The sequence below is a fragment of the Salarias fasciatus genome, chromosome 15, assembly GCF_902148845.1.
Source record: "Salarias fasciatus chromosome 15, fSalaFa1.1, whole genome shotgun sequence".
Classification (NCBI taxonomy): Eukaryota; Metazoa; Chordata; class Actinopteri; order Blenniiformes; family Blenniidae; genus Salarias; species Salarias fasciatus.
In genome coordinates this window covers 9,582,878-9,650,377 of record NC_043759.1, presented here as the reverse complement: position 1 = coordinate 9,650,377, position 67,500 = coordinate 9,582,878, and the positions used below count along the sequence as shown (strand labels likewise).

The 67,500-nt window shown below is 43.4% G+C and overlaps 4 protein-coding genes across 6 annotated transcripts; 3 read left to right on the top strand and 1 right to left on the bottom strand.

Annotated features, from left to right (window-relative positions):
- The first annotated feature begins 9,596 nt into the window (after window positions 1-9,596).
- On the top strand, window positions 9,597-30,518 carry map7b (microtubule-associated protein 7b). Its single transcript, XM_030109817.1, has 20 exons — window positions 9,597-9,825; window positions 17,151-17,330; window positions 17,485-17,562; window positions 18,118-18,281; window positions 18,600-18,717; window positions 19,070-19,171; window positions 19,572-19,682; window positions 20,285-20,380; window positions 21,490-21,609; window positions 22,673-22,845; window positions 23,697-23,842; window positions 27,806-28,020; window positions 28,102-28,252; window positions 28,327-28,486; window positions 28,587-28,691; window positions 28,774-28,824; window positions 28,916-28,940; window positions 29,022-29,142; window positions 29,227-29,416; window positions 29,512-30,518. Exons 1-20 carry the CDS (start codon window positions 9,657-9,659, stop codon window positions 29,578-29,580), a joined length of 2,544 nt encoding a protein of 847 aa, XP_029965677.1. The 5' UTR covers window positions 9,597-9,656; the 3' UTR covers window positions 29,581-30,518.
- Window positions 30,519-31,075: 557 nt separating this feature from the next.
- On the bottom strand, window positions 31,076-33,433 carry armc1l (armadillo repeat containing 1, like). Of its 2 annotated transcripts, none has more exons than XM_030109822.1 (6): window positions 33,396-33,433; window positions 32,499-32,677; window positions 32,277-32,368; window positions 31,926-32,118; window positions 31,717-31,833; window positions 31,076-31,611 (listed from the first exon to the last, which is right to left on the bottom strand). In XM_030109822.1, the coding sequence occupies exons 2-6, from the start codon at window positions 32,649-32,651 to the stop codon at window positions 31,342-31,344; spliced, it is 825 nt and encodes a 274-aa protein (XP_029965682.1). In that variant the 5' UTR covers window positions 32,652-32,677; window positions 33,396-33,433; the 3' UTR covers window positions 31,076-31,341. The 2 variants fall into 2 exon arrangements, with proteins under 2 accessions (XP_029965682.1, XP_029965683.1); XM_030109823.1 differs by having other exon boundaries at window positions 31,926-32,103.
- A 150-nt stretch (window positions 33,434-33,583) lies between these two features.
- On the top strand, window positions 33,584-37,899 carry mtfr2 (mitochondrial fission regulator 2). The gene is made up of 8 exons (XM_030109821.1): window positions 33,584-33,685; window positions 34,031-34,213; window positions 35,250-35,354; window positions 35,697-35,821; window positions 36,124-36,332; window positions 36,440-36,773; window positions 36,946-37,129; window positions 37,217-37,899. The coding sequence occupies exons 2-8, from the start codon at window positions 34,142-34,144 to the stop codon at window positions 37,259-37,261; spliced, it is 1,074 nt and encodes a 357-aa protein (XP_029965681.1). The 5' UTR covers window positions 33,584-33,685; window positions 34,031-34,141; the 3' UTR covers window positions 37,262-37,899.
- A 1,298-nt stretch (window positions 37,900-39,197) lies between these two features.
- LOC115401559 (cAMP-specific 3',5'-cyclic phosphodiesterase 7B) lies at window positions 39,198-60,158 on the top strand. Of its 2 annotated transcripts, XM_030109820.1 has the most exons (13): window positions 39,198-39,414; window positions 42,325-42,385; window positions 50,783-50,872; window positions 52,747-52,910; window positions 53,323-53,386; window positions 53,509-53,604; window positions 53,727-53,827; window positions 54,355-54,486; window positions 54,581-54,672; window positions 55,664-55,808; window positions 55,932-56,028; window positions 56,305-56,385; window positions 57,241-60,158. In XM_030109820.1, the coding sequence occupies exons 1-13, from the start codon at window positions 39,394-39,396 to the stop codon at window positions 57,456-57,458; spliced, it is 1,362 nt and encodes a 453-aa protein (XP_029965680.1). In that variant the 5' UTR covers window positions 39,198-39,393; the 3' UTR covers window positions 57,459-60,158. The 2 variants fall into 2 exon arrangements, with proteins under 2 accessions (XP_029965680.1, XP_029965678.1); XM_030109818.1 differs by lacking the exons at window positions 39,198-39,414; window positions 42,325-42,385 and adding an exon at window positions 46,050-46,726.
- Window positions 60,159-67,500: the final 7,342 nt, after the last annotated feature.

Here is a 67,500-nt window from a genome sequence, read left to right as displayed (position 1 = left end):
GTGAATGAGACGAGGGAAGCCTTCACACACCTTCAGCCACATCCATGATGTGACGTGTCTTCACCCCGAACACACAGTCTTCTATTAAGACAAGAACATCATTCATCCACTCATGCAGTATCAAGCAGGAAATGTCACTTTGATTCAAGCAACTCCCCACAAGAGTATATTACTGAATATTTTACTCCTCCTAAGTCTGACCTACAACCAAATCCCCTTAACAACCTCCTTTCTCAACTTTATAAATACTATATCACACGTGCACGTGTTCCACTTACACGGCTTTGCATGTGTGTGTGTGCGTGTGTAGAAGCCTGCACTGCATCTCGTGGGTAATCTCTTTAATTTCACTACAGTGAGTCCATTCACTTCGACACTCCTCACATAAATGGTGCAACTCTTGCTCTTTAAGCAAAAAAAAAAGTGCAAGAGTGTATAAAATCCCGTATATGCTGCTGACAACATGGAAAGAAACACAGACTGAACTGATTGAACCGTCCAATATTGTTGAAGACAATCAAACTCACTGGTAGTATCAAAAAATACTTCTTAAAAGCTCAAGCGACGTCAGCTATTATTATTATTATTATTATTATTATTGTTCTTTTTTGCATATAATTCAACTCCAGATCCTTAGAAGTAATACAGCTCTCACTACAGTAGATCACAAACAATATGTATTTAATGGCTTATATACTTTAGATGTCCTCTAAGCCTGCTTGACACAAATGCCTAGAAATCTGACTGCATACACTGCTGTTGTAAACATACTGCAGACAATGCTGCCACCGCGAGCCGCGGGATTAATTGAGGGATTTTGGGATTGATAGCACTATTTACTGGAGTCACTCGGCCATATGTCTGCTGGCCTGTTTGTTGCAACTTGTCATTAAGGGTTGTTTTGCTCGTTGGGATTGGCCCTTTTCTGTTCGTGTCCACAGGGTCACATGGTCAGCTGCGAAAGGTCTCATGCAAAAGTACTGTGTTTGTGTGTGTGTGTGTGTGTGTGTGTGTGTGTGGGTGTGTGTGTGTGTATGCTGCAGCAGGGCAAGTCTATCCAGACAACATGGGGGAACGCTGGTGGGGGATTGGTCGATCCACGATGTTTGGGTGGGGGGTTTCTTATCATTCCCCTTTATGCCATCTGTTTCTTGTGAATTATGCAGAGACAGAAATAATTACAGACAGTCTTTCATTAGGCAAAAACAACACAGGATACATGCTCAGCATACAATTACAAATGGAAAACATCAGAAACATAAATCATCAACACAATTCAAAATCGCGTCATCTCAGAACAACAACATTGACCTATATTTTATTGTGAACCCACATAGTTTGACAATCTTTAAGTATTCAACCTGGTAGTGAGGGCTAGTTTAAATTAATTTAACATCGATAAAATGATAATAATTGCCTCCACGGCTGAACTGGTGACACTGCAGATTTGTTGTGGAGAGACAGTTGTTTTTGTCTGCTGCTCGGGAGGTGAGATGAGGATAGAGAGAGGGAGAGGGCGACTCAGGCAAAACTAGAGCCAGACACAAAGAGGTAGACAGTGTCTTGAAGTAAAAGTGTTAAGACCAGAAAGCTAAGAGAGAAAAGAAACAAGCCAAGTGCAGGCTGTTCATTGTAATTCACAGTAGATCATCTGCTTTCATCGCTTCGATGTAAATGTGACCTTATTTCCTTTTGTGCTCAAGAAACGGTATTATAATTGCAGTGTCAGTTGCATTGGCTATATCTATATCAATGAAAACATCTGCAAAACGCCACCGACTGATAGTTTGATGCCCCGGTTGGTCACACACGTGCCACCGACCACGTCTTTGGCTCAGTCACAGCCGAGCGTGTGCGGCGCATATCAAGCCACTCTCCGGCTCGCGCCATATTTCCTCATCTCGATGAGCTGGTTAAGAAAAAAAAGATGTGTGAAAATTCACAAGCAACCTGTGACTATACATCGCTGAAGCGCTATTGCCATCACGCAGACATCTGTTTGCTTTAATGTTTTGTTGGTGTGTCACTACTGTCAAAACAGCAGCATTCACTGCAGGATGGTGTACAGCTTATTGTTTTCCTACCTTCTGCACAGAAAAGTGAATTATTGTGATCAAATTGATTGTGTTTTTAACTAAACATCCTTTCATAAAATCATACAAAACAGTTTAAACTTGCTTATTTATATGTTCTGTAAAATACAAAGACATTTTACAGGTTTCCAGGGATATGATGCCAAAACTTTCTCGATATAAATGGTGCAATTTGTGCCTAGATTACTGATCCCACTTCTTAAACCATGACTTTTTTTTTTCCTAGAGACTGATCAGACCCCCACCATGAAGTCTGCGGCCTCGTGCAAGCTCACAAACGCACAAGATCAGAAATTAATCCAAAGCAACCAATGAGAGGCGAGATGCTGCTTGTCCTCAAAATCAGTCTCCTCCTTGATCAGCTTATTCCTCAGCAGCCCACCCCCACCCTCAGCTGAATACCCGATGAGCCCTGAGCATTAATCAACATGCCTTCTGAATCACTTCCTCTTTTTAAAATGCATTGGAACACACGAAACACATTAAAGCGCTCTCTGTTTTCAGGAAAAGCATGTATAGAGATCATACATTTCATTGTAAGGATGAACCATCACAGAGAGCTTTCTTTGCTGTGATAAATCTCTTGGGAACCAATTACAGACAGTCAAAGGAGGTTTTCATCACAGACATGTGAAGCCAATCAAACGCACATGACTCCGACCCTCGCTCTGGTTGAACCAGTGAACGGCTTCACCTTCAGGCACAAGAAACACAGAAAAACAAGAGAAATGAAAAGCCAGAATGGACATGGGAGAAAAAAAAATGTAGGGGGTGGTTGACTGGAGGGATTTCATGTGAATAAAATAAATAAGCAGAGTGTTGAGTGAGCAGGGTGAAACCTCTGGGTAAATATAGCCGGGCTACAACCAAGCTGCTCCTCTTAGATCACACGCATCCTTTTCTCTCTGCATCCTCCAACCTTCCCAGACACCACAGGGGCCATCCTGATGTGTGCTTATCTTTCTGTCTGTCAGTGTGGGAGTACATACCTACAGGCCACTCTCTCCACCCAACCTCCTCCACCCCACCTCCTCCATCAGAGAAATTGCCAAACAGCTGGTTGCCATGGCTGCTGGCTTTCTGTGCACCAATCCATGGCCACCTTACTGGGGGTCCAGAGAGAGGGGGGACTACGCCTGCACAGTCTGGTAAATAGCAGTGATATTAGCATAAATTCAACCAGGAGCAGAAGAGCCTTACTCAGATTTCAAAAGGTTTGGTGGAATGACAGAAAGTCTGTTTAATTTCAAATTTGCCTGATTGATAAAACATCTGATTGATAAAACAACTTCCAACATGAACTAAGGAACTTGAATTTTTAAAGTTGTGGTATAACTGTGCAGATATTCATGCTTAATTATATGAGAAATTAAGCATGTTTGGGATGGGCTTAATGTTACTATGCATTCTGATGATCTGAACGAGGGCTCATGAGAAAATGAGTTTGTTAGAAAATAGTTCCCTCTGCTGGTGACCTTGTGCAATTGCAACACTCCCAACATGAAATTATTGTGTTAGCTCAAGACTTCACATTATCACGAAGATTAAAGAAACAACTCTATCCATAATAAATTATGAATCTACAAAATAAATATTTTTGTTAATGTATATTTAAAAAATTCGATTTAAAAAAACCTTCAGATTTATTTCAAACTAATAAGCAAACAAACAACAAAAAATGTTGAATTGCCGAAAAAGATTAGAAAAATAATTAATTTTTTCTATGAACTAGTGTTATTGCCATTGGTTTTTATGATATCTCAGTATACTGCATCTTCTCTCTTGAATTTCAATGCTGATTGCCACTTAATCAGTCTAATATTTACTCGAAAAATGTAACATTGTTGATGTCACTAAACGCATGAAAATTACAAGACAATGAGAAATTAAGTACGTATAACTCATTTAATTGCCTTGTCATAAATTGCATTTATTTATTGCAAATAAAATTTGGGCTGACGTCCAAACATTCAGTTACCTGTACAATAAACATTTAATTTGTAATTCCAGTTCCTGCCACCAGATGTCAGCATATTACATTTTATGAATCTGAAAGGTTCCACTTCAAACTCCTGCGTTTATAGAGCCATACTTCAGTTAGAAAGTTATTTCTGCACAGTACAATAAGCATGCAGATATTTTCCCAAGACAGTATGAAGTTCATGCTTCTGAAATTACAATAAAGAGTCAGAAAAGAACTTCTTACATGTTCATGATTCTTGAAACTATTTTAAAATGCGTGAGGATTGACGTTGATGTGATCCAGTGAGGGTCCCCCCACCTGCCAGGAGGAGGAGCTCGGTCCAGACCCAGGCCTCCATTGAAGTGAGAATCAGATCTGGGTCTGGGTGGGGGTAAAGTCCTGATCAGGATGAGGTCTCATGAGAATCGGGATCAGGTCCATTTCTGGTGAGGATCAGATTCTGGAGAAAGATCATGTCCCGGAGAAGATGAGGTCCCACCATCCGGTGAAGGATTGTGGTCTAGGTGAGGATCAGGATCAGGTCAGTGTGGATCAGGTCTAAATGAGCATCAAGATCAGGTCTGGGTGAGGATCAGGATCAGGTCGTGGTGAAAATTAGGATCAGGTCTCAGTGAGGGTCAGGTCCAGGTGAGAATCAGGCCTAGATGAGGATCAGGATCAGATGTAGGTGAGGATCAAGTCTAGGAGAGCATCAGGTCCAGGTTAGGCTCAGGATCAGGTCTAGGTGAGGATCAGGTCCAGGTGAAGATCAGGATCAGGATCAGGTCTGGGTGAGCACCAGGTCCAGGTGAGGGTGAGGATCAGGATCAGGATCAGGTCCCTCCAGTTCCTGCCGCTGATCCCTCTCAGCTGACGTCAGGAGAAATGGCGGACCTGGATGGCAGCGACACATCTCCTCCGGAGTCCCAAGGTGAGTCCACCGACAGAAAACCTCACTTTGTCACACTTCCCGCCGGGAGCGGCTGCCGTGTGAAGCCTAAATGAAGTCTCTTTCCTCACTTTTGCTTCGGTTTTTTGGGTTTTTGTCGGTGAATTTGCGCTCCCGGTTGACGGAGCCGGCCGGTCACGGGAGTGGGATTAACTATCAGCCAAACTCACTCAACCGGTTACTTTACGGTGTTTAAACGCGACGTATCGTGAGAACAGTCCGCATGTTGTCTGCTTTTCTCGTATTTTTATTTCCGTCGTTTGTCAGTAATTTGCGCACCTTTCGAGCACCTGTTGCTCTGAGCGGCGGCAGTCGACGTGACAGGTGACTTCATGTGTCTCTAGGCTATAACTTCAACGTTTCGCTCTTTACTGACTTTTATCAACATCTTTAATTTTCTCTGCTTGTTTCATAATAATTCAAACATGCGCGAAACACCGGGAAAAAAAAACAACTACGCGCTTTTTTTTTTTTTTTTTTAATGACGCTGATTATTTTATTGACTAAAAGTGGCCTCTGGTGGCCTTCCTGCACAGCTTTACGACCAAAAGCAGGGGTGTCAAACATAAGGCCCGCGGGCCAAAAGCGGTCCGCGAGAGGCTTCAATCCGGCCCACCACGCAAATTTGTAAAAAAAAAAAAATTCAGCTGAGCTATTAGTGATGCTGCCATAAAATCCAGCTTGCCTCAAAGCCATGCAGTCAAGCGGAGTTTGTAAAAGCATGAATAATGCTGCAGCCCTAGCTGTTTGGACATTTCACTGCATTTTGCATCAGAAAGTATGATAAAATAAATTAGCTTCATATTGAAATTGTAGACATTTTTGGTCTGAATGTTTTTTTTTTTTTTGAAAATATAGACATTTTTATTACATATACTACTATTAAAATATACATTAAAGTAATCTGCTAATCTTACTCCCGACAGCCTAATAGTTTCTTCTGCAATCAAGGAAGAAAGCACGTTTTTGAATGAACGACGGGAACGGCTCCGATGCAGTGTATTCTCATGTGAAACACACACACGTTTGCTTTACTTGTTTTACCAGCCACGCCTGTAATTAGTTGGTGTTTTCCTTCCACTCTGAGCTGTGACACCACCAATTTTGCGTGTAATTTGTCTCTAAACAGCTTTTCTAAGATAAACACTACACACAAAATATTTCATCACGTGTACTTTGTGTATGACCATTTCAGAGATGGAATTTAATCATGGAACAAATTGTTTTCTGGATTGTATCTTAACATTTCTTCTTAAAATATGTGCCTACGTGATGGTACAATGTCTATGTTGAACTCAAGGGTGCGATTTGAGTCCTGTCACCATGAAGTAATAATTCATTACCTTTGCAGATTGAAAATAAACTCTTACTGCCTCTTTAAAGTTTGCTGACTGAGAAATATTCAAGATTCAATTCTGCTGTATTTTCTTTCCATCATTTTATAGTGAGATTTAAATGTGAAAGAATGAATGGAATTTTCTTTGGAGATCGTTCGAGTTTGATCCTCACAGACTGAATTAAAACAGGTTTATATAGTGTGTTAAATAGTCAAAATACTGTGATAAGTATACTTAACAGGCAGAACAACAACAACAAAAAAAAGCTCCATACCACTGCAAACTGCTGTTATCTTGGTAAAGAAATGATTTTATGCCAGAGTTGTATTACTGCATCTCATATGTACCTAATAATTAATATATCAATATGGTGGAGGCTGACATTTGGTATCCAACAGGTGAATTTCATCTTTGAATTCATAAGCTGTTTTGGATTCTGCACGATGATTAGCGATCATAACAACTGTCTTTGTTTAGTCTCATCCGGATAGTTTGGGCGCAGGAGCTTGATTTAGCAGAGCCATATCTGCTGGATATCAACGCGTGCATGACAAATTACCTGCGAATGGATCATGTGTTTGTTTTATTGTACTATTTACCTAAGCTGTATAAAGAGTCCACAGCACAGGGCAGCCTGGGACATTAGAAACTGAAGGAAAAAAAAAAGACTCAATTCTGCAGGGCAGACTGGAAAGTACTCGTGTGTAAATAGTAACCTTATGCAAGCAAGCCACAAAATAGTAAACAACTGCAGTAAATGAGTCTGTCGGTACTTTATATACAAACTATGACAGTAGTTTCATCATTTAACAGCAGATTTACAGTTTTACAGGCTATTTTATTCATAATGATCACTTTTAAGCTCACCTGATTATCTGAAGCCTAACATTCATGAGCTCACCCACAAATATTGTGAATACCTGCTCATGATTCTTCATGTTTTGGGGAGTAGTTTGTATTTGATTCAAATGCGACCGCCATCAGACGCCAGTGTGAGCGGTGGGTCACATGCAGAAGAAGGAGGACATGATGTCACATATCCTGGATCCGATAGGCCGCAGCCATCACTGTGGCTCCTATTTGTGTTAATGATCAACTTTTATGTGTCACTGGGTCCTTTCACACCTGGCATTGACACAGATTTTGGGCGATCAGATCACATGTGGCGAGCCCTAAAGGTAATTGTAAACAGGCACTCGAACCTCTTCTCGAGGTGGCCTGAGAGAGACACATTAGAAAAAACACAGCATGACACCAGTAACCAAATATCAGAATATAAAACAACGCTACTTCCCACCCCTATTTTCCCCAAAAAAGACATTTTTTTTTAAAATTCAGACGGATATGGTGTGTGTTTTTAGCTGCGTATGGATTGTGCTTTTTTTGTACATTGCAAAATTTCTTCCACTTCTTAATACTGATATCTGTGAACTGATTCCTAAGCGAGTGTGTTGATTGTGATGCTGTTACGTTTTCTCTCTCTTCAATTGACTACATTGAAATCAAAAACTGTTTCCTGTAAATTGAAACTAATCAATAATTGTGATACATTTGTGTGTGTGTGTGTGTGTGTCTCTGATCCCCACATTTGATAGGTGTGAGAAGGGTGTGTAGCCGGTCCTATCGGGTTAAAGTCTGCGCGTAGGATTACTGCATTGCTGTGTCCTGCAGGGACAAAGATCAGATTGCTCGTTCATGAATGTGTGTGTTTGTACAGCATGCGCTCTCGAAGGAGACGAGGCATGAGGACGCTTTCATCTCCTAAATATGTGTGGAGGAGGTTTTAGTCGTGACGTTTCAGTTTTTAAATTCCTCACAGTGTTGACCTGCTTGAAGTGTGTTCGCAAAAGTTATTTAATTTACTGTGAAGTACAGAAAGAGGCGCACCTGTAAGACGTCTGAGATGGAACCCCTTGTCTTACTGCAGTGTGGCAGTATAGCTTTGATATGTTGAGCTTGTTGTTTGCTGTGTATTAGTTGCTGATTTCATTTAGTGTTGAAGAGTCTTCTTATCATATGGCTTCCAGGAAATGTGATAAATTCTTTTAGCTTTGTCATGTTGATGATTTCCTGTGACACCTGCCCTATTTCCTCTTTTGCCCTCTCTTAATTTCATCCTCCTCTCCGATGCAGTCACGTTTCATATCGATCTTCGGTGCATGAATTGGAGCAGTTCAGGATTTGTTGCAGCAGTGACACTGGCTGCATACACACCGTGATGGACTGTGTGTTGTGTCCTTGGGAGGAGCGAGCAGGATTTAAATGGGAAGATGTCCAGAGTCGTCATATGTCAAATAGGTGGTGCCTCTTTAAGTGGAGGATGGGGTGGAGCCATAAACCATGTGCTTGTTGAACACACCCCTTCCACACAGGCAGCTCTCCTGCTGCATTGTTTGGTTTGGTGTGTTCCTTCAGAGTTGTCCCTGTGTGTGTGTGTGTGTGTTTGTTTATGTCTGTGTGCATTACATTAAAGTGGACCTACACTCTTGCACTCTCACTTCCACCCTGGCACTCTTGTCATTGGTCCATGAGCTGCTGTTGTCAGGGAAACCCTTTTACCGGAACCGGCTCACCTTGCACCGCTGGATCCGCACTGAATATTTTAACAGCCAGTGTGTGTGTGTGTGTGTGTGTGTGTGTGTGTGTGTGAGTGAGTGAATGAACTGCACCGTCAGTTTTACAGAGCAGTGTTAGAGGCGGGGGGGGAGCTGGGGAGGGATGAGAGGCGATGCAGTAAAAGTAATGACAGCTGAGGCAGCATCACTTGAGGAGTGTGGGAGTCGCAAGAAGTGCAATCCTTCCAGCGCTCTCGTGGATTAAGTCTTCTCTTCTAAGCCAGACTACAGGAGCTCATCCTCAGACTCTGTCGCTCTCTGTCCCAGCCTCTCTGTGCCTGGCACTGCCATCCCTGACAGCCTGGACATAGCACAGTGAGCTGCTCTGTTCACCTCTTTCACACTCGGCTTCACTTCATCCTTTCTCTCTTCATCTTTACCTTTCTTCTTGTTCTTCCTCGCCACATCCACTTTGTCACTCGCTCGCCCTCTTTTCCAACCCCACCTCTCCCTCTCTCTTCCTCCTGCTGTCTCACAGAGCAGCAATGTGTAGCCAGAGGAAAAGGGCTGTTAGCATTAGCTCTTAGCCGTCTGCGTCTTCCCAGAGAAGAGGGCTCGTAGGGGTGACCCTGCCCGCCGCCGCCGCCCTCTGGCATCCGACACTAACCTGCCCCCCTCCCACCTGGCGCCGCGGGGTGGGATGGGCAGGGGGCTTGGTGAGTTTAGCCAGGGGCTCCGGGGTTAGCGACAGGGCAGGCGATGCCAAAGAGCAAAGGACGAGGAGGAGAAGGAGCAGCGGGCGGGTGTTCGCAAGACAAGAGGAGGCTGAGGAAGGGAGGCAGCCGGTCAGCTATCCCGGCACTCTTCACCATCACTGAGGAAGAGGAGGGGCAGAGGCGAAGAGACGCCCGCAAGAGGAAGAAGAGAGGTAGGAAGGAAACAGGAGAGAGAGGAACAGGTATGAGAGGAAAGTGACTGCCTGTTTGGATTTGCTCGTCTGTTTGAGTTCATTTAAATAGTTAAAATGTGTATTTCTGATCGTGATTCAATGAGGACATTGGACTGGACTGTTTATTCAAACTGGACAGTCTGGGAATGTGGGGCAACAATGATATGTTTGTATCATCTCAGTGTATAAAACAGCACAACGCTCTGCAGGATAAAGTTCGTGCATGCTTGTATTTGCAGGTTTGTGTCTGCGCTTTAAATCTTGCAGACGAAAAGTCCTCTTAACCCATCAAGCTCATCCTGCCAGGGACAGGTGGTTGACTCAACTGATGAGAAAGCAGAGTTTAGTTGTGTGTGTCGGTGAAAATCAGCTGACAAGGCAAGATTGGGTCAAGACAAGGACAGCAGATGAGAGAAAATCTGTGTACTCTTCACACTGTATGTGTGTGTGTGTGGTTGCAATGGTTCAGTGAGCAGTCAGTCAACAGGACAGCTTTGGTAGCCTTACAGCTGGTTTTTTGGGAATAATTGAAATTTCAGTTTTACAGGGAGGACGTGGATAAAAGGTGTGTGTTTAATGAGTTGCTATCATTGCTTCGCCTTTTATCAGCGTTCAGCGATCCTGCTTTGTCATCATTCCTGACTTCTATTAGACTGGAACAAAAACAAACCTCGTGTCTAAGAGCTAGTGTAACTTCAAATGCTTCATCTGGATGTTTCAGGTTTGTGTTAATGTGAGTCAGCAGACACAACAACACTGGAGGTAATACGAGACTTTCCAGGTCCTCCTGCATCTGCAGCACAGTTCTGAAAACAGACTCTGTACGGTCCCGAGTTCTTCAGGACAAATCATTCAGTTTTGAAATATGCATTTATTTTCAATTTGTTTATTTCTTTTGTGAGTACAGTAGACTTCAAAAAACCAAAGATGTACATGATGCACTACTGGGTTTAGCCTGATTTAAATTAGCTACATCCACGTGCACGGCTGCCACATAACGTCTGAGAGGAGATAACGCAGCATTGGGTCTCATTTTCCTTTGAGGATGATACATTCTTACAGTCGGAGGCTTGCTGTTCCCTGACGGAGTTAACATTCATGTAGAAGCTCGGTCAAACTATGAATAATAGACAAGAGGAGATGGAGCGACGGAGAGAACTGTGCTTTGTGCAGAAAGCTTTAACTCACAGTATGAAGTGCCAATTTTTGTTCTACACATGTTCATGTAACAGAACTGCTGAGCTTGGTGCTGTATATTGAATAAACCTTTGTAGCTTTAAAACCTACTTTTACACTCTACAAATGTGTCAACTCTCAGAATTTCAGCCTTTGTTGAAGTTCATAATGAATTCTTTTCATTACTCATGTAGATTTGAAAGATTAATGAGACTCATTTGAGCCTGGCAAAGTAGAGTCATTTAGTGCATATTACGTTTACACTGCTTTCATACAGGCTAATAATTGCAAGCTTGTAGACCATTCATTTAATGTACTGAATGACTTTGTAGGCTTTTTATAAAATTGTCTTCGATCATCTGAGCTCAGACTTCTGTCCGCATGGTCGAGTTATGCAGCTTTAAGAAAGAAGTGATCGCTGCACCTGTTATCAGGCCTTGGTGTTTGTCCCAGGGCCGTAAAGGAAGGCTCCCATCCCTACCCCCTTTGCCTCTGTGGTGGTTGCAGCTTACACTTTAGCTTAGCATTAGCAGCGGCTAATCCTCTCAGGCAGCAGGGGAGGAAGGAGCGACACGGCGTGCCGGCCCGCTACCCAGTGGCCTGGACGGCAGAGCATTAATCGCTAACTCTGACCGTTTAATCTGACTGGCAATGAATGCAGATAGACTGGGGGGTTGGGCGCACGCACGCACGCGCACACGCACGCACGCACACACACACACACACACACACACACACACAGACACGAAGGGAGGGCAGATTAAACAATCACACTCTCCCTATGTCTCGCTCTCTGTTACACACATGTACACACATACAAACATGTACACACACACACACACACGCACGGACAAAGGATTGGGGTTGGAAAGTCACCGTACTCTGTCTCGGACCGTCTCTCAGCAGCAACGACACCCGCCTAAACTGACCTCCGCCTCTTTCTCCCTCCTGGCTCTCTCCTCAATGCAGAAACAGTTCGATTTTGGAGGGATTTTTTTTTTTTTTTTCCTCTTTTCTTGCTGGACCCTGGCATTTCAATTTGAGTGTTGGAAGATGTGCACAGGAAGTAGGGACGGCAATCCTCTATTGCGACTAGTCGGAGTGGGACAGTAGTCAGGGGCACCACAGGTCCCATCCTGGGATCTACACCTCTGGGATTATGAACCACCGAACAGGTAAAGAAAGACCTGGACTCAGATTCCCATTCATTTTTAGGATTGTTGGAACATTTGATAAAGAGAGTGGGCAAATAAAAAGAAGTCCTGCTGTCTGGATGTTGCAGAGGATTGTTTTTCCATCTTGCAGTCTGTCAATCTCTGTTGCGGTTTTATTTATTTTTTCCTTCATGATTTTTAAAATGATGGAATAAGTGCCAGCGTGTCACTTATTGTGGAGGCCGTGGAGGTTCACTGGAGGTCATGATAATAAGTGCTTGTTTTATTGCCCGGCAGCTAGGATTCTGTTCCAGCTGATACTGTCTGCGATGTGTTTGCAGAGGCTGTTCAACTGCTGCCCATTGTCCACGAGCAAATATGCTCACGTCTAATAGAGGTTTGTTGATATAATGACCTCTGAAACAGCTGGATGAGGACACACAGCTTCACCACAAGCCCACATCAGTGAGGATTACAGGCCATCGTACAGACCGTGCAATTATAGCAGTCCTATAATACCTGCAGCAGGTGGCATGGTGTGTATTTTATAAAGGTGGGCATGGCAGGAAGTTGGACCGCACAACTGTAATCAAACGTTGTTTGACTAAGCTTTCCCCTGAATCAGATGTCTTTCACGCTTGTTGCCGGAGCCTTCAGGAAATCAGGTGAACCAGGACTCAAACCCTTGTGGAGTAGAAAAAATTGGTTTGGAGTACACAGATAACGTCGATGTTGCTCAGCATTTTATCTGCAGACTGTTGTTTTGGCTCAAGAAGGCAGTGAAATACCTGAAAATTAACCGGCGGGATGATAATCATAGTCATATAATAAGTTTTACAATGTGTTTCATTCATAATATTTATTTTCCACCTTGTGGCCTCACATTAGTTCACTCTCTTTCATTTCTGTAATATTTTGGCAAATTGTGTCACCTTACTTTGGTGAACTGACTTCTGCAGAATTCAACTCACTAAATGCTTAAAGTATAATGTGCAATGTAAAGAGTGGCTATATGAACTATAATGATAATAATATTAGCTGGAAAAAATGGCTCGTCTTTGTTAAATTATCCAGTTTTTGCCAACACTGCCCTTTAACACGAGCTGACACACGCCACTGTCAGTGATGACTGTGGATGTGCATGTTCAGTCTGCAGTGGCTTTGTGGCTCTCAAGGGATGCGTTTTGTATACACACACACACACACACACACACGTTTATCCCTGACGTAGCATCATTCGACGCCCAGGTATGTGTCAACTTGTTAGTGTTTTTCTTCTCACAGGGGAGTAGTAAAGCTGTTTGGATTAACTGTTTCTGCTGTCGTTTTTTTAACGCAGGGTCTGCTTGTCACACGTTTTATTACTTTGTGGATATCTGGCTGTTTTTATAATTGCATCATTGATGGTAAATTACAGCAGAGGATCTTCATAGTGATGAGAGGTATCTGAACGTCAGCCACATGGATTTTACATCCTTGTCAACATTATGGTAAATGGGAAGTAGAATTTAATTCTGCAGTATTTTGGTCTAACGTAGCAGGAAAGATAGGAAAATTGGCTCACCCTCGCACAACAGCATTCTCAACCATTTTTTAAAGTTTGGTCTAGATTCTGGCAAGATTGTGGATAATATGATCCACAATGGAAAAAAAAAATTGGAGGTCTGTTGCATCTTCATCGCTGTAAGGTAACAAATGAAGATCCAGATATAAAACTAACACCAAAGTGTAGTTGACAGTCTACTGAAAAGGAAGCGTGCAAACGGATTTGCTCTATCTTCAATAGTTATGGATCTACATCCAGAAGCAGGCATGTGCTTTTCTGCTTTTTATAGCATATAGTTTTCTGAGTGCATGTTTGTGTGGTTTCATTATAAAAACGATCAACTCCTGGCCTCCATCATTTTCAGCATTTCTGCTGTTTTCACGTAAACTGACATGGTTTTCAAAACTGTCGTGTGAACTTGAAACTTTTCTGAAGCTAAAACGCAAAAAACTACCGTATGTGTTTTCTTTTGAAACACTGTGTGAACGGGGCTTTAGACTGTCACCACGGCTTATCGGTCAGGGAACCACTCGGCTCAACTAAATCTCCACTCCATCAGTTACCTGAAGTTGTTTTCCACTAATGGAGGGAAAAAAAGCTTCAGGTTTTTTTTTCATACAAATATGCAGACAGTTGACCTCCCCTGCAGAGTTAACGTCATTTCATTTGTGCTGTTATTGTGTTTCACCAAAAGCCCCTTTACAAATGTCAAGTATTTGGCCGCAGCACAGTAATCTCCCTTCTCACCGAGCCGATCTTTTGTTTGACGAGGATGATTTTAGGGACTCGGAGCATACAATCCCCGTTCACTCTTTACTGGTGGAATAAAAGAAAAGGCTGGTCCACCTCAGGCAGGATGGACTTGTGAATGCTTGTGTACACACCTCTGCAGATGGCCCAAAGACTGACATGCAATACCTCCGCAGCTCCTGTCTGACTGTGGGACAGCACGTCTTTGTCTAGCATGTCCTTTGTGCATCATGGTAAAATATCTCAATGAATTAGGGTGGAGACTACTATTAATATCTGCCACGCCATGCAACAAACCACCAACTGTAGAAATTCTGGTCTCGGTACTTTCACTGGAGCAAAGAAAGGTTGTAAAAAGGAGGAAAACACACTAGTTTTAGGTAACAGTATAATCAAATGCATCATTTTACTATTTGTGAGTTAGAAAACTAATAATTTACCAAAGTTATGCACATGTATTTTTTGGAAAAAAATCATTTTCTTGAGGTGATTTAGGTCATACAGTGTATGAATGCATTCTACATAAATCAGCAAGATCAAACAATTTAGTATAATTAAAACACATTTTGCAACACTGTAATTAAAAGCACAAATCCCAAAGCTCATCCAGTGACAGTGTGGTCCATCACGGAGCCTTTTGACTTACCTGTGTTCTTACTTTAAGACGTCAACGCTTTATTTTTACCTGCTGAGATAAACCCTGAGTATCTGTACTTTTAGGATATTTATTCATTTTATTGTGTTTTTTTAAGTATGCAAAAAAAAAAAAAAGAAGACAGAACTCGAAAAGATGTAGAAAGAGATGGGAAACAAGTGAAGTTTGTGACACGGAGAATAAGTGTGTAGTTGAAAGTGAGCTGACTGCAGACTGGGAACAGCAAGCCTTTCCGTATTCAAGGCCCGATTCAAGGGAATTGTTTCCACGTTGTTGTCTCAAAGAACAGAAAACACCACAGGTATGTCTATTTAACCAAAAAAAATTAAAAAAATTAGAAGTTGTTTTGTTTTTTTCCCTCAGTAAGGAAAGTAAATTGGCATTGCTGTCATTACCATTCACTTTAAATGTGTGTAAATCCACACATAGAAACTAAAGTGAGCAATATGTGTACTTTTGTCATGTCTGGGGTCCACTTTTTAAGTACAAGTTATGAAACCTGTTTGTTGCTCTCTCTCCATTCAATACCAGAGAGGCCGAATAAAATTACTAATAAGGTGAGAGGCTGCTCACTTCTATTTCACATCAAACTAACTTCACCTCATTCTACAGGTGCATCGAGTGCAATAGAAAAGTTAACTGTAAAAGTTATATTTTAGATTCATTACAGATTAACACAAATCAAGCCTTTTATGTTTTACTCTTAATAATTTTAGTTTTAAAGTCTCAAAACTGAATCTCAAAATATTAGAATACTTTAAGGGATGTCAAGCATGAGGCCCCTGGACCAAAACCAAACAACCGAGCAAAGTGTTACAACTTCCAAGAAAACATTGATTTTTCTCAAGAAAAGCTGACCCGACCCGAGCCGAGATATTGACGCTGCTGCTGTGAAAGAGCACGAGCCTCTCTGTCAGGGTAAAAACATGGATAATGCAACAGCTATAGGAGGCATTTTTTTTGGATATTTCTCTGTATTTTGCAGCAGCAGGCATCATTGAAATTGGCTTTATGTTGACACTGTCGTCATTTTCATCAGTAATTGGTTTTGTGGAAATATAGACATTCTATTCTATTCTGGTATACTCTGTGCTACAACAAGAAAAACCTATAAAGCTAAAGTGTAAAGGTTATTATGGCACTATTTTACTGTTCCGGCCCACTGAAAGTGAAATTTCTCTGTTTTTTTTAACTGGAGGTCATAATTATAAGAGAGAGTAATAATGAAACAATTAACTTTTTATTGTTTTGAATCCATAAATGTCACATTGCACATTCTAAGCCACTTCAAAAAGCATTTATTCTCTTGTCCTTGCTTGTGGCCGCTAGCCTTGCGCTGCAGAGCCAGACGGAGTGTTTAGATTTGAGTCTGGCTCGTCTGTTTCTGCAGTTTTCAGCTCTGTGTCCAGGAGGAAGGCCTGGAAATGCTGAGTCACCCCGAGCTCCATGGCGCAATTAATCAACAACCTTGCTCCGAGTCGAGCGGAGACGCTCCAGCTGAAATACGGGGACAGATATGCTGTGTATTATTTCCCGATATTTTAGTTTCTTGTGAAATCACACTGCTGAGCAAAAAGAGGAGTAGGAGTCTCCACACTTGCGGTGCACCTCTCTTTGCTATCTTTTGTTCATATACCACAGTTTTCTTTTTTTCTTCTACTCGCATGTTTATATTTTCGTGCACAGCATGTGGCTTTATATGATCTCATTACCGAATTAACTGTTTTCATATGTGGCCTTTCTAGTGAAATTTCTTGAGAACTTTCAAAAATAAAACTGCCTTTTTGGCCAAACTTGGATGTAAGGCTGGTGCTGTCGTGTTCTTTGATGAAAAGGTTATTAGTTTAAGTAAGTCGCTGTGAAAGAAAGCGATATCTGACCTTAATGTAATGTAAATATAACGATGCATGATTTTGAGGGAAAGAGAATGAAATGATGCATCTGGAAAATATTTACACACGATGCATCTCTCACTTTTTCTGTTTTGGTTACATTTGCTTTGCTTTTTTTTTTTTCTCCCCAGCATCTAACTCGCAGTATAAGTCCGAGGATGGAAGAGTGTCTTCAGCCACCTGTCCCAGCTCCTCAGGCTCCGGGCAGACCTACACCCCCAACCTGACCCCGACACCGGCCCCGGCCCCGAACCGCCCCGCCACCAGCAGTAGCCCGAATAATAGTAATAATAATGCTGCCCCCAAAACAGGTGAGTCACTCAATGTGAGTGCAAATTATTCAGAAATTACAGAAAATAAGTAAGTTCCTCAGCGGCAGCACAGGCCCTTTCTGTCTTGTCTGTTCCTCGCCGCTCTTTCAACACGGTTGTTGTTCCTGAGACTGTTTCTCTGTTTGTGTTACAGACTCGTTGCTCTTCAATAAGATTGACGAGCGACAGAGGTTGGCCCGCGAGCGCCGGGAAGAGCGTGAGAAACAGAACGGTGAGCTCTTTTTTTTTCTTTTTCTTTTTTTAAAACCTAGTCTGCAAAATGGCCTTAAATGCAGCGCCCACTTTGTTTTCTGTCTCCCCTGTAACGTCTGGGTGAAGAGGCTGGTTGGTGGCCGTGGTGAAAGTGCCTTGCTCCCTGGTTGTTACATAAAGTCCCGGCTGAAGCCAGGCGCCCTGTTGCCATGGGTTCTATGTTACATAATGGTGCAGTCAATGGGACGTGTTTAAGGAGCTCTGATGTTTAGGATGTGTTTGGGGTGGGGGGTCTTTCCTTTTATTAGTAGAAGTGTGTGTGTGTGTGTGTGTGTGTGTGTGTGTGTGTGTGGGGTCCTTTTACAGATGGATTTGTTGAATGTTATTTTTCATGTTGTGATTTTCGTCGGAGTGGTCGTTCCTCAGCTGAGGGATTTGCTTTGTGTCGAGAGCTAAAGCTCAGTCACATGACCACCAGCTGACTCTTTGCTGCTATAAGCCTGTGGTTCCCTTTTTTTTTTTTTTTTTTTGCAACACATTAAATTTAACAGTGTTGTGTTTTTCCACGCTTCAGCTGTCAAGGAGGCCCAGTGGCAGGCCCGGGAGGAACGGGCCCGGCAGCACTATGAGAAGCACCTGGAGGAGAGGAGGAGGAAGCTGGAGGAGCAGCGGGTGAAGGAGGACAAGAGGCGGGCGGCCGTGGAGGAGAAGCGGCGGCAGAAGCTGGAGGAGGACAGGGTACTGAAGCCGTTCCACGAACACGCCGCAGAATCCCGGGGCTCCAGTTTTCACACACATAAAGAATCTGAACACTTCACTGCCAGTCTTACTTTGTCAAATGTTTCCACTGCTTTTTTCAATTAACCACAAGGATAATTTTTCAACAATCCTCCATCCCAGAAATGTTCTTATCTTAATCGGGGTTATTTTTAAATCTTTGAGTGGATTTAGTTTGACTCTGAATAGCTGATGATCGCAGGTCTGACTCCTGTCATGTTGAGAGTATCCGTGAAGGCTTCCTGCGCCGCCGGTGATCCTCTGCTGTTTTGACTGAAGGTTCGTCACGAGGCGGTGATGCGGCGGACGCTGGAGAGGAGCCAGAAAACCAGACAGAAGACCAACCGCTGGTCTTGGGGAGGAGCTCTGCACACAAACACTCCCAGCACACCAGCAGGTACATCAACACATCTCAAACCTGCTCGGCGACAAAACTCTGCCACGCTCAGCGAGTCCGAGGCACGCCGCGTGTTTTATTCCTCTCCACGCCGGTGTGAAGATCTGTCTATTGTTATGATTTGGCCAGCCGTCCTCTTGTATTGTTTACATTTGAAGTATTCAGGGCCGCTGCCCTCTGTTGTTACTGCTGACTCACACCCTTCTCTGCCTCTCCCTCTCTCTTTCTCTTTCTCTCCCTCTATCTCAAACTCACTTCTCCCTCTTCGACTCACACTCTGGGATCTCCCTCCACTCGCTCTCTGCTCTTTGTCTCTCTGCCATTGTCCTTTCTCCCCCCCGTCCTGGTCCAGGTTTTGTCGAGTCGGCTTTCCTCTATCCACTCGACCTTGCTGGACTGGAGCACATGCAGAGTGCTTTCAGTGTCTACCGCGGCTATGGAATGACCTCCCAATGTGAATATGATAGCAGTGTGTCAGCTAGCCGGCTGGTGGTAGATCACTAGCCTTAGCGCTGTAATCGTGCGGCACCGTTCTCGCTCACTGTCATTAGTGTAAATGTAGGCCAGTGTGAATGGCGTGGTTAGTGTCTGTTACCCCGTGTGGTCTGACGTTTTTTATCCCGAGTCACAGAATCATTCACTCTAACCATTTTAGTTCTCATAGATGACATTAGCATTAATGCATTTTTAAAGTATTTTCCTTTTAGCAAATTCTACATAGCTTTTTTTTTTCTAAATCTAACCAGAATTAACCGTCATAGAAAAACATCAGAAATTGTTGGCGTCTCTTTTTTTCCCATGTGAACTTTCTTTTTGCACCGCTGATTTGTTTCCTTGTGTTTCTTTGGTTCTAGATGCTGACAGGCGATCAGTGTCCACCATGAATTTATCCAAACATGCAGACCCTGTAATTACCAAGCGCCTCTCCTCCTCCTCCGCCACACTCTTACACTCACCTGACCGAGGTAACGAAAACAAATGCTGCACACTCAAAGCACCGTGGTTATTCATTACAGCATCCATTTGTGATCATTTACTTACGTAGTTTGATATTGAAGGAATATTTTAATTCTTGTTGAAAATTAGATGAAAAACAGTTTACATGAGCCAGATCTTTGATTGTATTTGCAGGAAATAATACAGGGTAATGCATGAAATGAAGGAAGAGGCTCAAGTGAGAGCAAGTGGAAAAGGATCCTGAGAGGTGGAGGAATGAGGAATATAGGTCAGCGGAGATAAGTCAGAATCCGTGTGTGAGAATTAAAGGAATAGGTGGAGATCCAAGGAGTCAAGGTGGTGAAAGTGGATGTGCTGAGGAGAAATGATGGGTGGAGAAGAGGAAAACCTCAGAAGATTCATGGATATAGTTTAGCACCATCATTTAGCATCATTTGTTTTGGCACTTCTTGAAGTGCCGAAACAAATGATGCATGATTTTCAAACTGCTCAAGATTGACCCTCAGATCCAATCCCAACAGCAGAATCAACCAAATACAATGTTTTTCACGTTTTGTTACTGCTAATGCACATTGTACATTTTTTTGATGTGTATATATGTTACTAACAGGCTTAAAGATGAGAACTGCCTCCTCTCCTGTCATAAGCAAATCTCAGTCCAAACTCCGAATACATCAGGAGAAGACCCCCCAGCATAAAAACACAGGTGTCCTCTGGGGATTTTTACATTCCCCTCTACCCTATACGCTGAAAAAGATCAAAGGCTGTAAACTGTAAAAGAAATCCAAAAAGAATATGCTGTTGGAATTAAAAAAAATCAAGTTTTGCTCATTTATATAGAAAGGTGGAGCACCGTTTAAACTTGAATGTGGAAGACGTTTAGAAACGCTTTGATTCATAAATGGCCGGATGGAGGAGATCCACTGTGCACTGTAAACATGCACGTGTTTCATCGGAGGGATCAAGATTTTTTTTTTCCCCCTCTGGCGTGACCCCTTTCTCTAATCCTCGGTAGGATAATCTTTTTGTTTTTTGTGGGTGGCACTGTATGCTGTTTTTATCCCTGCTGGAAATTTTGACACCCACAAAAAAAAAAAAAAACTTTTTTATTAATATTATAATTACACTGTTCTGGAATCCTTTGCACATGCAAATGGATTATGAATACCATGCTGTTGTGTGTAAAGCACATTCCTTTAGCTGTGATTTATGATTTAGATAATATAAAAGGCTCTAGAATACAGACATATTCTTTTTTACAGTATTTTACAGCCTTGTATCTTTACCCTGCACTACTCAAATTGCCACCTCTTACTGCAAAGCTGCATGCTGCGCCTGCTACGCTGCTCTGGGTCTCCTGCGAGTGAAAGGTTATCATTAAAGCTCTTTTCTGCTGAGGTACTTGGGACTTTATATTTTTGATTTACCTGCATAACAGCTTTCAGCGTCGCATAATCCGCTGAATAAATTCCCCGAGGCACAAATATTGCAGTGACATTTTATGCATATGTCCTTTGTCCTGTAAGCTTTATTTAAATGCTGTTTGCTCTCCACTGCAAGCTGTTTGCTTCCTGTCATGATGAACAGCCCGGTGCATGCAGGTGTAGGTGTGTCATAGCAGGCGGCGCATGGTTACAACGTCACTTTTAGCGCTCGTCTTCACGGCTGTGCTGCACTGTGGAAGGAATGGAGACAAACACAGTAATTGTATGCATTTTCTCCTGGGCTCTGTCTGCGTGCCGGGGCTAATCAGTGAGTACTTACCGGTGTTGGCAGTTAGCATAGCTTACATTTTATGTGTGTGTGTGTGTTCAGGGTTGCGCCGCCTCCCATTGACGCCGTGGGAGAGCAACATCGTGCACCGCCTGCAGCAGCCAACACACTCCTATCTGGCCCGGAGCCGCAGTGCCATGAGTCTGTCTGGAGACCAAACAGGTATGCTCCTCGCAGCCTTGAGGATTTTTTTGGACTTGCCCGCTGTCGTGAGTGAACACGTGCACAACACCCCCTTAAAACGTCACGTCATGCATCCATATTGCACAGGTTGAACAGCGTGTTTTCAGATGTTAATCAGATTTGGCTGGACTTAAAGCTTTACACCGTCTGAGACTTCTCTTGACAGCCTGTATCAGGCACCCGGAGCTCACGTGCACGCACAAACACACTCGCACACATGCATATAAGCTGTTTAAGGATCATTTTTCTATTGTAAGTTCATGGAGCTGCTCCTAACTGGCCACAGTTAAAGTATTTGTTCATGGAACTGGTGCGCTTGTGAAATATAGTCATTGTCCATCAAACTTGTGACTGCTGTTCATTTGTGCGCTGAGTGACAAAACATTGCTTCCATCGCTCTAAAGAGCAGTTTATTTTCTTTATATTATGTTTTTTTTAAACTAAATAACTCACATTAACGTCTCCTGCTTTGATTTCCTCCATTTAACTCCGTCCACAGTGTCTTGTGTGTGTGTGTGTGTGTGTGTGTGTATATACTGCTGCATGCTCACTTGTCTAATGTTGGGTTGCATGTAGGATCGAGAAGTGATGCCAATATGAGGATTTCTCAGAGGCTTTTTCAATCTGTTAGAGATTCCCTCTGTCCAGATGTGTCTAAGCATGGTGGTAGTGACAATAGTCTGCATTCATTCAGTTTTCTTAGTCTTCAGTAGACCAGTGAGGACTTTGCATTATATTTGACACTGTTTGAAGAGATCAGGTGATGGTTGTTCTGTATTCATAGCTGCGTTTTGTAGTTTTTCTACTAATACTCTATTTCTCTTCTTTTCTATTCTTGACAAACATCTCCATCTGATTCCTCTCCATCCTTCACTGTCCTTCCCAAACCCCTGGCTTCTCCTCCATACATCGCCTGCTGTTCTTCCTCATTCCCTCCTGATCTCTTCACTCTCTGCTCCTGTTAATCAAAACCCTCACCAATCCTCCCGCCGTCCCGATCCGCGCCACCCTCAAAACACTCCCGACTCCCACGTCACCCTAGCCATGCCTGTGTGTCCTCGCTCAGTGTCTTGCCATCCCATGGGCTCCATATCCTTCAAGACCCTGCAGGCGCAGCCGCTCCCTCACTGTCGCAGCCACGACAGGAGCCTCAGCAGGGAGACGGCGTCCTCGTCCTCCGCCACAGCTCGCCGGAGGACCACCGGGACCACACGGGTAGGACACGTCGTCCACGGTTCTTGAGTTCTTGCACGGTCATGAGACGAGCCGAATAGTACTGGCATTAGGTAACCAAGGTTATTGTGTGAATATCTTGATGTGCAGCTATTTTTTGTTCATTCGTCGCATTTTTTGACATTTTTTCATATCGAATACCAGTATATCCCAGATAAAAGTGTCTGACAGCACACACACACACACACACACACACACACATACACATGTATACATGCTATTGTACCCAGTGTCCATCTGCTGTGTCACAGCTTATGCCATTAAGGTCTTAGATGTACAGGACAGGAGATGCCCTAACACACTGACCCGCAGACAGACTGTCTGCATGCACATGCTTATAGATAATCCCGACCCGCACCACTGTCACAGTAATGTGATATTCCCTCCAGTGGTATATAAACCGAGTGGACTGTAAACTCAGCTTTACTCTGTGAAGATTTGTGGCTCTTTTTTTTTTTTTTTTTTTTTTTTTTTAATATATGTAATTTTGTTTCTGTTATTAAATTAAAAAAAGTAATAATGCTGGCGACTCTCAGTTCAGGACGTCACCATGGCAACAGGAATGTTTGTGCCATAGCATGGGGTCACAGGTCACGTAGGGCCAAATACTGTTCACGTCTAATCTTGTTAGTGATCATCTTGAACTGCTGCTGTCAGGAGGTCACCTGAGTCTAGACACCTTCTGCACTGCCACATTCAATCATTCACTGTTTTCTTTATGAGCTGTTCTGTGCCTAATCCATAATTTGGCAATATGGAAAAAAAAAAAGAAAGAAAAGAAATCTTAATTGCTTGAGGTAACATAATTTATTTCTTTAATTTTTCTCCCGCAGCAACAGCAGAAGGAGCGAGACAACGTCAGAAAGTCATGGAGCAACCTGTCACTTCCACTGGCTCCCGTTCTGTCGTTGCCCCCCAGCCGGCGCTCCGCCTCCCCGGGCAAGAAGGCCAGCAAAGTGACGGCGCCCTCTCCTGGCAGGTAGGGCGAACTTACGAATCAGCTGACAGTATGATGGGACCTTATAATAGACCCTCCAGAAAAACGCGAGCAAAAATTCTTGATTATGCGTACTTAAATCCCAGATTATGCGAGCTAAAATGCTTGATTATGCAAGTAAATATGCGGGGTTTTTATGCCATTTTATGCGGTAAAATTGCGGACAGTTGTGAATTATGCTAATATTTGTGAAATATGCGAAAAGATGTCAGATGTGTAGGTTGTGGAAAAAAAGTTGATTCTTCTCCTACTGTTACCAGACTACCACTAAATGAAAAAGAGCAATTTTAAAGATATTCTATGATAATCAGACATACTAGAAGCAAGCTGCATCCCATTAAGTGCTGGCAATGTTGAAATTATTTTATTTTATCAACTTAAGCATGGCTTAAACATAAGATCACAAAAAACATTCTTCCTGCCGAGTTATAAATTGAGAAAATCCACCTGCTACAATGTTTTCAAACTGTTTAAACTCAACTGTTGACCATAGGCTTTAAAACTCTAAAAATAGAGCTGTTAATGAACCAAACCAATAAATAAACAAATAATAGTTTAAGAGACTTATTGCACCTTTTCTGGTAAACCTGCTCAGTATTCTCTTTCAGAACCATTAGACAATACTGCATTGCTATGCGATACCTACAAAACAAAGTGCATACATTCAGCAACAAAATAAAACAAAGTGCAATCTCTTTGTACGTCAAGTGCATGACAAATCAGGAGGCAAAAATCTAGATCGATTCATTTCCTTTCCCTTCTCTCTCTCTTAAAACAATGCAGAGTTCACAGCTTATGAAAACTTAAAAAACAAAAATTGAGAGAACACAAAATAAATCAGCATTATTCTTCATCATCAATCCCCTCTTCATCAGCCTCCTCAGCCTCCATGCACTCCTCCTCCTCCCATTCCTTCTCCATCACCTTCTCTCTCTTCTCCCTCTCAAACGCTCCACTCCAGATGCGTTGGTTGTGGCACAAGAACACCAATGCCTTCAAGTTTTGATTGGTTGTTGACCTCCTCCTGTTGCTCAACACCAACTTGTAGATACTGTTGCTCCTTTCAGCATCTGCTGAGTTGGCGACAGCATCTTTGTATCTGCGTGCCAAGGCAGAAAGAACAGGAAGTCTCTCCTGAAGGCCATCCCAGAACACATCCAAATCAACCACACCAGATTGTGCAGCTCTGAGTGCTGCTGGACCCAGGGTTGTAAGATAACCAGTAAACTCTTCTCTTGGCACACGAGAGAAACCTGGAATGGCCTTGTAGCTTTCCACAGAGTCATCCAGGAATGCAATATTACGTGGATCAAACACCCTGACCTCCTGGAAAAATGCAATGGCTGGCTGTCCATCTGACATGTACTTGTTGAGCTTTTCTTCAGCATTGACATATGCTTCACCAACTGTGCGGAGGATGTCAGTCTTTGTGGCGTGTGGTAGGTCAAACCCACTGAAGTATTCGTCGCATACTTCCAACTGCAGCTCTTTGTTGGCAGCAATGACCACCTGCAGGTCCTCCAGATAGTTGAAAATCTTTGTGGTCACTGGACGTCTGCTCTCGAAGATGTCTAGTAGACTGATGATGTTCTTGCACTTGTCAGCCATGATATTGATTTGCACATTCAGGGACTGAGCCAGGTTAGGGTCTTGAAGCATCTCATGGAGTTTCTCCACAGAGTGTGGAACACTTCGGCCACACACCTGTGAATGAAAACCATACAGAGAGACACAAAAGGAAAAGAAAGTGATTAGGCTTGTGTGTGTGTGTGTGTGTATAGGGGCCTAACTAGCTGAGAATAATTACTGTTATATGACACATTCACACATTACACACTTACTTACCATTGTTTCCATCTCGATGAACTCCTTGTAGAGTCCAAAGTACTCTCTGTGGTAAAGTACGGCAAAGAACCAGGAGTTCCACCGTGTTGCACAGGGGTTTGGAGGCATGGCCACCCTTTTTCTTGGCAGCTTGTTTGTCATGAAGGCCAGATAGCGTCTCTTCCGGGATCCAGCATTGAAAAACATCTGAGAGAAGCTCACCATGAAGTTGTTCAAATGATTAAAGGGTTTGCGAAAGGCATTTCCAATAAGGTTCATGATGTGTGCCATGCATGTGATGTGCAGTGAGTTGGGGTACAGTGCCTGCAGAGCAGCTTTGAATGCCTTTTTCATGTATGCTGCGTTATCTGTGTCAAACACAATCACATCTTCATTTTGAATGCCAAAATCTTGCAGGCACTTTACAACAGACACAGATACAGAAGAGTGGTTACACTCTTCAAGGAACACGGTGTCTGCAAGGTAGGCTAAAATGCGACCAGAATTATCCTTCTCGAGTGGTGCAAGCAGGATGTTAAGCACACATCTCCCCTCTATATCTGGAGTCTCATCAAATATCACAGCAACAGGTTTTCCAGTTATAAGTGTCTTCAACTCCTCTTTTTTCTTCTCATACACTGCTGACAAGTATTGCTCCTGAAGTTGGTGAAATCCTGGAATGGCACCACCATTGATGACATTTTCCTGGAGGAATTTCCTCATTACAGGATGGTCACTCTTGGAGAGTGGAATATTGACTGCAGTGCAGGTGGCAACCCAAGACTCACAAAGCTGTGAAAAAAAAGATAATTTTTTTGTTAAACTATTGAGTTGTCTTATTATCTCCATTTCTCTCTCTGTCTCATCTCACTAACCCCCCCCCCCCCCCCCACACACACACACACACACACACACACACACACACACACACACACACACACACACACACACACACACACTATCACTGAGGTTAAAGCCTTTTCCTCTCCAATTAAATATATGCAATATTTAAAACAGCACCTGTAATTGGGATATTTAAAAACAACCCATACACACTCTCTCTCTCTCTCTCACACACACACACACACACACACACACACACACACACACACACACACACACACACACACACACACACACACACCTCCGTCACATTCCTTTTTTATTAGTTCGTGATTTAGCTTAAATTGTTCCTCACCTCATTTCTCGTTGCCCTTGAAAGGGTTTTGGAGGTTGCTGCCTCTGTTAAGGTGAGTTGTTTGGAGCTTTTTTCCCCGTCAGCAAGCCTCTTGGTGTGCTTTGCGGTGGCGAAGTGTTGCAATACGCTGGACTTTCTCTTGTGCTCCAAAACCAAATTGCACGGGGTGCAGAAAAGTTTACCCCCGCTTTCATGAAGTATACCTGGGTACTGGTTAGCCCGGTCTCTGGCTGAAATATTCGGTGGCAAATGTGACGAATTTTGTCTCTTCATTGTTTTCTCCAACTTTCTTTGAGCGCCTTGCTCCCATGAGTGGGTTTGAATGAGAATGCGCGAAGTGATGACGTCAGGCCGGGCGTCGCGGAAATTGTGACATCAGGCGAAACCATTTCTCATTTTTTTCGCCGTAAATGTGAGATTATTGCGGGGATTATGCGAGCTTTTGGAAAATATGTGGCCTCTGCATAATCAGCGGCAAAACGGTGATTTATGCGTGAATTCATGCGATCGCATGATCGCGTTTTTCTGGAGGGTCTATTATAATTCCTCATAAATGCAGCATGTGAAAATGTTTTGAACGACTGTCTGAATACTGTTAATACTATTACTCTCAGTCCTTTCTATCACTTAGTGTTTTTTTCTTGTAGGATCCATGTCTAAAAAATACTCATAGTTGGTCAGCAAAACATTCACAGTGGATGTAGGAGGCTGGTAATGAGGAAAACAGAAAGATCATGCTCATTTCAAATAAGAGTTTGTAAGATATTTTTCATATTGCGTTAATTTTCTCGCCACAGTTTGAGAATAAAGCATTTAGAGCATAAATGGGGTGCTTGTTCCGAGTCAGAAGTTATTGTCCTGACATGGTTTTCTGCCGAACCGTAAAATAGAAACCCTGAGACTTTCTTGTCCTTTGCACGTAGACCCCCACAGAAGCCAGCAGGGCGCCCTCCTACACCCAAGCTGCTCAAGTCTCCAGGAGCAGAAGACCCAGGAAACCTCCGTCCTCTCAGGGTGTCGGCTGAGAGCTCCAGCCCCTCGGAGGAGCAGCAGGTCCTCAGCCCCTCTCAGCCTCGGCCTCAGCCTCTGGGTCAGAACAAGTCTTCACCTGAGCAGCCGCCGGCGTCTGGATCCAGCGGTTAGTTTCTGTGCCGTGAAAACAAAATGCGAAATGTTTTATCAGTCAGTTTATGGTCTAAATTTGAATTTTGCCTTCCAGATGGCTTGAGCAGTCCCCCAGCTCAAAGGCCTTCTGCGGGCACCACGGACCCAGAGGAAGCCAGCCGCATCCTGGCTGAGAATCGACGGCTGGCCCGCGAGCAGAGGGAGCGGGAGGAGGAGGAGCGCAAGCAGCAGGAGGAGCAGGCCAGGTACGCCGGCCGACACGGCCGACGCACTCCCAGGCCGCCGACGGCGCCTGAAGTATCGACGTCTTTCTGCACAGACTGGCGAAGGAGGAGATGGCTCGGCGTAAGGCGGAGGAGCGAGCGAAGAGAGAGGAGGAGGCTCAGCGCCAGGCGGAGGAGAGGAGAAGAAAGGAGGAGGAGGAGAGGAAGGCAGAAGAGGAGAGACTTCAGAAAGAGAGAGAGGAGGCCGAGAGACAGGTCAGCGGAGATGATGACGCATGATGTTTTTGCTTTTTTTTTTTTTTACCATCTATGAAGTATTGCTAAGAAGCTAAATGAAGCTGTTTGTGTTCATTAGAAAGAGGAGGAGGAGTCTCGGCAGAGAGAGGAAGCTGAGAAACTGAGGCAGGAGAGAGAGAAGCACTTCCAGAAACAGGAGGCTGAACGCTTGGAGAGGAAGAAGGTGAGATACTCTCAGGCTAATTACCATCAGAGCTTATTCTCGATAGCGCTCAGCCTCTCTTGACCTTCTTCTACCGTCACAGCGTCTTGAGGAGATCATGAAGAGGACCAGACGCTCGGACACGACAGAAAAGGTGAAAGGCATTTTGGACTTAAATCAGTCAAACATTGAACTGAAAAACCTTCTTCCAGTATTCACTCTCTGCTTCCCTCTCTCATCTCCAGAAAGTCAGGAACGGAGACGATGCAGGTGAGCTAACCCGCTAACACTTCCCGCCAAACTTTTCATCCCGGTTGTTTCTCATTGTTTTTATTTTTCTTTCACCATCAGTGACTCCTTCCTCTCCCGCTTCACCCTCTGTTACCGTGTCATTAACGCACAACAGTAACGGCAACAGTGGCCAACCTGACCCAGACCACAACGCCACAGCACTGAGCCACGCGGGGCAGAGGTAGAGCCGCTCCGTTACCCATCAGTCCCTGCAGCCGGGTTAGAAGGAGGATTCTCGATTTCCATCCTGATTCATGTTTTTCAGGGAGAACGGCGAGTTTGAAGAGGTGATCGTACTGCCGGCTTCACAGTCCAGGCTGTCTCCTCCCGAAGGAGAGGAGCAGCAGGAGGAGGGGGGCGAGGGCGGGGAGGGGAGGACTCCCCTCATCGCCTTCACAGAGAACGGCGTCCTCAAGCCGCTGGGTGGGATGATATACCAGCCTCGGAGGGACCAGGTCACTGTTTAATAATGCTTCAGTTGTGCTAACAGAGAAGATCATTCATTCATCACAGCAAATCATTTCTCCGTTTGATGTCTCTCGGTGTTTAGATGTTGCCCGACGAGCTGTTCGGACACGACTCCACACCCAGAGAGGCGGAAGGAGAGGTCAGAGAGTGAGAACCAACAGAGCTGAGTCCAGGGAAAGACTCCAGATCTCTCTCGCGCTCCCGCGACAGGCGAACGCCGCGGCCTCTCCTCCAGATGACGCCTCCAAAGATTTCCTCTGACCCGCCCCTCGCCTCTCCAGCTTCCACCAGAATCACTCTGTCCTGAGGTGAAAGCGACGAAGACGGCGGAGCTGTAAAGTCTTCAGCCTCCATACTTGAAGAGATTTGTTGTTGCTGTAAAAAAAAAAAAAAAGAAAAAAACTATAATCAGCAGTGTGACTATTAACTGGACCCGATTTATGGTTTCATTTATATTTCTGTTTGTAACTGAAACCTCATGTTTGAACATTTCAGCTGAAATCTAAAAGATATCAGAGCGTGAAGTGAAACTGAGATGACTGGAAAGCGCCGGCTGATGCCCGACACCCTGCCGGGTCGACGGCGTTTAAAACTAGAGGTTATTATCGGGGTGATGGAGTATTACGGAGGTTAGGTTTATTAATGACAAAATGAAAATGCAGTTCTCACGAAAAACTGAGAATTAGGATGTAAACTTAAGATTTTTTTTTTTTTTTTTTTAGTTTTATTTAATTGCTGTACAGAGAAAATGTGATTCTTTTTGCTCTCACCCATCTTCACTTTCTTTTTCAAATGTTAGGAGGATAGAACGGCTTTGGCTTCTGGTCCCGCCCTTTATTTTCTCGACTTTGCCCGTTACGTTTATACCGTCGGCGCCGCTCCGGGTCGCTCTGACAGAGGTTAGAAGACCTGGTGTGTTGAAGCAGCTGACCTTTGTTTTGACCAAGCATTTACAAAATGGATTAAAATGATTTCCTGCTGACGTCAATGTTAAAAGAATCTGATTAATTTGACCTTTTTGATGAAGGAATTTACTAAAAAAAAAAAAAAAAAAACAATGCTGCTAATGTTGACGTCCTTTTGCCTTACTGCACAGTCGGAGGAATGAGGTGACTCTGGATTATTCTCACTTTTAACACATGCATTCCTGACCCGAGCCTCCAGACGCTTCCTTCAACTGATTTATCATTTTGTGGAAGAGCTCAGTTTATTTTCCTTTCATTTTCTTGACACAACGGACTGAATCAAGTGTAAAAGCAAAGCGTTACACTTCTGTGGTTCCCTCTTCATCTCGCTCAGCTGCTGCTTATGGTTTCCAGACTTTTGCACTTAAGCTCTCTTTATGTTCTCATCCTGCAGTATATGGAATAAACCTCACTCGTCTTGTGTACTGCGGGTTTCTACCACTGAAACAGAGCATGCCGTTAACACTATAAATTATGTAAAAAAAATTCCATATTTTATTAAGACCACCGAGCTCTGACGACTGATGGGCCCTTTATACGAGCTCCCTGCACCACTGTAAAACTCAAACTGTTGCAGCTGTTTGACAAGGAAATTAAACTTTTTGAATTGATTACTGATTGTTGTCTACTTTTTAAACGGAAAACTTAAAAACAAAGCGCATGTGCACGAGGCTGTGATCATTTGTACATTTATTTCGGCATACACCAAAATAATTACAACAAAAAAAGTTTTGAAATACTGAAGGGAAATCTGGAGAAAAGAATTATTTACAATTTTTTGGAAATAGTGGATAGAACAACAAAGCAGAGTAGTGTGACTTCCTTTCAGTTCAAACAGGAATAGACTTGAAATTCAGCATTTATACAAATGTGTCAGTGGTCAATAATCACAAACTGAGAGATATCCACATGTACAGAGAGGATAGTCTGAACAGTTTGTCACGGCTTCACCAGTAAAAGGTTTTGGTGAGGAAACTGGCGGCGGCGTTCAGCCAGCTCCCGCTGGCGTCTTCCTTCGCCGTGCTGCGTGAGATGGCTTTGTCCAAATCTTTCCCCGGGCTCTCCTCCTCCTCCGGGAGGTAATCTGGCAGGGCTGAATTCTGCGGCACTTCTGCTCCAGACGGGTTGAGAGCGATATAAACCTCTTCTCCTGCCTCATTCTTCACCACTTGTTGGGCTGATAACACCTTGGTGGCTGCGATGGCTGTAGCCAGACTCTGGGAATCAGGACACGTCAACAAAGGTGCCAGGGTTACTGTCACTGTTTCTATAATGACTGGAGAAACCAATATAAAAGCAGTGTAGTGCGCAGCGTTTGTTACCTCTGTGGGCAGGTCTGAGCGGATGCGGACCGTGCATCTCTTGGACGCCATTTGGAAAGTGAAGCTGATGACTCCTCTGACCTTCAGAAGAGCTTGTTCACACAGACCTCGCTGGTCCTTCACAGCAGAGAGGAGAGACTGCGTGAGTAAAACTGCCCGGCTCTCACTCCTCCTGGAAATAAAACTTGCTCGGCAGTCAGCCTGCTCACCGTGCTGTCCAGCCCCTTGATGTGCAGAGTCACTGATTTGGCCTTTTTGTTGGAAGAGTTGATAAAAAATTGGGACTTCTTTTTCCTCTCCGGTGTGCTCGGTGGCAGATTTGCGGGAGTTTTAAGAATATCATACACCTCCCGTGCCAAAGCTGTGATGTCTGGAGAAAGACCTTCCCTGTACACAGAAATACTACATTACAGTCTGGTTTAGAGGAAATACTGGCTTGACATTTAACAGATTATTAAACTGCAGTTACCATAAAAACGTTTCCATATAACCACATGACAAAATGAAGAAGAATCGAGGAGTTCAACAATATGAACAAACCCAAAATGTGATAGTCTCACCGTGCAATGAGAGTCTCCAGGCTCACCATCATACCCAGCTCATTCTTCATGATGGGGATGTTGGGAAGCGACTCAGCTAGGTAGCGTAGAGTCTGTGAACACAAGAGAAAAACACATGTATTTACTTTTAAAGTGATGGGAATACCACCTTTTGAACACCTGCGTGACATGCTGTGGATGCTACAGCACTAAAAGACTGTTTAGTTATATTCACTTCCCCACCTGCAGTGTGGCAAACAGAACTTCTGGGTCTTTGTGGTCCAGAAACAGAACCAAGCCGGGGAGACATCCCTGGTCCTGGACGATGACCTCTCGGTTTTGTGGCTCCGAGGCGAGATCCCTCAGCTGACTCACCACTGACAGTGCGTCCATCATCTTCACAGATTTCACCACACCTGACACTGTTAGACACAATGAACAGTAGGCATGATCCAGGAGTTAGTCTCTCATTTGACTACTACACACTTCTTTAAATCATGCCTTAAAACACAATTTTTTGCTCAGGATTTCCATTAAATAATAGACTCTACTTATTATATCACCTTTATTTCAATACAACTTTTACTTTATTTTATATGCCTTTCTCAAAAGTTTGGTTTGAACGTATTTCCTGTATATCTTTGTAAAGAAAGGTAAAATTTTACTGTTTTTGCACTTTAAAAAATGAAGATCAGATCTTTGTGTTATCCAAAATCCACTCAGAGTTTATAAAAATCTTTATCTTACTGTTGGACAAGGTGAAATTTAGCTTTGTAAAGTACAATGTATTGTCAAGATATTGATAGTCAAAATATAAATTATGTCTTATACTGGAGCTGAAGTGAAGAGACTGTTTCTGTACAAAACATATCAAGTGGTTTATTATATTATGATTAAAAATGTCAACAATTTTATTCGTTTGTTTTGCAGATATTAAATCTCGCTAACAGCAGCTAACGAGGTTAGCTAACGACTTTCGGCAGGTTGACAGGCCGCAAACTAAATAAAAAAAAACACTTTTCCTGTTGTTTCATGTCACCGCCTGGAATAACAAACGCAAACTAATTTAAATATGAGCAGTTTATAAACGCCGAAAGAAACACAAATAGTGTAAATGTCGGTTTGAAGAGACTTTCTTACCAACACAGAAGTGAAGCAGCTCGTGCACAGAAATACAAATTTGGTGCATACATTTCACGACACGGGATTGGCTGACCGGCAAGCCAACGTCCTGCGTTCCTATTGGCTCTTCCGTGTTGTTGTGTCTCCGCAGCCAATCAGAGGCCGCGTTGTTGCTGCGGCTTTATTTGACTTCAGACTTGTGCCTGGACGCGTGAGAACAGAAAGAGAAGAAGAAGGAAGCTGTTGTAAATTATTTTTCCTCCAAGACTTTCAGGGGAAATGTAGCTTCAGATGAGCATTTCGTGGCGGTGAGTAAACAGACTTGTTATTCAGCATCTTCTCCGTTACTTTTTGATGATCGCTGCAGGTTTTCGCGGTGCGGTGCTCGTCCCAGGCTCCCTGCACTGCTCACAACTCAAGGTTACCGGGTTTTAACTTTATTTTAAAACGACTACACTTTATTGTAAACCATTCACTGTGGATACGGTCGTATCTTATCCTGGATCAGCATCCTGATCATCCCCTCAATCAGCATCACTTTCTGTTACCTCAGGGTTTGACATCTGATCAGTTTTTGATTTCCATGTTTTGATTTTTTCAGTGTGATCACATATTCACTGCGCGCCTTTTTCCATTTTCCTATTGTTTTCCAGGTGTAAAGTATGTAATATACTGGCATCCTTTCTTTGTTGGCCGCTCTCCAAGTCAGTCAGCAGAAAGACGAGCTTTGCGATTGTCAGCTGGTGCAGGAAGAAGCCCTCGCAATGTCTCTAGTGGAGGACATGGTGCACGTGCTGCACATGGTGCTGGAGTATTTTGGGGTTCCTCCAGAAATGGTAAGTTCTCAGATGAACCGATAAAGATGTGTCAGTCCAGCCCATGGACCTGCAGCCTTCACCCAGTAAGTCAGTGCAGAGATGAATGGAATTTAACCTAAATAATGTCCATCCTTCCATCCATCCATCCATCCATCCATCCATCCATCCCTCTTCAGTCCTGCTCCATCCAGTGCAGGGTCACAGTGTTCTGGAGCCAATCTCAGCTTACTATGGTTGAGAGCAGGTTACACCCTGGACAGTAGATCACAGGGCAAACAGGAGACAGACGATCACTCACACTGGCATTCACTCCTTTTAGGGCTGAGACAGAAGTTCACTTGAGTTTTACCAAATAAGAGTGAGCTCTTGTGTAAGATTTTTTTTTTTTTTACTTCCACAATTTTTATGAGATAATTTTGGTCTACAAGATTTTTTCTCTTTCCTAGTCTTTGTTTGGAATTTTTTTTTTCTTCTGAATTTCAAGCTAGGTACATAAGTAAATAAAAACTAGGTTTTTTTCATTGACTTTAACATTCTAAACAGCCAATAATGTCAAAACGTGACCATTTTAGATGTAATCAAGTCAATAATTTTTGTTTGATTGAGGATTTCCGAGGGAAGGAGAGCCGAGCGAAAGGGCCTCCAGGCCTCATGACGCCGGTCTTCCTTAGAGGGAAATTCCTTTAATTACTGTTTGAGTTAAAGCTAAAGGAAGCAGATTCTGATGATAATAGGCTTAATCTGGAGTAAAGGGTTGATTCTCCCTTAAAAAGAGCAATGAAAATGTAAATTCAGTTTTGCTCAGAGACTGTACTTTTCATTATCTATTCATGGTCAGACAACTTTAGTAACCTGCAGGAATGGGAGGATGTGGCGTCTGTTTAGTTTCATGTGATATTGAAACTTTGTGTCATCAGTGTCTCTTTTAACAGATTTCAAAGTGAAATAAGACAGTCATTTCATTTTCACGCCACTGCAACCTGACAGAATTTTTATTTATTTCTAAATAAATACATGAGTTCATGTGTTTTCTGTGCCTCATTTAAATCTGCAGCTGGTGCCAGTGTGGGACAGTCAGCTGTGCGGTCAGTATCGCAGCATAGTCCGGATGATTGGAACAAATCTGCCACTGACGCCAACGCCACGGGTCCATTTTCAGGTATTGTGTTTTCAGATGTGTGAAACATTACAAAAAGCTCTATTACTGCAACTCAGCAAGCTTTGGATTTGTTTTTACACAACTGAGAAAGAAAAAGTGTTAGTGAGTTCTATTCCTATCTGTTACATTTGCTTCTGTACGTAAAACCAACTTTATTGATGTTGTTATACAGTTCTAGAAATATGTGTGTGTCCTTTTGCAAGACACTGGACCCTAAGCTGCCTCCAATGGAGGTTGTGCACCTGGGCAACCCTCACCATTGTTGCGCCAATGTCATTAATGCTTTGAGATTTGAGCGTGCCATATAATTCAAGTCTTTTAACTGTCCGCGGTTGTTTCTAGGTCCCGCTACTTGCCTACAGACCTTACGGATATGTGGACATCACCGTGGAAACGCCGGCAATCCCTTCGTTCGCCGATGTCATGTGGGTGCTGGAGGATGAGGGAGACAGCTTCGCCAAAACCAGGTAAGGACAAAAATTAGAGATTCTTGCACAAATTTCTTTAAGTTGGGTCTTCTCTACACATACGTCTTCATATACCTGACTAGTGTCACACATAGGCTGCATTCTCATCTTCTTATATTTAGTGTGTTTTTGTAATCCTCAGTTGAACCTTTCACCAAGTGTATATCACCAAAACTTCTTTTTGAAAACAAAGTGTCATTACAAAAGTCATTATTTTCCTGAATGGAGCAGTACTAGTACTAAGTGAAGTTTTATAATGAAGATGGAGCAGCCATACATTACGACTCGTGCGGTTTTGACAGGAACCATCTACCTCCGAGAAAGCAGAGCGCTGTGAATAAGGAAGCGGTGGGATACCGGGGACCAGCGCCGCCTCAAGCCCAGAGGGGAGGACGAGGTGTGAGGCAGACGGCCGGTCCGGACGCTCTGAAGAAGATCACAGCGTTAGAGAGCGAGCTGCTGAAGCTACGAGCTCAGATAGCCATGATCGTCACTGCTGCTCCAGCTTCAGGTACTTTGCATAGTTCACATATTTTTCAAATAGTTACGGAATAATAAATATAATCTCTATTTTTGTTGACTTGTCAATAATGTTTAACTTTTTTTCGTTTTTTTTAGGTTCAAGTGACTTCCAGAATGGCGTGTCTTCACCTTTGACGTCTCCGTCCCCGCTCACCTCCACACCTCGATGTGCCGCTCTGCCTCCTCCTCCTCCCCCTCCTCCTCCTCCTCCTCCTCCTCCTCTTCCTCCCCCCTGCTCCGGTTCCTCCACTGAGACCCAGTCTGTGACTGAGCTGATCCTCCAGCGCAGGAAAAATGAGAAAGACCTTGATAAGGGCCAGCTCAAGCCTCAGGACTCACAAATCAGCTCGGGCTCAGATAATAAAGGGATCCCCTCCATGCTGGATGTGCTGAGGGACTTAAATCAAGTTAAACTGCGCTCGGTGAAGAGGTAGGCGTCAGGATGTGTGTGTTTTTTGTGTCAGTGTTTCTGATCATCATTCACCCTCCAACATGTATGTTTTCCCAGAATTCCATATGCTTTCATTTGTCCCTATATATCAGCTGTTCTTTGATGAAAAACCTTTTCTTTTCTGTTTTTTTTTTTTTTTTTTTGCTTTTAGATCACCAGGAGGCACACCAGTCAAGAGGAGACGTAGCAAAGGAGGCGCAGCCATACTCAGCGACCCAGCAGCGCTTATTGCTGAAGCACTGAAAAGAAAGTTCTCCCAGTATCGCCACAACTGCTCCTCAGACAAAGAGAATTCGCTTGAAGTTTCACCTTTTGGCAGCCCAGAAACACCCACGGTCTGCTCCTAATGCTTCTTCTAAATTCGACATGTTGTGATGATATTTGATGCAGCTCTGCGTATTGACACTCCTTTTCTGCTGCAGGTTCCACAGCACGCCCGGCGCAGTCTGGGGCGCCGCCACCTCTGACTTTGTGGGCGGCATCCGGCGGTTTCAAGCCGGTTTCACGTCAGCCAGTCTCAACTCCCACAGATGTGCCTCACAGCGGACTACTACTGCAGCTACTGGTTTACATTTCCTTTTATTTCTGCTCGTCTTTTGCTGTTGTAACATTAATTTTCATACAAAGTAATGTCAATTGTTTTGTGTTTTGAATGTATAATGTTTATTTTCTCAACAGTTGGTGTAAGCGAGGGTTTACGGTACACGTCTTTTGTACACTGTTGCATCCTGTTTCAAGTTGTATTCGTAGTGCTATGTTTTTGAGCAACGCACCTTTAAGGATAACAAATTAATAACATATTTCAGCAAGTATGCACTGAAACTTCCAGCTTCCTGTTCTTAATGTTCCTAGAATCATGTTCATTCACTCCACATGCAATAATAGCAGTGTTTCTTTACAACTCTATTCTATGCAGCTTTGTTTTATTCTATTAAAGAGTTCAATTGCACTATTAAATTGTCTAAAATTAGATTTTTGTTTTACAATGTTTCCATCTAATACATGAGAGTCAAACGCCAATAAATTGCTTCCTGAAAAAAATGTTACTGTGTTGTCAAAAATTGCAACAATAAATTGCAACAATACAAAACTTTGACCAAGCAAGTGGACTACAGAATTGTTCACCACTGGCTCTGGGTTTTCAGGGAAAATATTAAGCTGAGATTTAATAAATATTTTCATTTCATCCATTAACTGATTGGTAGTCAGTATTTTCTCTGTCGTGCACCTTTAGTTATCTTGTATTAAATTGCTACCTGAAATAAATATGAAGTATTATGTATTATCCCAAATATAACGCAGTCACTTATTAGTTATCCAGTAAGAACCTCATTGTTAAACACAAATGTTCTAGAAAGCATGAAATTTGAGACCTCTGTGTTACTGGACTGTAGCTACTCTCATGGCCCCTATGGACTCTATGCACAACTCAACCACTTCCTGAACTTCAGGAGGCTCCTTGTTTCCTGTCTTTCATGATAGGATGAGCTGATTAATGCAGGTGTGTCTGACCTCTGTAACAACCTCAGACACACCTGCATTCATCAGCTCATCCTATCATGAAAGACAGGAAACAAGGAGCCTCCTGAAGTTCAGGAAGTGGCTAACCCATAGAGGCTATGGGTTAGCACACTGGCTTCCGCTAAACTGAGCTAAACTGTCTCATTATATGTATGGGGACTGCACTGTGGAGCAGTGGTTCGCACTCTTGCTCACAGTGAGAATGTTGTGGGTTGGGATGTTCTGTTGTATATTCCCCCCTGTGTAATTGGTGACCTTAAATTGACCTCAAATGGACTGGTGGCTTGTCCAGGGTGTATCTTTCTCTTGGTCTGGCTCCAGGAATAAGCAGAATAGGAGATGGGTCTCTGATGTAGTTAAACAATCATCAATCACAGGGTGGTCCCACAGTGGCGTAGTGATGAGCAAGTGGGTTCAAATCCAGGTGAGGCCTTTCTGTGTGGAGTTTGCATGTTCCTACTGAAGTAATAATACTGATTAATTTATTTACAAAGTGCTTTCAGTCAATGTGAACATAAACACATACTGAAACAATAAAAGAGACATCGGTAAACAAACAATTTAAGACAGAAAAATAGCTAAACAGATAGTAAGTGCTCTTGAGAGGTTGGACCTGATTCCATAGCAGTAAATTGAGACTTTATTAAGATTTTTTTCACAGATTTGTCCTCCTCTCAATAACACCAAGCATATTTAATGAAACAGTTTTTTTTTTTTATTCTAACAAATCACAGTTAATGTAGTGATTTTTTTTCCGTCTCTGATTGGTCAATTCCTCCCAAGTCCCGCCCCGGTGATGCTACAACCCTCCAGCCCCGCCCCTCCCCTCGCTCTGCGGCTCACCGATCACATACACACAGCAGCACGCGGACAACTTCGGCAGAACCTTCAAAAGAGCCGACGCCGTCCTCACGGGGGACGACCGGGACCGGACCGAGCCGCGGGGGGGCCCGGGATGAGATAGTTGTGTGTAAACAGGTGTCAGACAGGACACGGTCACCTTTCGTCCTGCTGCATGCGGCTCGCCGTGACATGAAAACAGTCCGCCGCACGCGCCACGAGCAGCAGCGATGGTTAAATGTCCTGTTTAATGGTCGAGGTACGTACATCGTCACTTTAACGGCTGTCTTCCTGCTGAACCTTCGTACTCGGACTTGTTTACAATAGGCCCAAGGAAACATCCTTGTGAGGACACGTGAAGCGTCCTCAGCAGCACGAAGTTTATTTATTTACTCCTGTGTGATGAATGTGCTGCTATTCTAATGTGGGCTGTAGTGAGTTTCTAATGACCTTGCGTTGAACGGGAATGATAGTTTTCCTGTGTACAAGCTGCAGTGTTACAGGCCATAGTAGGCCCTGTGTATTATTGCTATGTGTCAGTGTATTGACAGATTTACAGCAGTCCACCTGCAGCGTGGACACTGCAGACCCCATGCAGGCAGGACGCAGGTCATCCAATATTATGTATCATTACAGTCTTCCCGTATCTCACAGCTTATATGTTGCAATAGGAATACCTGCACATACATTTATTATTCCTTATGGGTGGATAGAATGTAAGTGGTGGCGGTGACTCAATGCAAAATACTTCACATTTTCTGAACTCTTATTTCCATTTAAATCCTGAAAATAACTTTGACTTAAAATGTTCTGGTATTTTTTTTAGAAACTTTCCAGCACAATTTACACTCTGTCTATTTGGCACCAGAAGGATTTGCTCAAAAAGTCAGAAAGTTTGTGTATTTAGTGGGCTTTGCTCTCGGGTTCCCAGCTGTTTCAGTTGCCACCAGGCTTATATATGATGTATGTCATCAGATTTTGTCTGACCTTGAGTGTGGGGGATCCAGGATTGAATCCCGGGAATAAAAAAATGAGTAATTTTGAAGGTTGCTGATTTGCTGTGGTGATCCTTCTAAAAGGAGCAGTTTTCTGTGTGTCCATTTGAACAGATTATTTAACCATTTGTAGGACATTCATTGGAATGCCACACTTCAGAGTGTTAATCAATCAATCCATCCATCCATCTTCTATAAACACTTCATTCTGTGCAAGACTTCTGGGTGCTGGAGCCAATCCCAGCTAACTGGGTGATAGCAGGATATAATACACCCTGGACAAATGGCCAGTTTTTTTTTTTTTTACAGGACAAACACATGAAGACACAAAAATATACTCACACACACACACTCAGAATTTGACTACAGCCTAATAAGTGCAATTGCCCCACTATATGTGGAAAAATAAAGTTATAAATTCACCCAAACTTGAGCATGATGTGCTAAAAGATTTTACATAGTTTATTATTATCAATATCGTTCAAGCTGAGAGCATCGATTAGATGTAATGAATGGAAGAAAAAAATGATGATTTGCTGGTGACTGTAATTCAGTCATATTTTAGATAACAATTCAAGTAAAGCAAAAAGTTGCCAAATATGCTAACTTGCCTGATAAAGGACTGAATAAGCACATGTGTGATAATTGAAAAATGTGCTCTTCTTTCATATATTCTTACTGGTCTGCTTGTTAGTAAAGTTTCATGTAACACGCTTATGTCTAGAGACACACACGCTCACACACACACACACACAGGGGGTGTCTTGTGTTCATGCCACAACCACGTGGGCAGGATCAGTGTACAGTCATTGCCTCTGGTTTCTACCCATTTCCTGCCTGCCAGTAAACAAAACCGTGGTAATTCAGTCGTAAATCCTCCTACTAAAGGTGCACACTGATGAGTGTCTTCCTGCAGAGGAGTATAACCCATATTGCTATGATACCAAACAGTCTGTTGTGTGTGTCCGCTGGTTCAGCCGCGGTACCTGGTTTCTGTCAGATGAGTTTCCAGGATGTGTGTGTGTGTGTGTGTGTGTAGCTTTGCGCTCGTGTTTCTTTTCACTGCTTCGTGCACCCAGTCCACTCTCACTCACGTCCACTATACACACAGATGTCGAGCTATTATAGCTATTATAGCCATTACAGGCTATTATAAATAGATGACCTCAATGGGCAGCGTGCTGAGCTGAGTCTGCCTGAACTGCAGCGCAGGACTTTGGGTTGTAATTAAGGAACTGGCCTCAGATCAGGGTGTAGGGGTGACACCCTAACAGACAGCGAGACCAATCATCATTCTTCTTCATCCATTAATGGAAAATGTTTGTCTGTCAACACATTTATCTTTGAAGTGACTGTCATTAAAGTAAATCAACAGTATTGAATGATTATCAGCCACCCTAAATGTTGAAACGTTTAACTTCATTACATTTTTCACTGCCGCTCGTTTCTAGAAAGCAGAAAGCAGGAGCGTGCAAGCTGCTCTAGATACAAACGCAGCTTTGATAGCAACCGGCCGAAATGGGCTGAATGGGGACTCTGGCCATGAGGAGGGACCATGTGGAAGCATGTGATTAATGTGCAGATCATTTCCACTGTATGCCAGTTTGCTGCCTGACCCACTTTCTCAGCATTGTTGGCTAAAATGCAGACATATCGCTAGTGGAACAGCAGATGTCGGTGTCACAAAGTACACCCACCCTCACTTACTCACCAGTGAAACATCTTTTGAAATGCAGGATTAGACGAGATATGAATACATGGTGGAGGTTGTATTTTTTTTTTTTTTATGATGCAGATCTTGTGAAAACGCATCTTTCTTTTGTTTAACTTTCAGAAAAGTTTTACAGCAACATTGTGAAAACAATGTCTGTTTACATGGAGACAGCTGAAATGCTAAAAATGATGTGGTTTTCATGTGGAACCATTAATGGGTGCGGTTGTTTGTTTTTGTAATACTCTTAAATACATTTTGAGTGAGAATCTGCTGTAGCAGTGCAATACTTCCCTGAAAGCACATGAATGTGAAACAAAGGTCTGCAGATTCACAGGATCGCTGTGACTTTTCGCACAGTTTCCATTTGTTAGCAACGCGCATTGATGCACTTTGATCGCAGTGTGTATTTTTGTCCGGTGAAATATTAATCTGCGCCTTTCTTTCTCCCTCCCTTCCGCAGAGGTGTGGAGCTGTCACATTTAAAAGGTCGGAGCAGAATGCCATACAAGTTCGCATGCTGGGTAAGAGCCTGAACAGACCCAAACACCTCACTGCAGATTGATGGTCCGGAGTGTTTCCAAGTATTTTCAAGCTTTCTTAAACCTTTGACACCGACGGTAAACTGACCCAAACATTGAAGCATAAGTCTGCTATCTTTGTATGTGCCTTACATTTTCTGTTGAAAGCAGATTTTCTGTTAAAATGATTCAAAATTGCAACACAATCAGCAGAATGTGTGAAAACAAATGGACTGAAGATGCCAAACCATCACCAGATCTGGGACGCTGTGTCCTGTAATACCTCATGTAACCACTGGATGGAGCAAAGAGTCAAATTTGTGAGCGAAGTCCAACACAGGAGGGAGAAGAACCTGCACCCATTAATGTTTGATGACTGTCATTTGCTATCCTTAGATGAGGCATGTGAAAAACAACTTCAGAGATCTCAGCCAGAGACCAAGGCCCCTCCCTCACCTGTCTGAGTTGACCCCAAACTGGAGCTCATGTTGTTTCCTCCCTCTGGACACAGCTGCTGCAGTGTGCTACACAGGTTTCACCAGCGCTGTGGTGAGAAACCTTTTAGAAATACTAACATTTCCACAGCCCTTCATTTAGACATACATGCACCCATTTTAACTCCGAACCCTGCTGCTTTGATGCAAATTTCAAATTGAATAAATTTAATATCAAACATATCAAATAACACAAATAAGCCCTTCTTTTAATACTGATAGATTTTAATAATAGTGGCCATTAATACTCTTGAATGTTGTAAATTAAACGTGAACATGGGAAAGAAGCAAATTGTCTGTGCAAAACATTATACTATTACTTAAAATACACTGACTGACAACCATAAACGTATATAAGCCTAATCATGATCTCATGTGACCGCTGCAGCATAACCGTAATTCTTTCAAGTGAAATCACATCATTTTTATTGATTCTGATCTTGCAAGTATGATTTTGATTAAAATAATCATAATAATATTGAGTGTTGACTAGCCGGCTTTGCATGAACTTATAAATCTCCTTGGATAAGAGACAGGTTTATTCTTCTTTTTGCTCCCTGTCATTCACGCAACTGGAAATTTTGTTATGTATTGTTGAACTGATTTGTTATTTTTAATAATGAATGAAATTGAATGAACTAGTCTTCCAGAGATGTATACATCAGTATATATTATATAGTGAATTCATATACATTTCTTTAGTTGAGCCACTACTTGGCACAGTTTATGTCTAATTCTTTGTAAATATCTGTCCTTTAAATCTCTTCAGAATGAAGGTCACTCAACGGCTCGGCATATAATATATAAAGAAGAAAACAAATCCCCAGGGTAAAGGAAACTGATGCTCACTTGTTTATATGTGCTGAAACACACACAAGCGGCTAAAACACCATGAAAAACACGCTTCCTTTCAGGTCATTTGCATTATTGGCTGACCCAGTTCCCCGCGTCCCGACCTGCCAGAAAAACATTTGAATCATTAAGGAGAAGCAAAAATAACAGCCAGTCACTCGCACACAAAACCAAAGACAGAGGGACATCTCAGCAGTGTTTTCTACTGAGCCGTGTGTGTGTGTGTCCGTGCATGTGTGTGTGTGGGGCGTGAATCATTGGCTTTGGCGACAGTTTTCTTCTTCACAGACCTCGTGTTACTGCTCCCTTTTCTCTCTTCTCGCATCTTTCTTTAGCGTTCTCATTTTGGCTCCACAACTTCCCAAAATTGTGAACCTGAGTTTTCGTTTTGTATTGTTAGTATCACACAGATGAATTTCTATGTTTTTTATCTATCATTGTTGTTACACAATGTATGAAAGAGATGCTGGCCTCCTTATTTATTACCACTTTTACCCCACATATATTAATATTTTTTTAATCAGCCACTTAGATCTTTTCAAGTTTAACGTTAAAAATGTTTAGTATTAAAGAAAAGATGCGTTTGATGAGGTTTTCAAAGCCGCAGCTCATCCAGACTTTTCTCTAGCTGTGAGTTTGGTCACTTGGTCACATACAGAAGGGGATTTTTTTTTTCCTGTGTTTGCGGCAGACTTGGCAGAAATACGCACATTTTCACTCAAGTAGAAGCTCAGAGACTTGACTAAAAGTATGATTTAAAATTCCCTCCTTAAATAAATTAGAGGTTGCTGTATGTTCTGAGTTCAATAGCAGGAAGTAGAAATGAGTTTATACTCTGCTGAGGCCTGTTTGTTGGTATTTTTTAACCTTTTATTGGAAGTGATGGGTGAAATAACATTGCTGGACTGCTTCTTGGCGCTTTGGAAAAACCCGTATCGGAAAACATCTTGAAAGTTCTTTATTTTGTTTTACTGGTGAGCTGTAGCGTGTTGCGGTCATCTACTGCAGCGCTGCAGCGTCCTCATATTGCCGGCATGCGTCGGTGAAAATGTGCGCATGTGATTGTGGATTCTTCGGGGATCCACCTGATGGATCCTTGCAAGTCTTCTGAACGGAGGTCTCAGCCGTTGGTGGAATTTCGAAGGATTCTCGACGCGGCGAGTCCTTCGGGAGGATCTGATGACGTTGCATCCTAGAAATGCGGCTCGCCAAGGTTGCATCCTTGAGCATGAGAGACGGCCCCCGGTTCACCGCCTGCTCCTTACAGTTTCTCACAGTCTGTATCTTTTATCTTAATTCTCCGTCTCTCGTGATTTCTCGTAATCACTTTCTTGCGTCTGATAAGGCGTGTTCAAGGCTATTTGTCTGACTGTGTGTGTGTGTCGGTACCATTCTCTGCATGTGACTGTTTCTCTGGGGAACATTCCCCTGGAAAAGCATGTTGCTTATGGAACAACGTCCCCTTTGATTATGTGGGGATGCTGGAAGTGCTTATTTTCACCTAATTATGCTGATTATTGTGTGGATTTCTACGTCCATTAGGGAAGCCGTTGGGTGTTTATGACATTTAGAAAGAAAAACAGGCTGTGTGTTTATTCTTCAGCAAACATTGGGAGCATGAAGCCCTACCGAGCGAGAGAAGTATACTATTGAAACTATCCCATATTTTTGTAGTCGGTAAAAATGGTAAATATTAAAGTTAAATTAATTTCTCCCCTAATTTTTTTTTTTATTTGACATCTCTGATCTAGCTCCTTCCAGATATAGATATAGACTTTTTTAATCTGAGTACACTTGGAGCCAGTGGGCTAACCTCTGAGGTGAAAAAAGCCACTTGATAACCAGTTTCGTGAAACTGGTTATCAAGTCCAACCAACCTTGCCACCACCAGATAACCAGAGCGACACTGAAGGTGAACCTGTCTGCTTCGCTTCAGGGCAGGCCCTTCACATCTCATTCGGTAAAGATATAAATATAAAATGACTTAATTTTTAATGCAGATTGAAAACTGAAGTGGGGAAAAAACCCTTTGTATTATTTTCGATTCAGATTCTCAAAGACGCTGTAAAATGTAAAAACCGGCTCAGGTGATGCTGAAGTGATTCTCAGAGTGACTGTTGACCTCGTACTGCCCTGTTTCCCCACTGACCTCCGCGAGAGACACGCCGTGAACCAGAGCGTCCCAGTCTCAAACAAATCCTATCGATTCGCCGTTGAAGTGGCGGCCGGCGTGTATCCAGAGTGAGAGAGAGAGAGTGAGCGCGCTCGGAGCAGAGGGAGGAGGGGCCGTATCCTCCACAACATCGCTGGCATGAGCGAGTCGGCAGAGGGGAGAGAGAGAATGCGGCAGGAGGAGGGAGCAGACCGTCAGTGGCCGGCTCTGGGAGGGAGAAATACGCGCCGACTCTCGTCTCTTTTGTTTTCCGGCTTCTGCCTGCTTCACTTTCTTCTGTGTCATCTTCTCCATCCCTCTGCAGCTCTTTGCACTCGTCCCCTCCGTCCTTCATTCTCTCCCTGCTTCCTTCGGCTCCCTGTCCTACATCCAGACTCGCTGCTATCCGAGTACGTCCTGCTCCTCTTCCTCACCCATGGCTCCCTGACAGCGAGCATCTCCGTCTGTCGTCTCTTTGTCGCCAAGTCTCTTTGCACTCTTCCGTCCGCCGTCCGTCCCTGCGAGGTGCCGCCATGCCCGTCCTAGAGGGGCTCTGGGGCCCTGATCTCGGCATGCGGGATTCCGGTCTCGGGGTCTGCCCGGACGAGGCGCCGCGCTCGCCGGTGTGGGGTCCTCTCAGGACGCCCCCCGTCACTTGCGGCGGGCTGTCGCTGGCTCTGGAGCTCCCGGCTCTCATACGGCAGCTCAGGGCGGCCTGGAGAGCCCGCCGGGGGGGGCCCCGGGGGTCAGAGAGGAGCCAGGGGAGCTCTTGGGTGGAAGCCGAGGAAGAGGAGGAGGTAGAGGAGGTGAAGGAGGACTTAGAGAGCAGGACTGCACATCTGGAAGGTAAATACATCAAGAAAGTCAATTAAAACTCTCTGATGAATATTTAATGTGCTCAGATTCAGTCTGATCCAGCTGCTGTGCAGAGAACTGCATGAAAATATGTCTCTTAAATGCAACCTAACAATGTTTTTTTTTGTATTTGGATATTTATTTCCATGTCTGGATCTATGTTTTCACTCCTGACAGTTGCATGTGTGCGATACGTTACAGATTATCTGGCGAGCGCGCCCGCTGGCCGTGGTTTTACGCGCGCGTGTGCGTCTGTTAAGTGACGCCGATTGAGACGAGGCTGAGCACAATCCAGGCCACGGCGCGGAGCAGACACAGAAACGAGGGATTTGGGCTGTAAAGCCAGCGTGTCCGCGGCGTCACTGTCTGCTGAGCCGCAGCTGTCCCGCTGTGACAACAGGAATCCACCTCAGATCTGCCTGTCCGCTGACGCAAAGTAGCACTTTGGACAGTCTGAACGCAGGAGTTTAATGGAGAAGAACGTTCACAGTTCCTCTAATGACAGCAGATAAAGTTCTGTCGTGAATTGGAAAAGTCATTGCAAAAGTAAATAAATACATTTTTGCTTCAAATCATCACAGAGGTTTACTTTTAATCCTTTTTTTGTTGTAATTTGTGGTCTTGTTGAGCTCAGTCACATCATGCTGAGAAGTGTTTTTGAAGGAAATAGGAAGTTTCTCTGCTGGTAAAAGTCTGCACAGTGAAGAGACGAGTGCGGCTTTAGCCGGATTCATATCATGTGCATTCGAATGATCTGATGTCACGTCGGACTTTACGCGACCCGCTTTTTATGCTTATTAAGTGGTGATTCAACCTTTAGGGGGATTACCTTATCGTGAGTCACAAAAAAAAAAAAAAAAAAAAAAACCCAACATGGACGTTCACTGCCTGCGAGTTTCCTGATGATGCATCTTATGCCTTCTTATAGGGGGTGAAAGGCTGCCTGTGTGGAGATAAACCGCTTGTGTTGATAGTGAGTCATCGTGACATTTAACATAGCAATCAGCGAGAAGGATTCAAAAGCTTTATTGAGATTTAAGTGTTAAAACTGTGCTTTTTTTGGTGCTCCTAAAACCACAGAAAGAAATTAAAGGGTTTCAGGATTTCCCCTTTTGACGTTTGATGATTAGTTGCAACCAAACAAAGCAGAAGAGGTCTCTGCACGAAGAAGAGAAAAGCTGTGATTCATGTGAAATCATCATGAGACCAAGAAAGAAAAAAAACACTTAAAACTGTGACTATTTTGATTTGATTGTCTCGTATTCAGAATCTGGGTTTATTTTTATTGTTTTTGTTCACCAGCCTCGAGTAAACAGTTCAGGAATGCAATGAAAACAATTAAAATAATTAATAATAATGATTTTTAAAAAAAGGGTGAGGTGGGTTTGACGGTGTGTAGAAGCCGTTTTAAGTCTTCTGATGTACTGAAGAGTCTGTATCTCCTTCTAGTGAGCGACTGTCATGCTAAGATCCCTTATAATACACCCGGGGTTCTTATTTTGTAGCTAATCAGTGTAAATGCCTCTGGGAGTCCAACGTAAGTTGAGGTGTTGTGTGGTGCTGGTTGTCTTTATCCACTACCCTGCTACAAAGATGCACACCGCTGTGTGTCTTTGCAACATTCTTTTATTCAATATAGCATTATTTCTTTTTATTGCATTTCTGTGATGGAAGGTATCCTGGAAGGTAACAATAGAATAAGGTAAACACTTATTTTACTCTGGTGGTGCAGCGGGATCACTGCAGCATCCTTGTGTCAACCGTTTCCAGTAAGCTGTGTTCATGCTTTGTGTATATAATGTTTCCCTCAGCTGCAGGCGGCCGTGTGTTTGTTGGCTCTGCATATGGCGGCAATATATTCCACTGTCAAAGGCAGCCCTTAAAGCACAGTTTCTGCCACAAACACCCACAGATTCACTGAAGCCGGCTGAACATATTGCTATCAGCTCCCAGTGTCTGCTTGCGTATATGTGTGTGTGTGTGTGTGTGTGTGTGTGTGTGTGTGTGTGAAATGTGTGTCAAGCATGTGATCTTGTTTTCGCATTTGGATTTAACCTCATTTGCAAAGTGTTTGTATGTGCACATGTGCAGCGACTGTTCACACACGGGTGCGTGTGCGCTGCCGCTTCTTCAAACACCCTTCCCCGTCTGATTCACGTTTTCATCCCAAATGACCCAGTTCTGCGCCGCGTGGAGACAATGACCTATTTACCACACCGAGAGTTAAAGGAGGAGGAGAAGGGACCGGGGAGCGAGGCGAGACGAAAGGATGGATCAGATAGAGAGAGTGGGGGAGTCGATGTTGAGCAGGAAGGAATGAGGGATGATGGGAAGAATTAGAACGAAATAATAGAGAGAGAGAGGAGGAGGAGGAGGAGGAGGATGAGCAGCAGACAGGAGCCAGAAGTGCAGAAGAAATAAAAAATGGATTGACATAAAATAGCAGTATGGAACCATAGCTGGAATAGAAATGAGAAGTGGAGGGTGGAGTTTGGGTGAATGCATTTTTCTATATTAGTAGAGGGTGACTGCAGTCTCTTTTTTGTTTTTTCAGAAGATGTATTTCCTCCTCTGCTTGCCTGCCAACACACAGGATAAAAAGCAAAGAGGCCTTCCCCCTTCTTTCCTTTTATTGCACAAACTAGGCCACCGGGACTCTTCCTCCTTGGTTTAACAGGCTGAGTCAGGTCCCTTAAGCACCTTATATTTGTTTGTTCGACTCTAACATGCACAGATAGAAAATTATGATGTTTTCTTAAAAGAAAAAAAAAAAGTCAAATCTGGAAACAGATTATCCTATAATATGCTGCTCTATAAAAATACTACACCTGCCTCCAAACTGCAGCTGCACTTAAGGGAGTTGCCACAGTGACTCGGACACCAGCACCAGGTGCTTTTAGCGTCTCTTAAGCAGGAGTCACCGAGGTGACGCGAACTGGTAACCTAAGGGATATAGTACGCTCCAGTTCCTCACTACTGCTCTCTGAATTATTCAGCATTCCCATAGTTTTTAGTGTATTCAAGTGGTAGGTTTCATGCGTGTGCATGCGTGCCGTTACTTGGAAACTAGTTGTGTTGTGTCTTGCTCGTCATTCGGCGCCGGGCGGGCGGATTGTGCATTTTTAAATAGAGGCGGTATTCAGTATTCATGATTCTACTGTGCTCTTGTTCGTCTTCTCCATCCGAGAGGCTCCCACACAGGGGAAAATCCCACCTCAGATGGTTACTTGTGCAGATTTGCAGACTTCGTTGTAGAGCGATACACCTTTTTGGAGGAAGTGAGCTTGTGAGATTGGCTCTTGGACCATTTTGAATAATGGCTAGAAATGGTTTTATGTGAACTTCATGCCTCCATGAATCGAGCTTTTAATAGAAACTCATTTGTGCGACAGAAATGGAAATATCTCTTCCTTTTGTTTGTTCCTGGGATACATGCACAATCATGCATCTGCCTGATCACTGCAAAAACCAATTAGCCCAAGTGTGAAACCACGGCTAAGACTAATAGCGTAACTGCTGTTCAAAGACTGTGGTTGCTCTCTGTGTAGTGACAATTGGATTAGGATGAGAAAAAGAGTTCAGACATGCTCCATAAAAGCTGCACAATAGCATGAAATCAGCAATCGATGTTCCTCCTGCAAGCTTGGACCGCTTACAGTGTCCCAGTGACTCACTGTCATCAAAGAACTTCTTGTTTTGTAAAGAAAGAGACTGGGGGGGGGGGAAAAAGGCAATAAAATCAGATTTTGTGAAGCTGTTTTTTTTTTTTGTAGCGTTTAGCTCCACATTGCTCTGTCCTCTCATGACCTGACTGCTCGGCTCCTTACTCATCCATCGTGCTTTGCCCCTCCATTGTTGTCTCCCTCTGTTCTTCCTCCTCCTCCTCCTCCTCCTGGAGGGTTGACTCATGGATTGGGAAGGTATCGGAGATATCAGCCACTAATGGCCACAGCCACACTATGTCAACAGAAATAATGATAAAAACTAATGTCTTCTTTTCGTTTCTTTGTGTTTCCCCCCTCTCTCTCTCTCTCTCTCGCTCTCCAGCTGATGGCAGACTGAACACTGGTCATGCTGGTGTGCTGCTGGCTGGAAGACGAGGATCCTACCCGCTGATTGACCTGCGCATCCTCAAAAGTGGGTTTTCTCATTTCAAGTCCTGCAAATCTCATGTTCTTCCCACAAAACTGAATAGAGTTAAACACACACAAATGCTTTGAACACTGTTAACGTGTTTACACGCAGTCTCCTTAACTTTTCCTATCCCAGTAAAGGCGGTGAGCAGTAATATTCCAGGTACTGACTTAGTTTCATTGTTTAATGTGAAACTCATGCCGGATACTTGCTGGTTTGAATCCCACCACCGACAGTTAGCAGCTCTGGGTCCCTGAGCAACTTAATCCCTCACTGCACAGGTTGCAACTGAAATGAACTCCCTCAGTCAGCAGCTTATTAATATTCCAAACCAATAAGCTCCTGCAAAATTGACAGCAATTGGAAAAGCCCTTCACTCTAGATTGGTGTCTGACTCCCACTGCAGCACGGTGGTGCCGAATGAAGCCGATTTAAACGAGTTTTATTTATTTATTTGAATGATCTTACAAAGTACTTTTAAGATATGAAAAAAGGAAAAAATGTTACATTTTTCATGCAGATCTGTACAATTCTCAAGGGCTTCAGGAGTAAAATACAACAGAATAACAAGTTCAGTAAATAAATGTAAATGTTTTAGGCTTTTATTTAAATGTTTCAGCAGTTGTATTGGCCTCAGATCCTCCTGGCTGTGTATCCAAATGGATATGTTGCAGTTGCAGCCTTGTCGAGTTTTGCTTTGATAAATATTTCCTCAAGGAGAGAGATGCTCCTCTTGTTGCCAGTTTGTGTTTCAGCCTCATAAATAAAGATAAAAGTAACCGAATGTCTGCTTTTTGTTCAGATGACTCCACCTCTGAAAAATCTAATATTTCAAAATTGAGTTAAGGCTTTTATCCGTGTCTCTGAAATCAGGATATTAAGTCAAAATGTACAATCTTCACGTTTTGAGATACTCAAGTCCATGTAAACACTCGTTAAGTAGTTTTATTTAATTGTGACATTCCAGAAATAAAATGTTTATTTGACAGAATGTTAAGATAAGACTTTACAGTAATACACCGAGTACAGTTATTCACAACGGTTGCTTAAATATGTACATTCCCATAGAAAATCTTGTTCCAAGTAATGTAAACTTGTATAAATTAAACACTGTCTTTCTCATATGTTGAATCCAATAATAAATATTTTGATCAATCACATACTTCTCATGATTTTACAAACCCTTTGACACTATTAAATGGCCAATCTATAATCCCATTAATCTGACTGACGGCACTAGAATGTGATTACATGTTAGATGTGTATCCAAATGAATATATCCTGAATACAGAATCACGGTAGTTAATTTAAAAAGCGTAACACACTTTTGACCTGTTGCAGCCCAAACCATTAACATTTGAAGGAACCTTTTTCAGCTCTTATGGATGCAAACAATAAATAAAACGGAGAGCTCGAATGAATAAGAGCTTTGTAGGACAACGCATTGAATAATACACTTGACAAGGTCAGAAATCATAGAAAACTGTTGTGTCCTGTCAGAGTGGCTTGTCGGTGAAGGACTGTCTGCTCCGTGTCGCTCACAAAGGGTTCCAGGTTTGAACTCTTTTCTCAAGTTCGGCTAATTCAGTCATTACACAACTGCGTGTGGCGTGTTGATTCCTGTAATGCTTTATGATCTTTTCCTGGAAAGGTGGTTTAAAAATGGAATCGTTATCCTCTTTTATTTATTTTTTTATAACCATGTTGTTTCAGTGTGACAGGTGGCTTTTAACTCGGCCTTCAACGGAGAGGCTATTTGGCTCAGATATAAACACCTCAGATAACTAGAAATATGCTGCGTTAGCTGCATATTTCTGGCGTTTTGTTCAAATCTCTCATCTGCATCACTCAGGTCAACATCTGGCGTTGTGTTTCAGCTAGCGCCCAGCAGGGGGGGGTAGAGTCCGGCACCAGGAGGAAGGTGAAGCGCCTGCTGAGCTTCCAGAGATACTGCCACGACTCCCGGCTGCTGAGGGGCTTGGTTCCCTGCGCCCCCGGATCCCTCCACTTCCTGGACGATGACTACCTGGGACAGGCAGCTGTAAGGACACCTGCGCACACACAAGCGATCGCATGCACAAAAAACAGATTGAAGCTGATGAAACTTCGTAGTTCTAACGGGGTCGCGTTGATGACAGGGAAAGCAGAGAAGTCCGGATGTCCCTCTTTCCTCCGTCTTCCCGCAGCTCAGGCCGCCGTGAGGTAAACCCTCTGCGTCGGGTCCCCGGCCGACCCGAAAACCTGAAGGTGCCAGAAACAGGAGCAAGGAGCAGCAGCTCTGCTTTTCTTACTCTGTAGTGGGGATTTAGGTCGTTCGCCCAGTGAGGAAGAGTCATTGCTCTGCTTTATATGCGGTCTGCCTGGTGTTGGTTGAACTAGCCGATCAGCTGGGGCCCTTTCATCCATCCTGTCGCCTTGTGTGGAACTGATTACTTCTCTGTCTCTGATTACAGCACATGCTATCAAAAGTAGGCACATGGAACTTTGACATTTTCCTCTTTGACCGTCTTACAAATGGTGAGATGATTTACTCATTCAAATTTAGCAGCAACCATTAAGAAATAATGAAACTCGTGTCTGATGTGAAATGTGTGCACGTGTGTGTTCAGCGCTCATATAAATGTTGATGTGTGCTTTAGGTAACAGCCTGGTGACGCTGATGTGCCACCTCTTCAATGTCTACGATCTGGTGCACCACTTCCAGCTGGACATGGTCAAGCTGCACAGGTTTCTAGGTAAACTGGGCTCTTTGAATGTCCGCTGCAAAGTTTCTGAAAGTCAAGTTCGATTCACCTAAGTGAAAGTTTAACAAAAAAAAAAAAAAAAATGAAAGTTTGACCTTATGCTGTCTTACCAGGCATGGTGCAGGAGGACTACCACTCCCACAATCCCTATCACAATGCTGTTCATGCTGCGGACGTCACTCAAGCCATGTACTGCTACCTGAAGGAACCCAGGGTAAACACACACACACGCACACACACCCACGCATACTGTAAAGCTTCTCCTTGACATATTCTATTAACTTTGCTCCCTGATGGATTATTCCGGCTCACTTAGACTCTGCAACACGTCCATCCATAGCAATGAAGAAATCTTTGAAGCCCTCTGACCAGATTAAGCGTCTCTGCATCTTTTCCTTATTCAGTAATTGCTTTTGTGTCCTCTGCTGCTCCGTGAAGCACTTTGCGAGGCGCCTATTTTGTTAAAAGCTCTAAATGAAATTCAATACGGCGCACACGCCGGTGTGTTACAGATAACAGGCACACTCTGTCATATGAGACGACAAGTCTGCAGGTTTTCCAGTCAATATGCCGCCGAGTCCCCACTGAACATAAAGCATTTAACTCCTGGTGGCTTGTCACCAAATGAAACTCAGATCTTGAAGATTATTTAAATGTGAATTTTAAAATGTAGCCAGCAGAGAGTTAACTTTTTGTTTTTAACTTGCTAAAATCAGTGTGAATATCTGTCGTCTTGTGCAGCTGGCCGAGCAGCTGAGTCCTCTGGACGTCTTCCTGGGCCTGATGGCGGCTGCTGCTCACGACGTGGATCATCCCGGAGTCAACCAGCCGTTCCTGATCAAGACCAAGCATCACCTGGCGTCGCTCTACCAGGTACCCAGGAGCGTGCTCGGCGTTAAACGCGGAGTTGGATTTGCGCCCGCGGCTCTGCGTGAAACCCTGTGGATGCTTTGTGTCTCCTGTGCAGAACACGTCGGTGCTGGAGAGTCACCACTGGAGATCCACTGTCGGCATGCTGAGAGAGTCGGGACTGCTGTCCCACCTGCCTGCAGACATGTCGTAAGAACATACACACACACACACACACACACAAACACACAAGAATGTCAGAAGTTATTGTTGGGTACAAAACAACGCCTGTAGTTAAAATGGAGCATAAGTAAACCTACTAAACCATGATCCAGTTAAAACTGCGTCCTGTGAACTCTTGATTCTGACTCGATTGTCCCTGACCCTAGATGGTGTCATCATGTCTGATTGTTTAGGATCAGATTGCTCCTCATTGTTGGACCTGTGCGATACATATCAAAACCACAAGACACCGAGTGTTTTAAAGAAAATGGCAGTGTGATCACCCTGTCATATACTGCATGAAGAGACTGTAGCCTTTTTAAAAACCAAAAAAAGAAAAACCAGCTTGTTTAATGAAATCATGACAAAGCCATAATCGTTACTGGTGAGTTTCCAGGTAATGCTGGATGTGGGATCATGCGCACACAGTGCAAAGCATCATGGGATTGATCCACCGACTGAATCAGATGTCAGTCTCTGTGAATATCAGTCTGAACATCAGTCTGATCGTCTCGTTCATTCTTCATGAAAACTAAACGCTCTCATCTGGAGAAATTTCTATGAGATGTAAATACAGCTGTAGAATTTTTTTTTTGATTATTTTAAAAAGCAGTCTCAGTGAGAAACAGCCTCATTTACAAGAGAGAAGACATTTAGTAGTAAACAGGACGATACATCCACATAAATGAGGATAAAACGGTGCCGAGGGAGTCGAAGCCTTAAAAACATGCACGAATAAGAGAATCTTTTTTCAAACCCTTCAGAGAGAGCTTCAATTCCCCGAGTGGGGTCAAGGTGAGCAGCGTAAAAGTGTGTACTTGATAGAACAGCTTGCTATAGATAAGCCTGCTGCTTTTAAAAAGGACACTGCTGTGATAAAGTTCACATCTAAGCTGTTGTTGCTGCGTTGCAGTCAGGAGTGGTCTGACGTTACCGATTTCGTTGTTTTGCCTCATTAATGCGTAATTCCACTCCGCAGGCAGGATATCGAGCAGCAGCTGGGCTCCCTCATCCTGGCCACAGACATCAGCAGGCAGAACGAGTTCCTGCTGACCTTCAGAGAGCATCTCGATAACCAGGACCTGGACCTTCAGCTGGCTTCGCACAGACACTTCATACTGCAGGTACAGAGCGACCACCACACCGTGTCCGAGCCGTCACTCTCAATGCCATTTTCACTTCCTACAAACGTCTAATCTACAAATCCTGTGTGTGTGTGTTTGTGTTTGTCCCTGTCTTTCCTTCAGATTGCACTCAAGTGTGCAGATGTGTGTAACCCATGTCGGGTTTGGGAGCTGAGCAGGCAGTGGAGCGAGAGGGTGTGTGAGGAGTTCTACAGGCAGGGTGAGCAGATCTTCATCACTCGTCTCTCTGTTTGAACTAGAACACCGTTACAGTGCACTGTGTGGCGTTTTTACTGCTCTGCAAAACATGAAACTGCAAGACGATTGATCGTCTTCCGACTTAAACCAAAATCAGAAAGTAATATGTTAAAAACCTGCACAGCAGAAAACTGTAGGTTCTTTTTAAAGGGAAGTTATTTGATAATCATTTAGAGCATGAAAATATAAAATTGTTTTACAAAATGTGTTTGTAAGTGCTGTTTTCTCAACCCCGCAGGCGACCTGGAGAGGCAGTTCGACCTGGAGATCAGTCCATTGTGTAACCAGCAGGCGGACTCGGTCCCAGCCGTCCAGATCGGTGAGTCCACTCACTCACACCCCCCTACGTCCAGCCGGGGGCTTCGTTTTTATCCACGGATATGGAGTGTGGTCAAAAACAAACACATGCATGTTGCTGACCACAAACCCTGCTGCTGTTAATGACTGACAGCCACATCTAACCAATCAGGTGCAGGTAAGGAGATGGTGGCAAAAACAGGAAGCTCAAGCTTAGCCTCCAAATAATGACATGATAAGAAAAGGGGGGAAAAAAATGTGTGCGTGTTGCTGAACTATCATTTGATTTCCAAATGGTATGTATCATTTAATGAGCGAATTAAGTTGTAATTAGTAAATTACTGACATATGTCGCACTGAAAATGCATTAATATTAACCTGTACAGACTAATACAAACAATACAAACCAGAGAACCAAAGCCACTTGTGAGATGCCTTCCTGTTCCACCAGCCTTAAAGACAAGTTTATACACTGATGATTGCGTACACTTCATTTCCTCTGTGTTTTCCTCCCAGCTGTGTTTCTTGGTGTCTGAGTATTTGTGTTTTCTTTACATTAAGACGTCGTCGTCTGTGATCTTTAGCCTCTGATCCTTTGTTGGGGATGTTTCCTTACCCCAGTTTTGCATGATTGTAAAATCCCGGAAGGCGTTGTCTCAGAGAACAGCAATGTTACTTCCACATGAAAGAAACTTCACACTAACTAGTTACTGTTTATTTGTGACAAGTAGTAAAGTCACTTCATTACTAATAAGTAATGATTGCGAGCGTAATTGAGAGAGATTAGAGTGTTTCTAAGTTAACTCTTCCTTGGCCCTCTGTTTGGCCTTTGGTCAGACCAGATCAAACCCAACCCGACCCGTTTGTGCCCTCTCAGGGTTCATCTCCTACATTGCGGAGCCCCTGTTTGAGGAGTGGCAGCGCTTCACCGAGCCCAGCGCGCTCAGCCGAACTATGCTGGGCCACCTGCACAAGAACAAGGCCTGCTGGAGCAGCAGACGGTGCGCGCCCTCGTCTCCGGGCACGCGCACCGACTCCCCCGACGAGGAGCCCGGGCCTGAGGCGGGAGACGAGGAGGGAGAAGACACCCCTTAGTCTGCCCCCTCGCTCTTCGAGGGTGTCTCATCTTCCTTTACAAATGGAGGAGAGGGAGCGTTTATCCGACTCCTCGCACGTCCTCTGGCAGATTCCCTCCCACGGGCTCTGGAAGTGGGAGGTTTGGCCTGGATACATGGGAAATAGCTCCCTCTACTGGAGCAGAGGAGACTGTAGCACTGCAGGAGACGTGAATGAGATTCCTGGACAAAGAGATGGATTTACCTTTGTGGATGGTTGTGCTTGGAACAAACCGAGAACATCAGGCATTGAATTGGTTGCTGGCAGGAGATTGATTAACGAAGAGGAACGCACAACGCTGCTACAGCAACGAAGAGCGACAAAGCCAAAATTTTACAAACGTCAGCCGGACTTTGTAGGAGACGACAAAATACAGTATTTGAAAGATTAAATATGAAATATATCAACTATAACTACACTTTTTCGAAACGATTACTTATTAAGCTCTTTTCACGTCGTCTGTTTTTTTTTTTTTTTTTTTTTGTACTGCCTGCACTTCTACTGGATGCTTTTTATTACGAGCGTCTCACTTTGTCCACACTTTTCACTGAAGTGCGTTTTTATCTTGAAGCACCACGTTCGTATATGTCAAGGTACTGTAAACTGTAACATGTATTCTGTTTTTCTGAAGAAAAAACAAAAACACAGCCTTTGTTTTTTTTTAACAGTGTTTCTTATTTTATCAGTGTAATCTGTACAAAACTGCACTTCGCAGGCCAAAATCTCAGCAATGTATTCTTCTTTTTATGGGCTGTGCTCAGTGAGACAAACATCTCTACTCACTCTGGTGTAATCTTTGTAACAACCTTTTTTTTTTTTTTTTTTTTTTTTTTCATTTTACAAACTCACACACAGCAAAGCCTTAACTGTTCTGAAACATGTTTTCTAATGGTGTTTTATCATTTTCCGGACAAAACTTTCTTACTCTTTCCAACTGTTCACAGACAGTTTCTGCCAATATTTCTTTTTTTTTTTTTTTTCCTCTTTCTTTCTGACCATACCAGCAGTTTCAAACATTCACACGGTACTGCAGCTGCCGTTCTGTAACTACAAATTATTCATATCATGCAGTGACTCAGTGAATTCAGTCCTAAAACGACGAGTATCTCATTTGTATATACTATTCAGTCCAAGTTAGAGCTGTAACCGCTGTGTACCAGTATTTTGTTCGCCACTCTGCTTCCGTCCTGTATAGTTAAGGTTGTCACTTTCACTCCTCGCCACTGTGTGCACAGTGTTTACAGCTTCCCCCGAGCTGTAAAAGAGCTTTACGATTCAGTAGATCCAGCCAACACGAGTTAGATCCTGTACACACTGTATTGTATGAGGTAATCAAATATTGACAACTTGTACGTAGTCTAATATTAATAGCTATTATAAAAATGGTGATTCTCCACCAGTCTTTTTTTTTTCTTTCTCTCTAAAGTCACACTGTGACTGCGATAAATGCCTTTTGTTTGAGGTGCAGTGCAATAAAGACGAAGGTGGTTTGTCCGCGGGTATTTAAAAAGTAGCCGTATTTATACACTGATTTTATAGCTCTACTGATAAGTACACTGTTCGCATCTTCATCGTCGCACTGCATCGGCTTTGCTGGGATCATCACTGTATGTAAGTCACACTGTTGTCACTTTTTCGATGTTGCTGCTGTTACAAGGAATGAAAACGGTCTCTGAAAAGCCCCCGCTACCGCTGACGGACTTGACTTCCTCTCTTCATTGATTACCAGAACTTTTTGCAAAAAAAAATTCAGATGAAATCATCCTTGTTCGGATATTTTCTTTAGGGGGTTCAAATATTCATCCTGAAGACGCCACGTTCTGAAGACGCTACTTTAAAAAGTGTAGCGTTTTATTGGGTTTCACTGCCATAGTGTAGACCTGGTCCAGACAGCAGGCCTCAGGCTGCCTTGTATTCCGATACCTCTCCGATTTAGCACTGATACAGGGTAACCGAGCCATACAGGTTTTACAAATATGCTGTGTCTATACGCCAGAGGAATTATTATATCAACTCTTTATTTACAGAAGTTATTCGAGAAGAAATTTCTAAAAGAGATTATCATTCCCATGATGCCATCTTTTGAGAAACATGGGAAATGAGCGGGTAGTGGCAGAAATAACACTCTCTCTGTGATGCATTGAAGTGTTTTTTTGCTTTTGTTAAGTTCAAATTCAGAAAGAGCAATAAGAAATGTACTTTTTCCTGCTTAAAGACTCGGTTCATTTCCACTCCACATTCAGTTGTGTAGCTTGATAAAGACTTTCTGACGTTGGCCCGTCAGGCAGCCGCCGGACGGTTTCTAATGAATGTTAATGAAATGCTGCAATGTTTCAACTTCTTTTAGGTTTTCTTGTTCACACGATTCTATTTTTTTTTTTCCATTTTTGTAATTTTTCACTGAATCAGTTAAAGGTTTTTTTGCTCAGTTGCCAAGAAATTGTTATGTTAGATCTTAGATACATATTTCTTTAAACAGAGTGCTCTCTTCAGCTCAGTGAATGGATTTGATCGTCACCCCGGGTCGCCTGAATCGGGGGCGAACCACAAAACGCAGAGTTGTGCATGAAGGGATCCAGACGAGACTTTGTGTTACAGCGGCGTTTCAGTGTGTCGTTCGACTCCTCGGCTGTACGTGTGTGTGTGTGTGTTCTGACGACCGCCCTCTGAGCACTGTGAACCATCAAATAAACTCTTTTCAATGAAAACTTCCAGAGCACCTGGATTTGAATATCCTTGGATTTTTCATTTCCCTGTGTGTTGGATTTGACTGGATTTAAATGGGATAAAGAATTCACTCTGGTGGATTTTCTTACTCCTTCATATGCAAATGCTGCAGGAACATTTGGCCACTAGATGGCAACAAAACGATTTCAGTGACTTGAATGAAAAAAGCGTTTGCAGGGAGAGAAGATGAGTGTCCTGTCAGAGAGAGGCGGAGGGGTGGGAGACTTTGTTTACTGTATAAATATAATAGCCGACCTGTGCATCAGCGCGGGGATATCTGTGATGCAGCGTAGCTCGGGGGGCCGTGGGCTCATGTCAACAAGAAGCTTTAAAGAAAGTAGACCGGCGGGCTGCAATCAAACAGTGAGGGCTTGTGGTGAATTGTAGTTTGCTGAGTAAACAAAACGAAGCAACAAAAAGAAACAAAAAAGGAGTGAGTCACTGTTGAGTCAGTCGCCACTGGGACAGTGGAAATGGCAGGTTTAGTTTAACCAGCAAGCTTTCATTTGAAATGAGATGAGATCGATTCAGCTGAAATTCAGATTACTCAGTGTTGATTGTTATGCAGTGTGGTGCCGTGAAAACAAAAGAAAGTTCGTCTTAAAGGGGTGAAAGAGTACTGTAAATACAGAGTTGAGCAAGAGGGAAAGCACAGAGTACAGACGCAGGAGAGGCGCAGCCCGTGTTTCCTTCATTTACATATTTCTTATTTGCAATACAAAGGAGGCTGGTAGATTCTGCCAGACTCAGATTCTCCCTGCTCCTGGTCACATATTAAACTGGATTATACTGTATGGTGCAAACTTCGCCCCCTCCAGAGGTTCAAACAAGACTGGGCCTGCTTCAGATGCCACCATTAATCCTATATTTCCCATTATCCTAGTTTTAGTTTAGCGAAGACTCACACTCGCATATAGGCAGGAATCCTCCTGACACTGTTGACCTGAGTCTGCTCATCTGAGCGTGACGAGAGTGGAAGTCAGACATCTACGCGTGCTGCTAAATCCAACTTTCTCTCCCCCTGCTTGAACACACACACATACACACACATGCATGACCAATTCACCGCAATCAGTCCGTCTTCATCCAGCATGTGTCATAGTAAATATTGACAGTGTAAACAGAGCCCCCTCTCTCGCCCCCCCCCCCCCCCCCCCCCCCCCCTCAAAACGACAGCCACTCGACCACTCCCTCTCCGAAAACATGCTCTCCAGTAGATAATCATCTACCTTCAGAACCAGACCGGAGGCCCGCCGGTAGCCGTTGGGCTCACACTCACTTCTCACATTCAGTAAATACGCCTCACTTCTCTTCACTTTCTGCCGAGCTGATGCAGAATGGACGTGAGCACAGCTAAAACTGAGAAACTCTTCTGGGCCTTTCTGTTACAATCAAGAAGTAGAAAGTGAAAAATGAAACTCGAGGTGTTCACATGCTATCTTTGCTTCACGTTGTGCGTCTGTCTGCCGTACTGAAAGAGTTAATCTCCTGTTGTTAGTCACGGCCTGTTTTTGAGCTCTTTCTTCGGTTTCTTTCTTAATATTTGTCTCCGAGTATCAAGGATTCATTTCGGTTTCCTACAAGCCTTTAACAGAAGTCTGTCTCAGGTATAGAAAGAAAGATTTAGCGTTTTGGATTATTTTTTGTTTTCCTCTATTTCATTCCTTTACACACTGTATATGACCTTATAGGCCAGATCCATCAGTTTATTTTCAGTTCTATTAAAAAAGAACCACTCAAGCCCCCTATGATCAAGAGTGCAAGATAGGCTCTGTTGCTGCTCACAAGAAAATATTTTTTGTTTGATTTGATTATAAATGTAACAGATATATAATACATACTCCAATCAGAGACGGTGTGGTGAGTCACTCTAGCATCTAGTCTGCCCTCAGTCAAGACCAAACAGTGCCTCCACTGGTAAATATGTCAGTACAAACTCTGCGACTTGATGCAAAAGTGACCCGTCACCATATAAATCCTGGCTGAAATAACCCATTAAAGGCAAAAACAGAAAGCAGCGCTTGAATTGGACTGTAAAAACATCAGTGCATTCATATGATTAATGATATTGTAGAATAGAGGTAGGTGTCATGGTTAGCACTCGTGCCTCATAACCATCGCGTCCCCGTTTCGTGTTGGGGTCAGACTTCTGGGGTTTTCTATCTGGAATTTACATGTTCTTTCTGGGTGTTGTAGCTTTCTTTTTCTCCCTGACTGCTCCTGTCTCCTCCCACAGTCTTTGTATTTGTCCTGTGATGGACTGGAAATCCCAGGACACGATCCAGATCCATCAGATCCATCCGTCTATATCACTTTAATCTGCATCTGATCTTATAATCTGGATTTTTGGCGTGTTTAAACTCTGCTAAAGTCCTCTGTCTGAGTGTTTGTGCAGCAGGTGGTTTCCAAGCAGCCACACTGTAGGTGTGGAATGACTAAAGAGTCCTCTGCAGGGAAATGAAGGGTTAATCTGCCAAGCAGTGTTGATGTCTTTGACATCAACACCCACGCATCCACAAACACTCTGAAAACAAATACACATCAAAAATCCTGCACCGCTAACTTTCTGTGCATGTGTGTGTATGTGTGTATGTGTTTGTATGTGTGTGTCCATCTATCGGTCAAACTTTAAAAAGAAAAGATCCCTCATCGGCTGCTGTACTTTTTTTCTTGATATCATTGCAAATATGTGTTTTTGGCCAGATTACGTGCTCCAGAGTAAGTCATTACTGACAACTATTTGCATACTGCAAGTGTGTGTGGGCAGATGAGTGTTTTTAGCGATAGAAAAGTACACGGTTCACATTAGTTTTTCGTCTCGATGACCGTTTAACCGTTGGTTAGCTGTAGACTAGCCCCGCACACAGCTCGCTTTGGCCCGATTCCTCTCGAGGGCCGACATGGATCCTCACTTCCAGCGAAGGTTTGGCAGAATGCAGTTAACTAAAAGATGTAAACGGGCTGTGAAGGGTTCCCTGTTTGATTTCTTTGCTGCCCTGTGTTGACCTCGCACCCTTTTCTCCTTACTGTTTTGCACCTGCTAATTTTTTCCTCCTTTGACCCAGAAATTAAAAAAAAATGAGGAAACCAGTCAAAAAAAAAAAAATCAAGTTTTTGCTTTTTTTCATTCAAGATTATTTAGGAAGTGTTTTCTGTCTGTTGAGGAATACTTAGTGCAGAACATTTGAGAGCGTTCACATGATTTTTGTTACCATCTGTGTTTCATGCATTTTCCATGTTGTTTTATCCCGTACGTTCGTCCTGTAGCCTGCGGAGGGAATAAGCTGAACCCTCTTTAAGTCACGCCTCCTCGTGTTATTACAGGCACGGCTCGGCCTGCCCGGCCTGTTTCTCCGGCTCCGCATCATTAGTCAAATCATATTGCTATCGAAGTCACAATTATCCGGGCTGACGAATGTTGTTGTTGCTGTAAACAAGGCGTTGAGTCGTGGATGAGTCCAAGCATGCCGGTGTTTATTTTGTCAAGATGTGGGGGAGAATGTGTAATGTTTATTTGTGGTTTGTGAGTCCCCCCCTTTTTTTTTTTTTTTTTTTTTTTCCACTCGTGGGATTGGTTTTATAATCTGAAACTCTCCATTAGCTTCAGTTTTTGTCATTCTTTATTAAAACTGCCACGCTCTGTTGGGTTTAGTGCAGCATTGTCACGTTAATCCTTTTGAAATAAAGGCTGACTGTTCACCTGGTCCGCCAGTCACAGCACAGACTCACATTCAGCTTTACAATAAAAACAGGTTTATTTCTCTAAAAATAACAGTATGAATTGTTAAAAGGAACGATTACATGTAATCTGTTTAATTTCAGAAGGATCTACTCGCAGCCGTCTCACCTCACGGTGAGAAACTCTTCAGGTTGAGTCCGTCCTGAGTGGAGTTTCCATCTTCTCTCTCTTTTTTCCTCCAACAATCCAAAACACACCTTTGATGTTTTTACTCGGCTCAGATCTGCTCCAGCAGCCTGCGACAATCAGTTAGTGTAAAGTGTTATAGCATTTGCTGTTTGCATCTTCTTCCTGTGCCTGCATGGGGCTGCATTTTTATCTGGGCACCCTGACTTCCTCTCACAATCTCACAGCACACACCAGAGGGTGAATTTGCGGCTCTAAATTGGCAGGAAGTGAAAACGCTTATCTGAGGGATTGTCTCAGTGTGCCAGCCGTGTGAAGGCCCGGGAGCCTGTCCAGGTCGAAGTCGGTCTGTGTATGAATGGATGGATTAGATGTGCGATTGCAGAGTCCAGGGGTGTCAAACAGTTTAGTTCATGAGCCTGATACAGCACAGTTTCATCTGGAGTGTGCCGAACTGCTAAAGTGGTGCGATGATCACCATCCTTGTTGTGGCGCAGAGCATACGTGGTGAAACTTTTAGCAAAACCAAAACCGTCATTATTGAAAATGACTACAATCTCAATTTTAATGAAAATCTTGCAAAAAAAAAAAAAAACTGTCAAATGTCCAAAACTCTTGCACTATGCATGTTTTTACAAACTCACCGTGGCAGCACTGCTTTGAGATCAATGCTAGTTTGCCGTCAAACCTTGCTGTTCAAAGATGAAAAAGGAAATTATTAGCTGGTATAGATAGATGAGAGGATGCCGGTGCGGATGCGGATGTGCATTTGATAATTTAATAATCACTGGTATGATTGTTTTTTTTATTTTCGTGGCTTGCTGTGGAATCAAAAAGCTGAACGAAACACTTTGAAGAACCTTTAACTGGACTCAACTGTGAACGCAAGCAGCCGGATTTTTCCTGAATCACTAACTTTGTGTTTTTGTGCAGTCTACCTTTAATTGATGCGACGATCCACACTGACTGTTTTCTTTTACGGCTTATTTTTTGTATTTTCCCTCCTGACCTTCCCTTGGCCTTCTGGGAGTCCGTCATGCGTTCTGGCAGAGTTGTGTGTCGGGGGGGATTTCTGTCCCACCTTCCCTTGAATGACATTTGACTGTCAAATATGTATGCAAAACCCTGGTGCCAGTGGGGTGGAAGCAGGGAGAGGTTAATGAGTGACTGTAAACAGAAGGGTGTGTGTGTGTGTGTGTGTGTGTGTGTGTGTTGAGCGCTCGGCAAAAGAATGAAGTCTTGATTGCATGCTGCATCTTGCCCCCTCATGTCCTCCATAGTCTCCGGACGGACAGGAGAGGATGTCCCCATTAAGAGATATTTTGCATACAAAATTGGCTTGCCATGCATGCGTGTGTGTGTGTGTTTGTGCACACTCGATGACTTATTGCATCACAAGAGCATGAGCGACACATGCACCTTCCTCTTTCCAATTGCAAAACCTCTCTCTTCTTGTTCTCGCTCTTGGCGCGCATCTGTGTGTCTGTGTGTGTCTGTGTGTGTCTGTGTGTGTGTGTGTGTGTGTGTGTGTGTGTGTGTGTGTGTGTGTGTGCGCATCTTTCTTCATTCATGGCAGCTTCTTGTAGTAACGCACTCCGATAGTGAAAATTGTGGGGAAGTTGTCACAAAGAAGGGAAGTGTGTAGTGAAAAGATGTCAAGATATGTCAAGTATTGTTCACCTCATTGAAAGCAAATTTCCTCTTTTCCCCCCCATGCTGTGCATTTGTGTGTGTGTGTGTGTGTGTGTGTGTGTTTGGGTTTTTTGCATGTTGCATAAAGAGGGATACACACCCGCTGATCCACTATCACCTTCACACAAATAAAAGGGCCGAACACTGCTTCTGCTGTTGTTCCTCCTGCCCTAAACTTCCTCCAGTTCAGTTCTCTCTTAGGTGCTTACACCATAAAAAAATGGACGGTTTCTTCTTCTGCTTTCTCAGCGCCACCTGTAGTGATTGATGTCGTTCGGTTTCGTACTCTTAATATGACCTTTGCTGACCTTCCTCGATTGTAAAGTGTAAAAAAAAAAAAAAAAGGGCTTCAGTTCGTGAGAATGTTTTATGTGTGATTTTAAAACTGGAACAAATAGATGTGGTCATGACATAATGATGTAGTTACACCATCGTGTGTGTTATCAAATGTGAGTGTATTGTGTGTGTATTATGGTTATGGACAGTGGTGGCCTGGAGTTTAGAGAAGCAGACATGTTCGCAGGTTTGAATCCGATATCTGGGCTGATTTATTTATTTAAAATGTATTTGTATAAAGACTAAGGATCGACCAATCATCGGCCTGGCCGATAATATCGGCCGATATTGGGCATTTTTCTAATAATCGGTATCGGCCTTTTTTTTCCACCAATAGTCGATAAAATGAGTGTTTTTAAAAACGTGCTCTTTGGATTGCATATACAGCCGTCTCTCTCTCTCTCTGCCTGATGTCACTACTCTGGGCTGTATAACAATGTCCCACCCACAGCTACATTTTGATGCCAAAATGTTCATTTTTGCTGCAAATGAATATCGGTTCGACACATCGGTTATCGGTTTCCATAAGTACCAATAATTGGCATCGGCCCTAAAAAAGCCATATCGGTCGATCCTTAATAAAGACAAATTTATACAATATACAAAGACATAAAATGACACTGAAATCTTAGAAACAAAAAGAGCATTTAAAGCTATAGTGCGTAACTTCGGTCGCCCTCTAGCGGAATTCTGCGTTCTTACAACAATAAAGCCGGCGCGTCCACATGACGTACGCCCAGGTGTCCCCGGTGTCCCCCGCCTCCCCCTCTCCCCCCAACCGCTGCCACGGGGATTCGCGTTTCCACAGCGCGAATCACCGTTGGAAACGGTTTTTATTCTGTGTGAATAAGGACAGCTGGTGAAAAAAAGATGGACTCTTCCGAAGAGGTAATCGTTTTCTTTTTTCTGCTTTCAACACTCTCCACCGAGGAAAAGCCACGCCAATACAAATCCTCCTTTGCCTTCTCCGTCGGTCGCTTTCCTTCTTCGCCAGCAATCCTTCTGCCGACCGTCCAGGCCTTTTTATTTTTTTTTGGTGGTAGGATCCACTTCAGGACTCTTTCTTTGGATTATCCGCCATGCTGCTTCCTCATTCTGCCAGAGCTAGGCCTGTTGCTGTGAGACCCTCTGCGCGTCCTCCCCCTCCCTTCTTGTTGTGACGTAAAATGCGTAATTTCCTCCGCGCCATCGCGGGAATGTCGCCGGTCGACACGCAAAGCAAGAATGATATATATTTAAAAATCCCGCGACATGTTAGAGGAGCCGATCGGCTTAATCTGCATTTTGTCATCTCCACTAGTAGTGGTTTGGCTAAAACGTACATTCATAGACATTAAAAGTTACACACTATAGCTTTAAAAGACAAGAGGCAATTAAAAAAAAAAGGAGAATAAATAGTTA

What these genes read in the sequence shown, in the direction of transcription:
- LOC115401559 (XM_030109818.1), top strand. Translation starts at nt 46,414, where the DNA reads ATGCCCGTCCTAGAGGGGCTCTGGGGCCCTGATCTCGGCATGCGGGAT. An exon ending in ACTACCTGGGACAGGCAGCT is followed by an intron (nt 52,911 to 53,322) that starts GTAAGGACACCT and finishes CTCTGATTACAG; the next exon opens with CACATGCTATCAAAAGTAGG. An exon ending in ACCTGGCGTCGCTCTACCAG is followed by an intron (nt 54,487 to 54,580) that starts GTACCCAGGAGC and finishes TCTCCTGTGCAG; the next exon opens with AACACGTCGGTGCTGGAGAG.
- mtfr2 (XM_030109821.1), top strand. Translation starts at nt 34,142, where the DNA reads ATGTCTCTAGTGGAGGACATGGTGCACGTGCTGCACATGGTGCTGGAG. An exon ending in CGCCACGGGTCCATTTTCAG is followed by an intron (nt 35,355 to 35,696) that starts GTATTGTGTTTT and finishes GGTTGTTTCTAG; the next exon opens with GTCCCGCTACTTGCCTACAG. An exon ending in GACAGCTTCGCCAAAACCAG is followed by an intron (nt 35,822 to 36,123) that starts GTAAGGACAAAA and finishes CGGTTTTGACAG; the next exon opens with GAACCATCTACCTCCGAGAA.
- map7b (XM_030109817.1), top strand. Translation starts at nt 9,657, where the DNA reads ATGCCAAAGAGCAAAGGACGAGGAGGAGAAGGAGCAGCGGGCGGGTGT. An exon ending in TAATGCTGCCCCCAAAACAG is followed by an intron (nt 17,331 to 17,484) that starts GTGAGTCACTCA and finishes TTTGTGTTACAG; the next exon opens with ACTCGTTGCTCTTCAATAAG. An exon ending in GGACCACCGGGACCACACGG is followed by an intron (nt 22,846 to 23,696) that starts GTAGGACACGTC and finishes TTTCTCCCGCAG; the next exon opens with CAACAGCAGAAGGAGCGAGA.
- armc1l (XM_030109822.1), bottom strand. Translation starts at nt 32,651, where the DNA reads ATGATGGACGCACTGTCAGTGGTGAGTCAGCTGAGGGATCTCGCCTCG. An exon ending in TCAAGGGGCTGGACAGCACG is followed by an intron (nt 31,834 to 31,925) that starts GTGAGCAGGCTG and finishes TCTGCTGTGAAG; the next exon opens with GACCAGCGAGGTCTGTGTGA. An exon ending in GCTCAGACCTGCCCACAGAG is followed by an intron (nt 31,612 to 31,716) that starts GTAACAAACGCT and finishes CCTGATTCCCAG; the next exon opens with AGTCTGGCTACAGCCATCGC.